General features: G+C 35.4%; 1 protein-coding gene across 2 annotated transcripts; it reads right to left on the bottom strand.

Annotated features, from left to right (window-relative positions):
* Positions 1-37,464: 37,464 nt before the first annotated feature.
* LOC8285409 (nuclear pore complex protein NUP1) lies at positions 37,465-50,221 on the bottom strand. 2 transcript variants are annotated; one of them, XM_025156538.2, is made up of 9 exons: positions 49,779-50,221; positions 49,189-49,235; positions 47,755-47,870; positions 46,641-46,839; positions 46,122-46,424; positions 45,952-46,044; positions 45,186-45,854; positions 42,676-43,223; positions 37,465-39,518 (listed from the first exon to the last, which is right to left on the bottom strand). In XM_025156538.2, the coding sequence occupies exons 1-9, from the start codon at positions 50,071-50,073 to the stop codon at positions 37,901-37,903; spliced, it is 3,888 nt and encodes a 1,295-aa protein (XP_025012306.2). In that variant the 5' UTR covers positions 50,074-50,221; the 3' UTR covers positions 37,465-37,900. The 2 variants fall into 2 exon arrangements, with proteins under 2 accessions (XP_025012306.2, XP_048232058.1); XM_048376101.1 differs by lacking the exons at positions 47,755-47,870; positions 49,189-49,235; positions 49,779-50,221 and having other exon boundaries at positions 46,122-46,393; positions 46,641-46,782.
* Positions 50,222-72,089: the final 21,868 nt, after the last annotated feature.

Raw genomic sequence — 72,089 nt, 5'->3', positions numbered from 1 at the left:
GATTTAATCAATCTAGCTAATCATGTTCATTCTCAAAGTATACAAGAATTCAATTACAACAATAAGCAAAGGTAGAGAAAACCCGATTACACCCTTGGATGAGAGTAAACAGCCCCAAATCCTTTTGCTCCAATTGAATCGATTCTTGTTCCTCTTACTCGATTTGAAAATCAATCAACGAACCTCGCCCAATCTTCGATCCTTCAAGGAAATCTGATTGAAACTTTGATCCAAATCTCCTTTTCCCTTGGTTTCAGCTCAGAAAACCCTTAGGGAGAGAAAAATTAGGGTTTTGGGACGTTCTAACCCTAGCCTCCTCTTTTTCTCTTCTTTTCATTCTTTTAATTAATACCCCCTGTCGCCTCCAACACGGCCGTGTCTCTGGCCGTGTTAAGGACACGGGCTGGTGTTCCTGGCCGTGTTACTCTCTATGGCCGTGCTCCATAAGATCTACTTCTTCTTTGATGTGCAAAACGGCCGTGTTGGTTCCCGTGTTGGTAACACGTCCTGTGTTTGTGACCGTGTTAGGAACACGGCCAGTGTTGAGACCAACACGGCCATGTTCAGCTTCCTCATGCTCGTACTTAGCTTGTTTCGCTGACTTTGGCGTTCAATTATGCTCCAATTCTTTCCTTTTTCATTCTTTGACTTCTTTTAGACCTAATGCACACAAATATATGCATAGGGTGAGTGTTGGTACCAATTTACATCCAAATATCCATAAAATCGATCTTAAAAACCCCATTTAGATGTGTGTATTTTACGCACATCAAATAACCCCACACTTAGCTCATTGCTTGTCCTCAAGCAATCAAAAGTAAAATAAGGAAAATAAACCACTAAGGAACAATACTTAAACTGGCCGGACAAGCTAGAGAGCTCCACGCATATCCTTAACAAGCGTAAGTCAAACAAAAAGAAAAGAAGCAATCAATTCAAGTATCACAACCAAGATGCTAATAATTCACACAATACTGTCTCAACAAAATTATTCAGAACCAACTCCTCACCAGATTCACTCTAAATCACTCAAAGTGTTTAAAGGGTAGTGTTTAATCGCTCAATGCATCAACTACTGCCTTACTTACTATATTTTTGCTCTTAAATCCTACTCCTACCACTTATGGAGAGTCAACAACCATGTCAAGATGTCTTTATAAGGGTTGTAATGGGGATTAGGTAGGGGTAGGTAAATTTGGTCAGAGTTGAACCTATTGTGTTCTGCAATGAATTACATGACCTGCACACAAGCCACAAAAATTATAAGGGATAAACAATGAACAGTAGTCCAAGGTGGGAAATAGGAATCAAGTCCAAATGTTTGGCTCACTTACTTTCTTTCTTTTCATCACCTTTCCCTCTTATTCTTCTATTTCTATATTACTTTTTTCTTTTTCTTTTTTTCATAAGGGAAGAACATTCACATAATAGAATGAATTTCTTTTTGGATTGAAGTAAGCTGCTACAAGATTCCAAAGCTATTCCCAAGACAAAAATTCCCAATAAAAACAACTCATGTGCAAAATCATAACCCAAAGCAGAATAAAACTAAGTGGCAATGAAATATGATAGAAAATGGTGAAAGAGGGGGTTATCTATAGAATCAATAAACGAATGAAGGCTATTTGGCTAGAATGAAAAACCTAAGTGCCTCTATCATACCAAAGTGTTAAACTCTCCTTGTGGCGCTCATAAGCATTCACGAGCAAGTTCTAAAAGTAAAGAGCGATTACTTGGCACTCTCAAGAAGAAATAAATACAAGCATATAAAGTGTATGCTTACAATTTAGGCTCAATTTCTCACAAGTGTGCTTTTGAGTAGGTTCCAAACAAAAATCATCAAAACAGAATTAAATAAACCAAAGCAACTTAGTGCAAAACTCAAACTAATTATCTTACACTCTTCTGCAAAACTCAACACTATCGGTTTTACCCGATCACATGGACATAAACAGGATTTCAAAATCAAGTCAACAGTAAGAGCATCGAAACAAAGTGAAAAAATTTCAAAGTTTTACAAAAAATTGCACAAAGAATAATCAAATAACTAAGATGGCATAAATATCACCCACCCCACACTTGAAGGACACACTGTCCTCAATGTACAAAATATATGAAATGAAAAAGAAAAAAGAAACTAATACTGCCCTGATTATGGCTCCGAAGTGAAAAGAGGTGCATCAACAGTATATCGTATTGGGTCATGGTGGAGGAGTGGGCCGCTCTCCGAGGATCGGAAGTAGTGTCACATGCGGAGCTGGTGGATCGGCAGGAGGCGAGCGTCAATAGGAGGCTCGTCAGTGCTGTGTTGAAAGGTGCTCAGTCGGAGAGGGAGGGCCAGCTAGATCATCCGCTAGAGGGATGTCAAAATGGCTCTGCTCTGGAACCCGGCTCTGTGGACAGGCAGGTGCAAAGTCTATAGCAAAAATATCATCGAACATGTCATTGGCCATAGAGGCCTCTAACCTACCTCCCTGCTCAATCAGGGCTTGAAGCATAGCCCTCGCCTCTCAAATCGAGCCATCATCCGGCTCTGAAACTCGACTGACGTAAAAGGTCCTATTGAAAAGCCTCTTATCGAATGAAATGCTGCTGCTGCTCCTCTGCCAACCTCTGCACTCTAAGCTGCAGCTCTCTAAACTCAGTTGGGGAGACTCCTAAAACAGCTGAAGAAGACCCAGAAGGAGCTGAAGTAGACGGTCTGGAGGAAGACTCTGGAATATCAGAAGAAGGTGGGACATCCTGTGTACCATGGGCTCGTGGGGCGGTCGCTCCTCTCCGAGTCTTGCCAAGAGAGCATTCACAGTCTATACTACAGTCCTAGCGGACCACGCGAGTCACCATCCCCATACTAACCATCTGGGGAAGTCCCAACGTTTCCATCACCCCCAGCTCTGTCAAATGTGGTATCGCTTCCTCCAAAACTCCTAAGCTCCTAGCCAGTCGAGTAATATAAGTCCCAAAACAAAAAAATACCTTCTTTGAGTTATTGCGAAGGCAGTCTGTCCGGCCAATAAGTACCCCATGTTGTGACTGGTGCTGGTGCATCTTTGTAAAATATAAGCAGTGCAGTGGGTAACTACACCACCACATCTCCCCCTGCCGTTGATGGTCCTAGCCAGAATGCATGCAAGTACCGCGATCCCTCGAGGCAAGTTAGACGCCTTGGGTGGCAGCCTTTGTAACCCTCGGTGTCATCGAAATCTCGGCCCACATCTGCGGATATGACACACCGAGCGTGTGTATACAGCGACTATAAACCTCTCCGGTGCATCCTCCTCGGTCCACAAGCCTAAGTGTACCCCAAACATTTGTACACTCATCGTGAAAGTCTGCCTTGCTAGTCCGAAACTGATCGCATCCGGTTGTTGGAAGTCCATGGCGGCTTTGCAGGAAAGAAAGTGTTGGCAAACTCCACAGTCAACTCCCTATATGTTGGTTTAACAATGTCAAAGAAATGTTGAAATGGGGGCGTCTCAAGATATCGGTGGTGCAAGTTCGGCGATCTCCGTCTTGGCCGATCTATCCTACGCCCTTTCCCAAATCTTTGTGCCTCATCGATTGATATCTACCGCTCAAAGGTGGGCTGCCCTTGGAAAAGTAAGAATCGATGGCGCTGCGGTGGTCTAATTTGGCCGGTCGGCGCTGACGATCGAGAAGAAGAGGAACCATCGGTCCGCATCCTCTTGTAAACTCCTGATCCTCGTCTGGTGGACATGGTACCTGAAAAGAAAACTTTTAGTACTAAGGATCAAAAAAATTCTGGCAGCATAACGGCATAAAATGAACAAACCAAACGATTTAACTCGATAAAATTAAACTGCTCAATGTCCTGCAAAGAAAATTTAATCCACAACACTGCCAAGCAATGCTAACCAATTAAATTTGCAATTCATCCATATGGAGTTTACTTCGCCATTATCCATCACAAGGCAAACCAACATGCTAATATAAAACAGACATAAACAGACTCGACTATCTATGATAGAGCGTATTGTTTAGCGGTTGACAATAATAATAAAGAGAAAAATAAGGAATTAATCACAATCATAAATAATGGTAGAAAAGAAAAACGGAAAATATGAGCAAGTTAAGTATATAAACTATATTAAAGAAAATAAAAGAAAATTAAGCACAAACATGAATGTAAATGCATACACCAAATAATAAAATAAGGAAATAAAAAAAATAAAAAAATTGAAACACAAAATTCCAACACAAAGAAAATATAAATTTGAACTAATATCAAAATAAAATAATGAAAAATGAAGTTGGAGGGTACTTACTTGACAAACGCAATATCCAAAGCCTTCGAAATGAGAAATAAGAAGTGAAAGAGTAAGAGAGGAGATAATTGCCAAACTAAGGGGAGAGCAAAAATTTTTTTGAAGATTTTGAATGAAGTGGTATATATAAGCAGTGTGCGGAACACGCCCGTATTCCCCAACATGGGACGTGTTCATGAACACGGTCAGGATATTGGGCCGTGTTAAGCGAATTAAAACGTGCTGACTTACCACTTCTGAGAACACGCCCGTGTCATGGACACGGTCTTGGACACGGGGACGTGTTATGGACACGGCAGGGCATAAATTACCGTGTTAGCTTCTGTGGACGTGTTCATCTTAGTTTGATTTTCTTCAATTAGAACACAGGACGTGTTCACGAACACGGTCTTGAACACGCTCGTGTTTCTCTCCAGGAAATGCAAAAGTTGCGATTCTCAGCACTTTCTCACTCATTCTCACCTGCAAAACCAATAAGTCCTCAACTCATACACTCAACATAAATAAAACTTAACAAAAACCAACTATAAAACCTAATCAACTAAGTTCACAATGCAAGGGTAAAGTATTCAAATTGAAAAATAGAATTTGGGGTGCCTCCCAAAAGCGCTTCTTTTTTATGTGATGAGTCTTCTTAGCTGGACTCATGGTGAAAAGCAAACGATGGGGATTGGCGACCATCCATCCTTCTTCCAAGCAAATGGCTTCAAATATCCACTTAGAGGGATAATCGTCAACTTCCTCTTCCCGACAGTCAAGCAAGCTGCCAGTATGATGGGCAAAACTCGCTCCTCATATATTTGCACGTAGTCATGATGCTCTAGGGGCTCTTCCAATTTGAAAGCTAGAGTTTCAACAATTGGAAGGATCAAGGGTTGGGCAATTTCTTCAGGAGTGTTGATGGTTTTCTTCAGTCCTTGGCTTGGTTCACTTGCTAGGAGAAACTCGAGCTCCTCCAAGACTTCTTCATTGGATAACTCGTGCTCATCTTCCATCATCGAAGGGACTTGTGGAAAATCTACCAACAATTCCTCTAACTGCAACTCAGCATCATCAACTGTACATTCCTGTTGATAGTCTTTCAGAGGAATTATGTTCGCCTCTTCCTTTTCTGGTTCCATCTCTATGTTCAAGAAATCGTCTTGCACATAAGCATCATCATCAAACATAATAGATAAACCGGAAAAATTCTCACCTGAACGCAAAGTGACGGCGATCAAATGTTCCTCGGATTCAGTAGCGTTTGATAGAGTTCTCGATTGCTCTTTAGCTAGTAACTTGAAGATTAAGCCTACTTGATGCTCTATGTTATTAATCGAGGCTTGTTGATCTTCAAGTATCCTCTCTGTTTGTTGGAATCTATCATCAAGACTTGTAATGAACCTCATCATCAGCTCCTCCGACACTAACTCTTCATCTTGAGTTGAAGGTGCAAGAGTAGGCTTCTTGATGTGGTTCTTCGAGATTCAGTGGTTCGGGCCATCTAAGCTCCATCCATAGGGTGAATGAGTACTCCACTCTTGATTATAGGTGCTTCCATACGAGTCACTTGGCCAGTGCCCGTATAATTCACATTCACGATTATAAGAATAAGGAGTAAAATCACTGCACAATGGACAATCATTACTCAAATGTAAACCACAACAAAGTTCATAAAAAACTTGAGATGAAAGGATAGGAGTGGAGAGTTGATCGGTAGCCCTGCAAAACGATTCCACTCGAGCTTCTAAAGATGCATGGGTATCCCAATTTTTAGCACTCTCTTGGTTCCTAATCCCATTTTCCAATGGGTCACACAAAGAGTTTGAGTTTAGCATTGAACCTCCTTATCATTCACTATCTAAATCATAAACTTAAACTAAATAAATATGTACAAATAAAATAAAATAAATAAAAAAAATCATTAAATAATAAGAAAGAAAAAAAATGGCTAAATTAACAAATAGAAAATTTCACTCTAGTTTTCATATAAATCCCCGGCAACGGCGCCAAAAACTTGATGTGTGCTACTCGTGTTAGCTACAATCTAAGGCAGTGTACCTATCGATGCAGTCTAGCACTAATGGCGAGTATCAAGGTCGTATTCCTTGGGAAAGTGAAAGCCCAGAGTTACTCATTTGTTCTTTGTTATATTAATCTAAAATTAGCAATAAATAATTTCTAAACTAACTAATAGCTACAAGCTAAGTCCTAAGGGAGATGCAAGAGTGATTGATAAACGAAATAATCAAGACAAGAAGACAAACCCAAAGGGAATCTAAACTAGTTGGCAATCAAACAAAAGATAAAGGATCGGTGAGTCTAATTATGCTACCCGTGGACGAATTCTTAACCGAATTCGGTTTCTCTCTCGAGAAAACCGAATTTCTAAACCTAATAACCTAAAGTTGGAATCTCTTCCTAACGATTGATTCTTAAAGTAGCATTAAGCTTTAATCTGCCTCTATTAAGCTTTGTTAATTCTTAATCCGACTAGTTAATTATCCTTATCTCTAAGCGATTATTAACCAGTTCTTGCTATTCAAAATTCCAATTGCCAAATGGACTTCTCAATCACACAAAGCAATCTAAACATACAATTCACAACGTCTCATGAATAATGCATTATCTTATTAATACTGAAAACAAGAAGAATACAAAATTAACCCAAACAATCCAATAATATAATATCAAGCCAACATAGTAAAGAAATCCCAATAGATTTAATCAATCTAGCTAATCATGTTCATTCTCAAAGTATACAAGAATTCAATTACAACAATAAGCAAAGGTAGAGAAAACCCGATTACACCCTTGGATGAGAGTAAACAGCCCAAAATCCTTTTGCTCTAATTGAATCGATTCTTGTTCCTCTTGCTCGATTTGAAAATCAATCAACGAACCTCGTCCAATCTTCGATCCTTCAAGGAAATCTGATTGAAACCTTGATCCAAGTCTCCTTTTCCCTTGGTTTTAGCTCAGAAAACCCTTAGGGAGAGAAAACTTAGGGTTTTGGGATGTTTTAACCCTAGCCTCCTCTTTTTCTCTTCTTTTCGTTCTTTTAATTAATACCCCATGTCGCCTCCAACACGGCCGTGTCTCTGGCCGTGTTAAGGACACGGGCTAGTGTTCCTGGCCGTGTTACTCTCTGTGGTCGTGCTCTATAAGATCTACTTCTTCTTTGATGTGCAACACGGCTGTGTTAGTTCCCGTGTTAGTAACACGTCCTGTGTTTGTGACCATGTTGGGAACACGGCCAGTGTTGAGACTAACATGGCCATGTTTAGCTTCCTCATGCTCGTACTTAGCTTGTTTTGGTAGCTTTGACGTTCAATTATGCTCCAATTCTTTCCTTTTTCATTCTTTGACTTCTTTTAGACCTAATGCACACAAATATACGCATAGGGTGAGTGTTGGTACCAATTTACATCCAAATATCCATAAAATCGATCTTAAAAACCCCATTTAGATGTGTGTATTTTACGCACATCACATCTCCTTAGCCCTTTGCAGCTTAAGGAATCGACATCATTGGTGAAATAAAACCTCCCTCGAACGGTCATAAGTTCATAGTCGTAGTAATTGAATACTTCTCAAAATGGGTCGAAGCTGAGTCGTTCACCACTATGGGGCAAGGAAGATGGCCAGATTTATAGAAAGAAACTTGATTTATAGATACGGGGTCCCACATCATGTCGTGATGAATAATAGGGTACAGTTCATGGGTGAGACAACGGACCTACTAGCGAAATACAACACAGGTCTTCTCCGTATAGACCTTAGGCGAATGAAGCAGTAGAGGTAGCCAACAAGAATCTAAAGAGAATACTTTTGAAGATGGTGTGGAATCACAAGGACTGGTCATCTCGGTTACCCTTTGCACTTTGGGGATATTGGACAACCAAGCGAACATCGACTCGGTAAACACTGTACCCATGGTTTATGGGACAGAAGTGGTTTTGCCAGTTGAGTTAGAGTTGAAGTCTTTGAGAGTTGTATTAGAGGCTGAAATACCGGAGTATCAGTGGATTGAGCAAAGATACCAGCAATTGACTCAAGTTGAGGAGAAAATGATAAAATTCCTATACCACATGCAACTGCAACAAAAAAGTAAAGCCAGGAAAGATCAGAGCTGATGATCTAGTATTAAAGCATACAAGGCCTATTACATTCGACCCGAGGGGGAAGTTCAGGCCAAATTGGAAAGGCTCGTACTTGGTAAGGAAGATCATGCCTAAAGGTGCTTTTAAAATCTCAAACCTGGTGGGAGATGAGTTCACTGAACCAATCAACTTAGATCGTCTCAAAAAATACTATGTATAAAAATAAATAAAAATGAATTATAGAAAATAGCCTGCTGATCGAAAAACCTGAAAAGATTGATCAAGCAAAAGTCAGGGCAAAAGAGAGAAAATAATCAACTAGAAAATCTGAACAGACTGACTGATAACAGGAGTTGTATCTTGAGGAACTTAATTGTACCCATCTGGGCTTTTACTAAATGATAAATTATTCATAAATTTTATTTAACATATATATGTCTGCTTACCATTCAACAAACTAACTGGAAGGAGAAAACAACGCTAAAAGTTCTAAGCAAAACAAATGAGATCTAAAAAGAAGCATAATTTCTATCGTCTTCTCCTCTTCACATCTGTATCATTATATAGAGTAGCTAGTTCTCGAGTCCTCTTGAATCGAGAAAAGCTGGGAGAAGTGGAAATCTAGAGCCGAACATAAGCCTTAAAGTTGTCATCAATGGTCAGATCGCCCTCGAAGTCAAGGTTTCGCTCTATGTCTCGACAGGGCCACAGTCTCTCGATCTTATCCAGGAAATCCTGTCTGAGTGAGAAGCCTTTAAATTCAGGGGGGAATTCCAAGCTTCATTGCTTCTGCCCATACTGCGACAAAGTCTCGAATTTGTGTAGATTATGGATGGTCGTAGTCCGAGTAAGGGTACACAATCACCTTACACCATGAGTGTGACATGCTTGATTCTTCACCAAGGTCAAATCCAGTGAATGAGTGTGTTTGGAATGCCTTTTATCCAAGAAATCCAGCCATATAACCCCAATGGGGTAACAATAGATCAAGTCTGCATGTGCTTCGGCTCATACATGTTGATATTCCTTGGGATGGTCAGTATTTGAAGCTTCTCCCACAGCCAAATCTGCAAAAGGAGAAAATAAGAAGGAAAAAGGGAAAAGAAAAAGAAGCTAAGTTGAAAATCTAAAAGCGCCGACTAGGCAAAATAAAGTCTACGAAGTCGGAACCCAAAAGGGTGGCCTAGGCAAAAGTTAAGATAAAAGCTTGCTAAGTTGAAAATCCGAAAGGGCAGCTTAGGCAAGAAGAATTAGAGAAAAAATGAAAATAGTAAAAGAAAAGAGATTTGGCTGTGTACTTGTAAGAGAACGAGGCTACCACCAAAACGTTGATGGATTTTGTACATGTCTAAACCAATGTTGGTTTCAGCCAAGATGATTAGTATTGGATCTGCTCCATGCTCCACCTAATCGATAATACCAACAATTCTGATATCTCCCTCTTCTTGAGGAGAAATCAATAAAAATTGGGCATAAAGGCAAAAGCCCAGGATCAGAATCCAAGAAGGTTTACCCTTTTCCTGCTTTTCACAGCAACAAATCAACGGAGTAAGGGTAATATACTCGCTAATAGAATGGGAAATACCTCAGTTAGGGGCATGTCGAACAACTTCACCAGTCTACCAAGAAAAGGCTCATTGAGTTTTGGCAGGGCAATAGGATGTGTAAAATCCATGGGGACGCCAAGAATAGTAAAGAATGCTTCAATCATAGGGCACAGCTATTGTCCGTTGAATCTAGACATGATCCCTTGAGCACCAAAAGTTGACAATGGAATGGAGGAACCCATAATCAAGTTTGGTGTGTTGCACAACCTTGAAAGATAAAAGATGGAATTTCCCAAGTTTAATCCAATCTTTACATGTTAGGGGTTTAAGGAGAGTGTGTTGGATTTTGGCACTCTTTTGAACATATTTTTGGCATTTTGAAATGTGAAATTGCATGTGAGGAAGTGAGGGGGGGCTCATAGATATATATAGGCCTCAAATTAATGGTTGACTCAGACTTTACAACCGTAGAGCCGATCGACAATATGCACAACCGATGGGCTGTACACAGAGCCGAACCGGCTGTGTGGCCTTCTGATGTGATTTACGATGAATTTTGGTACTCTTTTAGACGCTCAATTAGTTTTGTCGCATATAAGCTCATATGGATACAATGGCCTCTCTCTTCCTTCTTGCTTCACACCACCTATTGTGACCCAATTACCTTAAGAAACCAGATACAATGGCCTCTCTCTTCCTTCTTGCTTCACACCACCTATTGTGACCCAATTAACTTAAGAAACCAGCCAAGCAATGGCTAATTTGATGAGCATAGTTTTACACATATTTGTTTGCATATTATTGCGTATGTTCTTAGCAATTATTGTGCTTTTATTCCCAGATCACCCGTGTTTTGTGTTCTTTTGCATTTCAGGAACATTTATAGGACCATCATCGGTGTTTAAGCAATTATAGATCAATACGTGCGGAAACGGACGAGAATTCATTAAGATCGGACAAGAGCCCGCAATGCATACATTGAGCAAGGCCTGGACTCTGGCCGTGCTCAACCATTGGCTTTGATTCTTGAAATTTGCACTTTGGGCACGGTTTCTATAGCCACCACAGCCTTCAGCATGGCCCGTGGTGGCCAACACGGGGAGAAACACGGCCGTGGTGAAACCCTACTTAGTGAGATCCACAGTTTCGTACGGCTGGACTTGGCCGTCTTTGAGTTAAATATATAAGAAAAATGAATTTTCTTAGAAAGTAGAGAGGGGAAAAAGAGTGACATAGAGCCCTGGAGGCTGGTTCGGTTTCGCATGCGATTATTGAGTGCGAGAGAGAGTTCGCGGGGAGTAAGAATCCCGAATCGCAAGGTTCCGAGTGCAAAACCGTAGTGGAAGCAATTCAAGAGGCAGTTTGGGAGATTAATCAAAGTGTAGATCCAGTTTGGGTATTCATCCAATTCGAGAGAAAAGGGTGTACATGTTTTATTTTCATTATTCTTTCATTGTAATTGATTTCCTAGATTGTTTTAAACATGAACATGTTTAGCTAGACTGATTTAATCCATTGCGATTTCTTTACTATGTTGGCTTGATATTATATTGTTGGATTGTTTGAGTTGGTTTTGTATTCTTCTTGTTTTCAGTATTAATAAGATTATGCATTATTCATGAGACGTTGTGAATTGTGATGTTTAGATTGCTTTATGAGATTGAGAAATCCGTTTGGCAATTGGAATTTTGAATAACAATAACTGGTTAATAATCGCTTAGAGATAAGGATAATTAACTAGCCGGATTAAGAATTAACAAAGCTTAATAGAGGCGGATTAAAGCTTAATGCTAATTTAAGAATCAATCGTTAGGAAGAGATTCCAACTTTAGGTTATTAGGTTTAGGAATTCGGTTATCTCGAGAGAGAAACCGAATTGATTAAGAATCACGGGTAGCATAATTAGACTCACCGATCCTTTATCTTTTGTTCGGTTGCCAACTAGTTTAGATTCCCTTTGGGTTTGTCTTCTTGTCTTGATTATTTCATTTATCAATTACTCCTGCATCTCCCTCAGAACTTAGCTTGTAGTTAATAGTTAGTTTAGAATTTATTCATTATCCATTTTAGGTTAATATAACAAAGAACAAAGGAGTAACCCTGGGCTTTCACTTTCCCGAGGAATACGACCTTGATACTCGCCATTAGTGCTAGATTGCATTGGTAGGTTCACTGCCTTAGGTGTAGGTTGCATAAAGAGCCCATCAAGTTTTTGGCGCCGTTGCCGGGGAATGTTTGAAAACTATAGTGAAATTTGCTATTTGTTAATTTAGCCATTTTTTTTTTCTTTCTTATTATTTTATGATTTTTATTTTTATTTGTTTAATTATTTTATTTTATTTGTACATATTTATTTAGTTTAAGTTTATGATTCAGATAGTGAATGATAAGGAGGTTCAATGCTAAATTCAAACTCTTTGTATGACACATTAAAAAATTGGATCAGGAACCAAGAGAGTGCTAAAAATTGGGATGCCCGTGCATCTTTAGATGCTCGAGTGGAATCGTTTTGCAGGGCTACCGATCAACTCTCTTCTCCTATCCTTTCATCTCAAGTCTTTTGTGAATTTTGTTGTGGTTTACATGTGTGTAATGATTGTCCATTGTATAGTGATGTTGCTCATTGTTCTTATAATTGTGAACAGGTGAATTATACGAGAAGTTGGCCAAATGACTCGTATGGAAGCACCTACAATCAAGAGTGGAGCACTCATTCACCCTTTGGATGGAGCTTAGATGGCCAAGAACCACTAGGAATTCAGCAACTACATCAGCAGCCTAATCTTGCACCTTCAACTCAAGATGAAGAGTTAGTGTCAGAGGAGCTGATGATGAGGTTCATAACAAGTATTGAGGAAAGATTCCAATAAACAGAGAGGATACTTAAAGGTCAACAAGCCTCAATTAAGAACATAGAGCATCAAGTAGGCTTGATCTTTCAGTTACTAGCGGCAGAACAATGGGGAACTCCATTAAACGCTACTGAATCCGAGGAGCATTTGAGCGCCATCACTTTGCGTTCAGGTGAGAATTTTTCTAGTTTATCTACTATGTTTGACGATAATGCTTCTATGCAGGACGATTTCTTGAACATGGAGATGGAACCAGAAAAGGAAGAGGCAAACATAATCCCTCTGAAAGACTACCAACTGGAATGTATAGTTGATGATGTTGAGTTGCAGTTAGAGGAATTGTTGGCAGATTTTCCACAAGTCCCTTCGATGATGGAAGATGAGCACGAGTTATCCAATGAAGAAATCTTGGAGGAGCTCGAGTTTCTCCTAGCAAGTGAACCAAGCCAAGGACTGAAGAAAACCATCAACACTCCTGAAGAAATTGCCCAACCGTCGATCCTTCCAATTATTGAAACTCTAGCTTTCAAATTGGAAGAGCCCTGAAACATCATGACTACGTGCAAATATATGAGGAGCGAGTTTTGCCCATCATACTGGCAGCTTGCTTGACTGTCGGGAAGAGGAAGTTGACGATTATCCCTCTAAGCGGATATTTGAAGCCATTTGCTTGGTAGAAGGATGGATGGTCGCCAATCCCCAACGTTTGCTTTTCACCATGAGTCCAGCTAAGAAGACTCATCACATCAAAAAGAAGCGCTTTTGGGAGGCACCCCAAACTTTATCTTTAATCTTTAATATTTTAACCTTTTATTTTGAAACATTTTATTAGTTTTAGTTTTCATATTTTCAGTTTCAATTTTATTTCTTTATTTTATTATTTTGATTCTCTGGGGAGGCCTTTGAATTTCCTGACATCGGCCTCGATGGATGATTAGGGCGATCCCCTAGATCTTTTTATTTTTCCGCATTTATTTACTTTATTTTTCATACATGTCATGCACTTGGATTGTATTGCCTTTGTTCTCTTAGTTGAGCATTCCATGTGGGGTATCCATAACATTTTACACCGAGGACGTTGTGTTCTTCAAGTGTGAGGTGCTTATGGGTAAACCTTAATCTCTCATATGGATTTTTAATATATCCGAAATTGTTATGGCTAGGTGTTGTGTATTTTTAGGGGATGTTAGGACCTTTGTGTTTTTATGCACTTGAGTATGCTATTTTTGAGCTGATTGATGACTTGATTTATAGAATTGTAGTTACTTTTCTTTCTTTGTTCATTGTCCTTAGAAAACAATTTATGGTGTTTTACACATCAACCTACTTAGGGTTAAACCGGTGTTATTTAATTATTTTTGAATTGTCGAATTTTAACTTAGAACATTGATAATATCATATGCATGTGTTTCTTAAGTAATGATTCAATTAATGATGTTGCGAACCAAGCGCACCTAATACCACACTGAAAGTGAGATTTTGAGCCAGTTGAGCATTCATTATACTTATGCTCTTTATATTTCTTGTTTGAGTGTGCATTGTACTTAACTTTGCTTCTAGAACTTGCTTTGTAATGCGTGTTGAAGTTACATGAATATTGTGAATACCATGAGATGATTTGGGCGATTTAGGATTCACCACATTTGACCAAAAGCCTATCACCTTATGTTTCCATTAGTTAGCCAGTTTTTGAGCCTTAACCTTTTCTTCATAATCTACACCTATACACTTCAATTATACCATTCTTTACATTTATCTTTCCTTTACCCTTATGCTGGAATTTCTTTCTATGATTTATTCAACTTTATGTGGGATTAAAATACTAGTTGCTATGTTGGTAAATTCACTAAATCTTTTTGATATTTTAAATGCTCCCTTTGATCCAATTTGTATTTGTTATTCTTTATGTTTATTCGAGTTGTATGCAGCAGTCGCTAATAAGCTGCTAGTCCATTATTATAAAAAAAAACAAAAAAAAAGAAAAAAAAAAGAAGAAGAAGAAAAAAAAAAGAATATATAATAAACAAATCTCTTTAATTATTTATCTTTTTATTGGATTTAGAGCATTTGCGAGCGTTATTCTATGAAGTAGGGATTTTAATGAATGATTCTTTTTGTGATCTTAGGCATTTAATCCTTTGAGCATATACTATTGTTTATCGCACGAATTCCAGCACTTTCACACTTCTATCCAAATCTCCGTACCTTTACCTTAGCCCCATTTCAACCTTGGTAAAGACCCTTTGATTTTGGTATTTACTTATTCACAGTAGCGAAGATATGATTTATGAGCAAGCTTATGGTGAGCGGGTCTTGTGCATTTGCTTTAAGGGATTTGTTATTCACTTAATATACACTTTGAGCGACTTGAGTGATCCCTGTGAGGCATTGGTTCATGATGTTTGTGTTGAGTTGTCATTTAAGTTACTCATGCATTAATATTATTTCCATTCTTTGTTAATGATTTGTAATTTGATTTATGATTGAGTATCCTTTGAGATGTGTTGAATACTCTCTGTTGTGGACTAGGGGCATAAACTGAAAGGAATTGCTAACTGTAGTTTTATGGGGTGAGTTGTTAATTGCTTGAGGACAAGCAATAGCTTAAGTGTGGGGTAATTTGATGAGCACAGTTTACATATTTGCTTGCATATTATTGCGTATGTTCTTAGCAATTATTGTGCTTTTATTCCCGGATCACCCGTGTTTTGTGTTCTTTTGCATTTGGGAACATTTATAGGACCATCATCGGTGTTTAAGCAATTATAGATCAATCACGTGCGGAAGCGGACAAGAATTCATCAAGATCGGACAAGAGCCCATGATGCATACATTGAGCGGCTGGACTCGGCGTGCTCAACCGATAACTGATTCTTGAAATTTGCACTTTGGGCGCGGTTTAGTAGCCACGGCCCATGGTGGCCAACACGGGGAGAAACAGTGGTAAGGCTGGTGGCTGAAATCATGCCCAAAGTGCAAATTTCAAGAATCAAAGCCAATGGTTGAGCACGGCGAGTCCAGCCGTGCTCAATGCGTGCGGACTCTGTCCGATCTTGATGAATTCTCATCCATGATGGTCCTATAAATGTTCCTAAAATGCAAAAGAACACAAAACACGGGTGATCTGGGAATAAAAGCACAATAATTGCTAAGAACATACGCAATAATATGCAAGCAAATATGTGTAAAACGGCGCCAAAAACTTGATGGGCTCTTTATGCAACCTACACCTAAGGCAGTGAACCTACCGATGCAGTCTAGCACTAATGGCGAGTATCAAGGTCGTATTCCTCGGGAAAGTGAAAGCCCAGAGTTACTCCTTTGTTCTTTGTTATATTAAACTAAAATGGATAATGAATAAATTCTAAACTAACTATTAACTACAAGCTAAGTTCTGAGGGAGATGCAGGAGTAATTGATAAATGAAATAATCAAGACAAGAAGACAAACCCAAAGGGAATCTAAACTAGTTGGCAACCGAACAAAAGATAAAGGATCGGTGAGTCTAATTATACTACCCGTGGACGAATTCTTAACCGAATTCGGTTTCTCTCTCGAGATAACCGAATTCCTAAACCTAATAACCTAAAGTTGGAATCTCTTCCTAACGATTGATTCTTAAATTAGTATTAAGCTTTAATCCGCCTCTATTAAGCTTTGTTAATTCTTAATCCGGCTAGTTAATTATCCTTATCTCTAAGCGATTATTAATCAGTTCTTGTTATTCAAAATTCCAATTGCCAAACGGATTTCTCAATCTCATAAAGCAATCTAAACATCACAATTCACAACGTCTCATGAATAATGCATTATCTTATTAATACTGAAAACAAGAAGAATACAAAATTAACCCAAACAATCCAACAATATAATATCAAGCCAACATAGTAAAGAAATCCCAATGGATTAAATCAGTCTAGCTAAACATGTTCATGTTTAAAACAATCTAGGAAATCAATTACAATGAAAGAATAATGAAAATAAAACATGTACACCCTTTTCTCTCGAATTGGATGAACAGCTTCAAATCTGGATCTACACTTTGATTAATCTCCCAAACCGCCTCTTGCATTGCTCCACTACTGTTTTGCACTCGGAACCTTGCGATTCCAGGATTCTTACTCACTACAACTCTCTCTTGCACTCAATACTGGACAGAAACCGAACCAGCCTCCAGGGCTCTATGTCACTCTTTTTCCCCCTCTCTCCTTTCTAAGAAAAATTCATTTTTCTTATATATTTAACTCAAGCTTGAAGTCCAGGCCGTGCTGAAACTATGGATCTCACCAAGTAGGGTTTCACCACGGCCATGTTTCTCCCCGTGTTGGCCACCACGGGCCGTGCTGAAGGCTGTGGTGGCTACGGAAACCGTGCCCAAAGTGCAAATTTCAAGAATTAAAGCCAATGGTTGAGCACGGCCAGAGTCTAGGCCGTGCTCAATGTATGCATTGCGGGCTCTTGTCCGATCTTGATGAATTCTCATCCGTTTCCGCACGTATTGATCTATAATTGCTTAAACACCGATGATGGTCCTATAAATATTCCTGAAATGCAAAAGAACACAAAACACGGGTGATCTGGGAATAAAAGCATAATAATTGCTAAGAACATACGCAATAATATGCAAGAAAATATGTGTAAAACTATGCTCATCAAATAACAAAAGGAAAAAAGAAAAATAGACATAATTTAGAAGGCCAAACTCACGATTCTAAATCTTTGAAAAGTCAAAAGTCTACAAGAGTTTTAAAATTTAGTTCTACAAGCAAAAAGGGGAAAGTACAAAGAAGATCAGAAGTCGGGGTTCTCTCCCGAATCCCCCATGCCATTGTCTGAGTCGATGTCATCCCCTAGGTTCGCAAGGCTGATAGGTGAAGTGTCGACATATCGATCCGATGTTATTGAGCATCAATCTAATGCTGTCGGTCATCCACTTGCCCCTGCAAGCCCTCATGGTCCCTCAGATGAAAATCCAAAATGAGATTAGTTAGTGCAATTCATATATGCATACATATTATATTTTCTTACCCATCAATCCTCGCTAAGGAAAAAGAATTGCCTCCTCGCGGCACCGACCAGCCGATGTACATACTCAAACTGATCTCTCTAAACCTGTATATACATAATATATCACTAACATTTATAGGAAAAGAAGATGTGAAAACATAAAAAAGAAGAGTAACTTACATGTGTGCAAGTGTTCGGAGTGAATTCCAAAGGGAGGCATTGCTTCATGGTGAGCTTGTACTCCATCACACCATAAAGGCTTCAGTATGACCATCGGATCTAGAGGGAACAAAACGCTCCTCAGAACCACATCAGACATGATTGTGGGAGGTGCCTCGGAGGCAGCACCAGCAGAGGAGCTGTAATATGGGAAGGCTTGGAACGTCAGGCGGACCACCCCTCAGTTGGCTCACGAGCAGTAGGAGCTTCGTGGAGGAACTGTAAATAAAATAATTAGAAAAGCAGGATACAAAAGGAAAATTCTAAGTAAATCTAGAAAAATACCTGAGCTACGATGTTGTCACTTAAGGGCACGGCCTCCAAAAACTAAGGGATGAACGAAGTATAATCTGTCCGCCGAGGAGGAGACAATGGAACTCAGCGCCTTTTGGGGCCTTGCTCTAGCTATAGATCATCTCTCCTAAGTGCCACGCCCGACAGGCGGGTCCGATCAGCAGGATCCTCCTATGCTTGAGGTCAGCCACGGATAGCATGTAGGGGTCCCACTAGCAGTGCTCCCCGAGCCAGTCATCACGAATCTTCAAAGCAGAAAGGTAAGTAACTATATAAATAAAGCACGAATATGACTAATAAATTGCATTTATCCTGTCCCAAGTCAAGTTGTTGATCCACATGCAGTGCACATGAACCTAAGCCCACTCCAAGGTGATGGTCCTGCTAGAGCCCCAACGACTCAAGCGAAGGAAACCCATGAAGAGCATATAGGCTGAGAGCCCACTAGAAGGCCGATCTCCAAGGCCCAAACCCATAAAACAAGAATTAGCATTCACTATGTTTATAAAAGAAACTAAGGAAAAGAAGTCAGAGTATAACTTACATGGATCGCATGCCAGAAACCGTAGATCCTCTTACTGCCTCGGAGATTAAATCCATTTGGTGATACATTTATACAAGAGTTCCAGATCCCTAGTTGTAGGAGAAGACCTGATCCAAATCCCGCAATTGGACATTAACATCCATTTGGTGACACAAGTATATAAGAGTTCCTTGAATCACTGAATAAAGTCATACCGAAGAGGTACACTAAAAAGGCTCGGGCCATCTGATCGGCCTCCCTAGCATTTCGAGGAACAAAGCCTAGTAGTGGGGGTGCTTTGATAAGCAATGTAGAGCAAGTTCTTGAATGTTTGTAAGAACTCGAGCAGATCAGTGATGTAGCACTCCCGACATCGGAGTGTTGATCGTGGATAGCATCGTCAAATGGCATGGGCATGCCGGATAAGTCGATGCCTGTGATAGCGAAAAAGAAAAGAGGGGAGAGTGTCAGCTCGTCGACCGGGGTATGGAAAGTGTGAGTAGTGTCCATCCACCTCTCGAGCAGGGTGTAAATAGAAGTACGGACGACCCTTCCGATGACTGATAAGGGCATAGCTATGAACTGATTGAAGCTGGTATCTCTAATTCTAGCCTAGACCGAGCTAGGGAGCTCGTCAAACCACTCGCGAGCACCATAAAAATTTCTGAGAACCGGATCGACACATTACCCTGGAAAGCCAAATACACAAGTATTAAACATCATGTGCGTACAAAAAGACCCTAAACAGGTAAGATATGTCTGTTAGTTGATTTTTTTACAAGAAATCCTGAAAACCTTTGTTTGGCCTGTGCACGGTTGATATGGACTGTGCAAAGCCGATCGACTCTATGCACAGATGATTGGCACTGCACACAGCCGATCTGCTCTACAGGCTAGGGCATACAGATTTTCAATAATTTGTCACAATTTTTTGCATATTTTGGATAAAAAACATGCATATCAAGTAAGTTGCAGGAAACAAAGTTTAAGCCAAGAAATTACCTCTTTGGCAGTTAGAGATCTTCAAGGGTGTTCAATTTTGCCAAAAAGGAAATTTCCTCTCCCTACACAAGCTTAAGATCATTTTGGCGAGAAATTGGAGGAGAAAACTCCTAATTCAGTGCGATTAGAGTACGTCCAGCAGATCTTGAAAAAGAGCTTACCATTTTAGGATTGATTTCGTGAAATTTGGTTAAGAGATGAAAAAAAATCACAGAAAATTTGAGAAAAGGTTTGAGAGAAAAAGTAGAGAAAAATAGATAAGGTGAATGAAGTATGGATATGAGGATATATATATATATATGTCCTAAAAGGGGGCAAAAATATCATTTAGGTCCCGGACCTATCAAAATCGTGTTTTAGCATAAAAAGTTGATGCAAGTTCGCAGAAGACGCATGGAAGACCAGTTAGCATCTCAAAGTGAAAGTTTCTTGAAAATTACAAGTTTGGTCTCTGATCTATCAAAATTATACTCTAGTCCTTGAGTGGGTCAAACATCAGTATAGCTTCCAGAAAGCACCAAGCCGATTTTTAACGTGCACAGAAAGTATAAATTGATTAGAATATGAAAGTCAAAAAATCCATGGATGGCCTAGAGCCGATCGGCTCAATGGAGAACCAATTGACTCTTCATGAGCCGATTGGCTCTACATTTCTTAGTCCCAATTTTTTGTGCTTTGCGAGTTTTGATGTATTTTCATCAGTTTTGTGTACTGTAGTTAGGTTTTATAGTTTTTTTATTTGCAATTTTAGTTGTAGACTGGATTGTAATAGCCAGATTTGTCTTTCTATTCTTTATTCTTGTTTATTTCATGATTTAATGTATAATAAAGAATTACAGCATGACTGCCTAATTAAAAAATAACATATAAACTTTAGATTAAAAAAATTGGACCCAACATGAAAATTGTAATCCAATAGGTTAATCAACATTAATTGGGCTTAAGTTCTAAAATCAAAGTATATTTAATGGGTCTTACCATGTTTTAGTTGGGATTGGGTTATATTAAAATTAGGTTCACACATAACGGGTCTTATTATAATAAGCAGTCCAAGGTTGGAAGATTAAGCATAAATTGTAATTGGGCCACACTGGGTGGGCTATGTACATAATTAATTAGTAAGTTAGTTTAAGAACTTTAATATGGGTTGGGCTTGGATAAAATGAACTAAACCTAAGTAAATTATATATGTTATTTGGTATATCTATGTATAAACTGCTGTGTTTATAAGAAATAATTTGTTAAAGAATAAAATTAAAGACTAATATACACAAATAAAGAAGTTGGCTTCAGTGATTACCCGGATGGCAACTCTCATCTCTACGCTAGTCTTAATGACTAGTTAGTGTGTTTCCAATTAGGTTGAAAAACCTTACAGTGCTATAGTCGCTAAAGACACTTGGGTGCGCGCTCGAAACCACGAGCTGATTGGTTTTGAGGGCTAAAAAATTTGAAATTTTGTGGCAATTTGGATCTCAAACTTGCTGAAACGGCCATTTTATATCTCAAAGTTAATTTTTTTCCGACATTTAAATTTAAATTGATTTTTAATTTAAATATTCTCAATCCTAAGTTAGATTTGCTCATCTTCAGTCTCCAAAAACTTGAGAAAGATAGTAACTTTCATCTTTTTAAAATTTTCTATAATTTCTTCGATATCTAAATTTAAAAAATGGATGCTGACACATATCATATACATTACTAATTAATTTTTAGTCAAAATCCATAATGTACAGGATTCAAAACTTTTAGTTGCTTTTAACTCCTCAAGTAATTGAATTTATCTTTTAGAAAATGATTAATACCAATACAAATTATAAAAAGAATACAAATCATAAAAAAATAAAAATTGTCATGCGTTGTTGCTACCCAAAGTGCCGATGCATGGCTACATGCAACTAAATAGAATGTGAAAATTTTGGTGATGCTAGCGAGCTTCACCGCTTTGAACAGTTTTCATGCGATTCAGTTTGGTTTTTATTTTTTTTTTATGTTGAAACTGTATTTCTTTTTTTTTTTTTTTATAATTTCTTTATATTATAGTTGTATATAAATTTTACCCTTGAATTTTGATGAGAAACAAAATTATTCCTATATTTCTACCATATATTTTCTTTTTTATTAATTAATAAAATTTTCTTTATTTTTTTATAATATTTTTATATCCTAATTGCATAAAATTTTATCCTTATATTATATTTTTTATTGATTATATTAAATTAGTAAAAAATCAAATCCATCAATCTTACCAATACTAATTATAAGTCATTTCAATGATTTTGCTTGTCTCCCCTATTTGCACTTATTTATATATTAGTATTGTTCGTCATGCGCGTTACACATATAATTAATAAATTAAATATAGTATAATATTAAATAGTAAATAATTATACTGATGAAGTATTATAATAATAAGAACACATGAATTAATATGTCAATGAAATAAAATTAATCATACCTTTTTTCTATGATTTTTTGTCTTCAACATTTATTAAAATTTGTATTGAATTATTTGAAGTCTATCATAGTTATATATATATATATATATATATATATAATAATAATTTATCAATTTCTTATATAATTAGGAATATATATAAAATTATTATAGGATTAAAATTGAATTAAATTAATTTTATTAGGGTTAGAGAATTAATCACTAATTAACTCTATTAGAATATTTTGGAGTCAACTATGTCATAACTAAAGCATTTCATATTTTTATTTGGATGGACTTTTTTGGTACACTTCTTGCAAGCATTGTACCAAGGATTGCCATTGTTTATGATTGCCAGTATAGTAGCCTTGAAAAAATATATCCTGGAATTTCATAAGAATTTTAAAATATATTATAAGAAAAGAATTATTTTAAATTACAAAAATATTTATTAATAAAAGTAAGGTCACTTAATATTTGTTTTTCTTAATTTCTTTGAAGCTAACTTCTAAAATGTTTAAAATAATTTCTCAAGTTGAGAGAAGATTTAATTGTTTGCTTCCTAATGTATTAGAATAATAACTGTAATATAATTTAATAAGATGGATATATCGTTATTACTAATTCATTTTGAATAATTAAAATATATAATAATAACGTATGAATCACTGTCTTATCTATTTTTTATAGGATTAAAAATATATATGAAATTTTAATAGGATTAGTATTGAATTAGATTAGTCGCTTATTAATTCTATTAGGATTAGGATAAGATAGAAAACTAAATTAATTACATATAGAAATAGAATAAGATAAGAGTAGTAATTATTGATTAATTATAAGGATATTTTAATCAGTTTAAAAATATTTCCTCTTTCGTGCTTATATATATATATATGAAGTCTTCTAATTCTTAGGCATCCTAGGGTCCATTATGATTCTTTTATATTAATTAATATTTTTATAATTAAATAATTTTATTGTTGTTTGGTTAATATTTAGTTAATTTTAAGATGAATATGATTAATGTTTGGTTGATTTTTAAATTTATGAAAATTATTTTTCTTTTCTTTTAAATTTCTATTATGATGTTCAAGACATAAATGATTCTTGAATCTTTTTATGTTGTGCAATAATTTAGCTTTTAATTAGAAATTCTTATTGAAGATAAGAGTCTAAATTATTTGAATTTTCAACTTTAATTTTTGGATTTTAGAGGTAGAATATATATTTATAAAGTTTATTGAAACGTAGTCATTTCCTGTTTGTGTAGGCAAGATTTGGTAAAAAAGAAATTATAGTGAAAGCTCAAGTATTGACCATTTTATTCTTAGTGCAACAACAATTTGAAAGAATATTTTTCTTTACTAAAATTATTTGATTGTTTCTTATTACTTTACCCCTTTTTCTTCATAATACTAGAAAAAGTCTCTAAAATAGGATATTAAAGATAGGACTTGATTTTACGAAGAGGCAGAGGGTCGGTAGGTAGAAAATGACACGTGGCAAAAAGTCTAGTGTAAGATAAAGATCTAAGCTCATGTTATGCAACTAGCTTTTTTAAAATGTTTAAATACTTCTGCTTTATGTAAAAGACAATCATCAATTTCAATGCATTGACATAGATATTGTCCTCACTAGTTTTATAACTCAATCTATGATGTTGTATACAAATAAAAAATAAACCTGCAAAAGTGTATAGATTAAAAATAAATACATAAAAGTCAATTTAACCACTAACCACATTGCGTTCAAATTTACAAAAACCAGCAGAATTTTTCTAAAAAGAATTGAGTTTGAACTTTTCTTGAAATATAAATGTTATAGATAACCTAAAATGGAAAATTTTAGAAAGTTACGTGAGAAACCATTTCTTTTATTGCTCATTCTTTCTTGGGTTAAGATACATTTTTGCCCTAATGTTTGCCTCTTGATATAAATAAGCCCTTTAATTAAATTTAGAAACATTTAACATGGAGAAATGTTTTCTTATTATATTGGCCCTCTCATAACATTGTTAGCGTGAATAAAAAGATCTATTAATAGCCAATCTACTTGGCATGTTTAAATAAGTAATAAGGGATCCCCTAAAGGAAATGTCGGTCATCCTTAAAACGACTAATAGTATTATTGCTTAACTTTTGTCTTTCTGTTATGTAAGTCTGATGACGATATTAGGATAGGTCTAGTAGAATGAATCTTGGATAGTGAGGGGAAGAAAGCTTCGAAAAGCACCTAAGGACATTGGAAACCTCTAGAATGGACCATCAAACAAAATGAATCCTTAAAAACCCTTAAAACATAAAACTAGAGCCTAAAACACCTCACCCAACTCAAAACCCTAAGTCGCTTGCCTCAAATCTACAAGTCGGACTAAGCCCACATGGAGTGAGGCTAAGCCCATATGGAGGGAGGCTAAGCCCATGTGGGCTAAGCTAAATTTACACGCTAAGCCCACATGGAGTAAGCTAAGCCCATGTAGAGTGAGGTTAAGCCCACATAGGGTGAGGCTAAGCCCACGCAGGGTGAGGCTAAGCCCATGCAGGGTGAGGCTAAGCCCATATGGGTTTAGGCTCTAAACTGCTATCAACCTCAAATTTAGTGCCTTTGACGGCTGGAATAAACTTAGGGACGCGTACCATCATCTAAAAACATTCTCTAACCCCTAAAAGTTGATTCTTTACCACCCATTCCATCAACTAATCACCAACCACCTCTCTAAACCCTAAAACCCTAGCCACAGAGCAACAAAGAGAAACCCTAAGTTTACATTCTCTAGACCATCATCTCTAACAACTTCAGTCATCCTTTCATTCCTAAAATTCTAAAAACATTAACTTTAACCCTTTTTACACCATCCAAGCACCCAACACCCCTTAACCCATATACAAAGTACCTATAAACCACCACCCTACCACTTTACGATTTCTCTTCCAAACACCTCCAATAACTAGAAGCACTCCATCACTATCAAGTCATCACCTTTTCTCATCAAAAATTCCCAGATTCCATTTTTACCAACTTTATATCCACTTTGATACTAATTGCAAGAACACAAAACCTTTTTTCCACACTAAGAGTTTCTATCTTATAGGTATCTCAAAAATGTTTAGGAGTTCTTTAGAGTCCATTTGTGTCTTAGGAGACAAGAGAGCCCTCCACCACTCAAAGTTCCACTTCTCACCCTTGATTCTTGTCATGATCCGATCTATGGGCCTATGATCGGCACTAGGGAATGGGTAGGCGTAAGGCCACCAAATCCTGTAGTAAGCCTGACTATGTATGAACTCATACAAAATGTAACCCGGACTCTGTCCATTGGAACTTTTCCACAATCAACCTTAAATCATCAGGTACTATATATTAAATTCAGTCTGTTAACATAATTAGGCAAGACCTGAATTTACATAAAATTACAAAATGATAAATCTGAAATTTCTACTGCGGAGATTCTAGGATTTTAAAAGTCAACATACCAATAAAATTAGTTACATTTAAACCCGAAGATGAAGAAATCGGGCTACTAGATGAAAAGAACTGCAGAAAAGCTAACAACACCTGAAAAATAGTGAAATTGAGACTGTCAGTCTCGAGAGAGTTAAAATCATATATCGAAAAAATAAATACAAACACTTCAATAACACATTTGTTTAATTTAAAATAAAATATTAAATTATGCAAAAACATGTGTCATGTCATGCTTCTTATAAAATGAATTTTATATACTACGGGACGGAGTACCTCAGTAGAACCCTAATCTCCATTACTAATTAGTATTAGCCTTTCGGCTCTCTTGTTCCAACAGAACTGGTATCCAGAGAGCGAAGCTCGAACAGGGACCTTAAATCCAGTCTGGTCACTTAAGTTTCCAACTAAGCTGGCGCCTAGAGAGCAATGCTCGACCAGGGACCTTTACTCCGGCAAACTCACTCTATTCTAGCCCAGAGAGTTAAACTCAACCAGGCAAGTCCTAAGTTTACCTTTTTAAATTTACCTTTTACTATCTGTCTCAAATTCATATCGGTGCGCACGCGATCCTGATGCAACCCATAAGGTGGCATGTTCTACTGCCATCTCATCCCGAGTCAACATATATTCACAATAGCATTGATGCAGAAAAAGATACATATATGAATAGTAATTAAATATATAATTAAAATATTAACTCATTTAATCAGAACTATTACGTAAAATCTTAGCATGACATATGTAAACAGATATATGACTTTAACTCACAGTTCTGATGACCTCCTAGCTCTGCTCCGATGTCTCGGATGGGCGAGCCGAACTGACTAATTTATCTAATCACGGGAACAATTCAATCAGAAAAAGTAAAACATTTAATAAATAACCCTAGTCCTAGACTCCTAGAATTAATTGTCTAAGAATTTCGACTTGGGTAAATTCTACCGAAAATTCGGCAAAACCTCCCCTAAACACGGACGTCTATCCCCTGTATAACAGGTCCAGGACCTACCAGAAAAACACTTCAAATTCCTAAAAATTTATTTAACAGGAGTCGAGTCACCAAGACTTCATTATTTTTTCCGACTCCTCCACATATCACAAATCATGATTATTGGCAGACAGTCCGACAATTTATTATTTCGACAAACAAACCTCATATAATTTTTCTAATGCTCAACACAATAATTAATCACATAATTCTTATTAACAAACTTTAAAATCAACGGTTATAGAATTATCGAGACGCTTCACTCGGTCGACTTGCCTCAAGCCGCCGGAGTCCGATCGACGATTCGAGCGTGCTTACAGACTCGAGACAACGCGCTGATGATGATCCCAGCACCCGATCCTTCAATCCGACCCCCCATCGTCCGGAGAAACTCACGGACGATCTCGGCCATTGATTTTCAAACAGAGTCCGATCGCCGCGAAACTAGTACCGTTGGAAAGCTTGAGCTAAGGGGAGTATGGATATGTCCTCTGATCGGCCATCCCTCGCCGAAAAATGCCCAAAATCCCGACTGCCCCTACAAAATTTTCTTCGCCGGATCACTCCTTTCCAGCAACCACAGGGGGAGATGATGGGCAAAGATGAAAGCTCATTGGTTGCTGGTCATTTTGAGACCAGAACAACCCAAAATGGCTGCCGGTCGACCTACACGACGGCGAGAAGCTGCTGGCCCTTTTCACCTATTTGCTGCCACCTGGCGCTGCCGGAGTTGCTGCCGCCTCTCCCATCGAGCTCGCCGGCCTCCGCTGCACCTCCGGCCAACTTCGCCGTGTCCCAGACGGACACAACCCCCGTTTGCCATGAAAGCCGACCCGAGCTCCCCCTCTTCCATCTTCTTCTTCTTCTTCTTCTTCTTCTTCTTCTTCTTTCTTTTCTTCTTTTCTTCTTTTCTTTTCTTTCTTTCTTTATCGATATTTAGTCCTTCAACTTTTTCTTCTTCACATTTAGTCCCTCAATTTTTTTATTACTAACAGTTTTGCCCTGAAAAAGTTTTGTTTAACCCTCCAACTTTTCTTTAGCTTTTCAATTAAACCCCTAACTATTTAATTTGGGCCAAATTAAAATTATTAAAAATAGAGAATCATTTATTTACCCTTGTTTTTAAAAGTAGCATTACCAAAATACCATTGCCGACATATTTAATAACAAAAATACCAACCATACAAATTTTCATTTAAAACCCCAAATTAAAGCAATTATATTTTTAATTCTTATTCCGAAATTAATTGTCAATTTAATCCTAACACTTATTAACTTAATTAATAAATTTACTAACTATTTTCCAATTAAAGTCAACACCACTTGCTAATTAAAATTTATCATTCCTATATAAATTCTGTTATAAAATATTATTTACTAATTCTTTCATAGCTCTCAAATATAGAATTTAATTCATATACTCATATGGAGAGAAAATTAAGTGACCAAAAACATAATTTATTACCCAAGGAATTTACTTAATTAATTTCTTGAAAATCAAACTAATTAGATATAGAAAAATAACTCTCTTATTTTTATCTAGCATTGAAATTCTATTTTAAATCATCACAAATAAATCAATTGAAAATAAAGTAATATTAATTTAATAAAACTCGTTATTAATTATTACTATATTATTATTATTAAAAGAAAAATTTTGAGTATTACACTTTCTTTAAAAGGATACCCTAAGGGCCGAAATTCCGGATTAATATTAGTTTTGGTTATGTTTTATGCACCAAATATCTTACTTTTTACTTATGCATTGATATTTGGCTGTTAAGTTTGCTAAGAAAAATTCTATTTTTGCTTGGAAAGCTCTTGTAACCTTACCCCATATGGGCTTTCGCTTAGCCCACATGAGCTAAGGCTTACCCCATATAGGATAAGCTTCCAAAAGATTCAAAATTTTATTTTTTGCATGTTTGAATGATTTGCGGTTAAAATACATGCTTACTTGATGCCAATGATGTTTTTAAGTATGTAACCTTTTGTCTAATGTGTTTTAGGTTTGATTTAAAGTTTATAAGTATTCTTCAAGTTGTTTTTAGGATTAATACATGCCTCATACTTGAATATGCTTAACTAGGCTTTAAATGCATGATTAGTGGCATGTTTAGGATTAAATGAGCATGTTTATTTTTGTTTGAAAATGATTTGATTTTAGGTTTTATATACAAAGTTTACATTTTTATTATGTTTTGGGTGTTTTAAGTATTAAAATTATTATTTGTTTGTTTAGCATCTAAAGCTAGTATTTGGGTATTCAACTAATATATTTTTTTTTATAGTACTAATGGGCCCATTTATGCTTGGCCTAATTCATTTAAGTGGATTATCATTAGTTAGCTAAATGTGAAATTAATAATGGCTTGACTGCTTATGTGATCTGTATTTATATTAGCTAGGGTGTTAGATAATTCTCCTGTTATAATTGTTTATCCAGTTTGTACTCCATTAATTCTTATATTCCCTTTCTTTATATCAAGTTTATTAATTGATTGGGTATGCTTAGATTTTACCTCACATGTTAATGACAGATTGAATTTAGGTTGATTGATCACCTCACATGTTAACTAATACAAATCGACACACCAATTTGAGTCTCTCGTCTTTCATATTTCATTTACCTAACTGATTAAAGGTAAAATAAACTCGGCACCCATAACAAGACCATTTCTTATTTGGTCATCTTGGCAATGTTAAATAAAATCTAAGATACCGACGTACCTCTTCTAGGATTACTGGCACCAATGTGCCTTCCCTACTTAGGTAGATGTATGTTAGGCTAGTCCTTCATTTCTCACTTTTATATGTTTAAACAAAATAATAAAACATCATCTTAATAAAATGGATAGCAACCAAGCTAGGTTAGTAAAATTAGAAAAACCAAAAACCTTAGAGTTTAGTGGAGGCTGAACTTACATTACAAAAAAAAGCTAGATTTACCTACTACCAAAAGTGGTCTCTAAGTGGTCGCTAAAGGCAAATAGTGACCACTTAGAGTCCACTTCTGGTAGTAGCTAAAATGTTGATCGCTAAATAAAATAGCAACTGAAAATTAATTTGGTCACTAAAATATAGATATTGTGGTCTCTAAATAGAGGCCACAAGTTGTGGTCACTATTTTATCTTATTATGGTCACTAACTAAAAATAATAAGAGACCAAAGAAGACAAAATAGAGACCACTCAGTGATCACATCAAATGGTAGCTAAAATTAGAGACCACCATATGTGGTAGCTAAATTGGTCTCTAATTTTATTTTAAATTTAATTTCTAATTAATATTTTTATTATAATTTATAAAAATTCTTAAATATTATTAATCTATTTATATTTAATTTTGGTAGTGTTATTATAATTAAATATTAAAACTAAATATAAGAAAATAAATTATTAAAAAATTCGAATTATTTCATTAAATGAACTAATAATATATAATTAAATCTAAATCAAATAAATATAATTAAAAAATTACATAATTTTAATATAACTATACAAGATTATAAGAGCTCATATCTCATATCATTTGATATTTGTCCAAAAATCTATATAGAAGCTCATGAAACAAGCAAACATAATATAACTGCCTGATTGGTGCAGTATTTCCTTCTAGCACTTCTACAATCTTGAACAAGACCTTAAAAACTGCCTCATCTTCTGAATAAACCTGGAAAAGACTTGGTTTAATTAGTATGAAGAAATCGTAAAATGTTAACGTGCTATACTAGATGAAGTGAAGATAAATTGTGATTTCCCAATTTGCCTTGGTGCACCAATGACTATAAGAAGTTCCCAACAAGTGTCATAACTGTCTAAAGAGCATCTAACTCGCATCATTATATATCAACAGTCAACTAATAAAGCATAAAAAGCTGAGATGATTTTGAACTGTTCTAAAGAAATAAATAAGAATATGGCAAACACTTACTCATAAGATTCACAATAATGATGCTATCAGTCCTCGTCATTTACATCTTGGCCAGTTCAAATAACAACGTGCAATAAAAGAATAAAATGTAAACGTATACATCATATATACATACATGTGTACCTATACAAAATCACAGGATCTTCACATTTTATTCTTCTAACTCTCTCATCTATTTCCCACTTTACAGTATACACATTAATTTTAGGAGAAAAGTGCTAGAGTGCTCAAAAAGCATGACCTAAAATCAAATTCATAAATACACTATCAATTTATTTAAAACCAAGACTTGTTCTGGAATCTAATTTATCTTAGCATTTTTTTAATGCCATATGAAAAAGTTAAACTCAAAATGAATGGGATCCTGATTTTTACAGCATATATGGCTTATAAAAATTAGCAGTCAATTTAAGGGATGGGCTACACAATGAAGATGAGTGTCTATGACAAATCCCTCAAGGCACCGTGAACAAGCAACCTAAATACCTAGAAGATATGCAGGTACCATGAACAAGTGCATTCCAGCTTTGCCAGCACTGTTTAACATTTATTACCAAAATTTTAGTAACCTAAATATCTGGAAAAAAAATTAGTAATTTTACTTTATTTCCAACTCAGTATTAAATTAAGCTTACAACAAGCAATATAGGCATGCAACTATATATACAAGCTAAAAAGTATCAAGATCTACTAATATCCGCAGCAAATCTAAATCCAGACCACCTAAAAACCAAGATAACTATAATAAAACCTATCGAATACCAAAATTTAAAACCACAACATTAACGCAAAGCATCCAATTTACTGAATTTATCCCTAGTTTCCACCTCAAGCAACCAGCTTCATAACCTTAATTAATTATGAGCCAAGTCACAAAAGAATAATACTGTAAGAAAACAGAAGTAAAAAGTAGAAAAACCTAAATACTAATTTGAAAGCTCAAGAAGATCTTTAAAAGAACAAGAAGCTCCCATATTATATTTTTCAGAATCAATGAGTACCCATATCACAAAACCCAAAATATATAAAGAAAAAAAGAAATAGCAAAAACATAGACCTTTCTTGCAGCAGTATCCCGATTTTAGGCTTTGCTAGCCTTGTCATTGATGTTTAAGCAACGAGTAGTGAACTTAACTCCAATAGCAGACTTAGACTCCAAGCTAAACTGATTATGTATAAATCTACAAAACAAATTAGACTTGCCTACACATGAATCATCAATTAGTACCATCTTGAATAGATTTTCATTAATCATCTTCTGCTCTATACCCTAACATCTTTTTACTTCTCCTTTAAAGGTGAAAACTCCAATAACGGCGACTGCTACAAGGGTGGAGGCTTGAAGAAAGATGACCGGTAAATGAGTGTTTGCAAGGGGTGGAAAGGTTAGACTTAGAGGGTGGCGTGGACGCTGTGATAGTGAAGCTGTGAGGTTAAGAATTGAAATGGAAATAGAACTACGTAGTTTTCAATGAAACTGTATAGTTTTCTTACATAGTTTTAATTTCTTAAATTCATATAACATATTTTTATTTTTGTTTTGTTAGTAAATGGCTTTTGAAATTTATATATAATAATGTTATATTTATATTTTAAAATATTTTAAAATTGAAATTTTATTCATATTTAAATTTTGAATTTTGACATTATAAAGTTAAAAGTTAAATTATATAATATATCAAATTATAGTAATTTTTGTTCTATATTTTTAAACATATGAAATAATATTTTTATTATATATATATATATATTATTTTAATTATTCTTATATTTTCTTATTTTTAGAAAATATCTTTTTATAAAATATTTAATTATATTTTATATATTAAAATAAATATTACATTAATTGTTATAATATTAATAATTATGCGAGCAACTTATAATAATTTGAGACCACTAACTTTGGTCTCTAATTTAGAGACCACATAACTGGTCTCTAAGTGGTCCCTAAGCTCCCAATAAATAGTTAGGGTCCAGCTTAGCGACTACTTAATGTGGTCTCTAAATTAGAGACGAAATATATAGTCTCTATTGATCTCTATATTCCTGCTAATTTTTCTGGCGCAAGAATTAGCAACCACTTATTGTGGTCGCTATATGGTTGCCATATGGTCGCTAAAAATTACAAAAGTAATTTGGTCTACAAGTGGTCTCTGAATGGTTACTAAATAACAACCACTTTGTTGTAGTGGCTAAATATGGTCTTTAAATCAGTCTTTTATTGTAGTGTTATGCCTAAACGTGTTGGGGTTCCTACCTCCTTTCCAGCACATGCCTAACTTTCTAAACCCAAATCTCTGATTCAGGAAGGGGAAAAGTTAAGCACTCTATGAGGAATGCGAGCCAACATCCCTCGCCCCTCTCTATTTGTCCTGGTTATTTTACTCGGGTGGCGACTCCCATTCTTTTTCGATATTTCATGGTCATCGCAGTTGCCGTGATCCTTTGAGACCTCTTTTCGGACGGCTTACTTTCAAATTAAGCCTAGTACGAATGAGACAATCTTCGATACAATGATGTAGCCACAATCACTTGGGGCGGACCCTGAAAAAGCCACACTCATAGATAGCCTTTCAAAAAAAATTGACAGTACCGGAAATTTTCCCTCTCTTAGTTAAAGAAGTAAGCTTTATACAACAAATAAAAAAATCCCCAATTCTTTTTGCATTACATTGTCACCCTAAAAGGTAAATAATTACATGAAGTTTTTCCCTTTTCTACCAAAGTAAAAGTGTAATGAGGATGCATTTGGAAGCTTACTTTTCGACTTACATTGTTGAGAAAGTCTTCAACAGGTAAGTAACTTTGACTAAGCATAAATGGTCGGGTTGAAGTTGTTTGTTCTTATATTGTCGTTATAGTTATTTTTCTATAAATTGGGGTTTCTTTTTATTAAACTGGAGAATATGGTCCTGATTTTGTTATTTATTTACTCATGTGTTGTGACATGGACATAAAAAAACTAATTTAGGGTTTTGTTTAAGTTAGGTTATTGATTATACTTTATTTGATTATAATTGCAGTATGGACAGTTTCATTGACTTAAGGTTTAATTATGGAGGATTTTAGAGGTACGAAAGGAGTGAATTAATATATGATAATGGTTAAGTTGATGTGGTGGATGATTATGATTATGATTACTTGAATTATGATGTGCTTTTAAACAAATACAGAAATCAGTTGGGTGTGATTAATGTTAAAAATATGTTTACGTTGGAACCTAGGCAAAGCTGAACATATGGTTTGTTTTTAATGTGTGATCAAGAGTAGTAAATTGTATTAATAAATGGGCTTGGGTTAGTGAGATAGAAATATATGAGGACCATGATTTAGATGTATCAATTTTCCACCTGCCCATATTAGGTTTAGAAAGGCCAGAACTAAGAAATGACAATTTATAGGGTAATAAGGTAGAAATAGCAGGCGTAGTAGTATCCAAGCTGTGGAAATGGTGATGAAAAGGCTGGTGCTAGTGGTGAGGGCCATGAGACTTTAGGTGGACAGAGTTATGAGGGTGAAAACATACACTCTAGCAGTAAGGATGTAGGGGCTAATGAAACTAATACATGGGAGTAAGTGAATGTGTTACTAAGGTAAGACTATAACCTCACACTGCTCCTATTGGATATGTAAGTGAAGGAGATGATATTGAGGTAGAAGATGAGAATCAGGATGAGTCTGATGAAGCAAGTGAGGAAGATGACTCAGAAGAGAAAGACACAGCACCACCTGTAAAAAGAGTTAGGAATAAAGCTAGTGATGAGAATGCTCATTTTGTACTAGGGATGAAATTTGCAAATGTTGTGGAAGCTAAAGAATCAATTGCAAATTATGGAGTAGTATTAGGTGTTAAAAAGAAGTTCTAGATATGTGCTTGGAGCATATATGGCGAAGAATTCGAGGACAATTTGAACAAGTTAGGGCAGGTAAGTGCTACTATTTTGTGCTTATGTTTGAGTTCATTTGCATATACATTATTGTTTTAAAACTGTACTTCTAATTTTTTTAGGCGAGTAAAAAATTATTGAAGGTTTGATGAAATATAATCCATCGTACTAGTGCAGAACATACTTTAGTTGAAAGTGTAAGTCTAAAATGGTGGATAACAATATTTCAGAGTCCTTTAGTGCTTGGATTATGGATGCAAAGAATAAGCCCATAGTCAGCATGCTTGAATATATAACTTCAAACCATGAACAAGATCAATGAAAATAAGATTGACCCCCTTTCTTAGACAGACATCTTTGTACATGCAGGGGATGGGATCTCACTAGTATCCCATGTCCTCATGCAATCTATGCTTTGCATCATAGCAAGATTGACCCCCTTTCTGTTATATTGAATTGGTATCATAAGTGAATATATTTAAAGACTTAGGAATATCCAATGCAACATGTAGCTGGCAAGAAGTTTATGAGGTATGATGAGCATCAAAGTATAGAATCTTCACTAATGACAAAGATGCCTGACAGGCCAAGGAAGAAGAGGATTAGGGCTTCTATTGAGCCTAATCCTATTGGAAAGCTATTAAAGAAGGGCAAGAAACAAAGTTGCGGCATTTGCAAAGGTGAAGGTCATAATAGGATTAGTTGTCCAAACAAAAGATCTCAGTTAACTGTTTATTTTCTAAAATGTGTTAATTTGATGCATTTCACTAAGTAATTGATGTGTTTACCCAATTTGGTGTGACAGGTACTAGTCTCAAATACAACTGAAAATTAGTCCAATCCAAGTGGGAGTAGACAAAGACAGCCTAATGCAATAAATTATTCCAATGCAAGATTAAGTGTAAGGGCTGCAAGTAAAAGATAGAGACAACCTAATGCAGCTTCAAGTCAAACATAAGAAGCTATAGGGCAAACACCTACAAATGCACAACCATCCAATGTAGGAAACTCACACTCGAGTAGATCATCTAGACAATCTGGATTTGGTTGCTTTGTTAATCTAAATGCTAGAAGAACAATACTAAATGTAAGTGCAATAGCTTCTTATAGTTTTATGATTAAATGTGTAATAGATTCCTTATTAAGTGCTCTTTTATGTTATCAACCTGGGCAAGCAAGTGAAACTGTTATTGATGAAGGTGTTTCCCCACCTATTATTGATCTAGATATTGAGACTAGATTTCTTATACCGTAAAAGAATTAAGAACAATAAGGCCATTGAGACCTGCAAATAGTAATATAAGGACCATTAACTTCCATGGAGATGGTACACAGGTCCTTACCCCTACCGACCTGCCATATCAACCTCTAAGACTTCAATGGAGAGGAGGTAATGCAATAACTAGTAGACAGTTACAGGCGCAGAGGGATGCAATGAGGGCCAGGAAAACTACTACTGGGAATGAACCAATTGGTTCTACATCAACTCAAGCTCAGTAGATTTAGGGCTTCTTTATATGGTATTGATTTTGTTAATATTTAGTTCAAGTATTTTAAACAACAATTGGTATTAAGTGCTTCTTTCTGTTATTAGATTAGAGCACCGCAGAACCTTTTTTGCATTCAAGTGTAAGTGTTTTTATAGACACTCATTATGAATGAAACAAACAAAGCTATTTTGCCATTCTGATACTCATTTTTATCCAGGTCATTCTAGCCTTACTTTTGTGTTAACAATACTCTATAATGGTACAATAAAAAGCAATTCACATAAAAGCATAAATTGGATCAATTTTCTTCTCTTAAGTACTATTTCATTTCAATAAGAAAGGATTACCTAAATTTGTACCATTCAACAATAACCACCAATACACATAATACTCAACATATCCCTATATCACCATTAACACTATTACATACAATCTAGGGAACAACATCGGTAATATGCCATCTAAAATACCTATAACTCTTTACCTGTAAATACAACCAAATTACAACTCAATTTACATTTTCACCACATTAACATACTAAATACGCATGCTCACTTCATAATTTGGGCATCCGTAAAACTTATGTCTTGGATTATTTTCTATCCATCGATATGCCTTCACTCTACACCCCCTAACTCCACAAAAACAAAACTTAATTGGTCTTTCATACTCAATTTCTACATTACTCCTTCCAGCAAATCTCACACTTGATGATGATGAAGATGAAGCCATACATTCACTTCCAATTTCATCAATTTTCTACTTCCTAAATTAATTTAGGGTTTCATAAGCTTTCTTTTAGACTAAAGAATTTGATCCTATTAAAAAAGTGTAAATTGGTTACATAAAGCGAACGTTGCAATGGCTCCCATATATACACCTCAGCTTATATGCAAACGGCATCACGCTCCTTTTCTACACAACGTTATGAGAGGAGGCCAATATAATCCAAAAAAACATTTCTCCAAGTTAAATGTCCCTAAATTTACTTTAAGGGGCTTATTTGTAGCAAGAGGCAAACATTAGGGGCGAAAATGTACCTTAACCCTTCTTTCTTTTAGGTGCTCATGAAATTTGGACAGTCTTGTTAAATACAATTGAATGCAAATCTGTAGCTACATTCAAATACATCTTTACAATTATTCACCACTTATATCCACGCAAAAGGAAAGAATAACTACCAACGGAGCACAGTGACAACAAAGGAGAAAGAAACAGCCGAAAGTTACAAAAAGTTGGATGCAAAGGTTCAATCAAACTTGAAATGAACCAGTCTATTAAGGGATTGCTGTTAACTTTAACGAGTTAAGCTCTAATCCATTAACAATTACTAGCATAGGATCAATCCGTTTTAACTTATGTGACCCATAGCCTAAATCAGGTTGGCGGTCACTTCATCCTAAAAATTTTCCTGGCAATGAAGAACGGATCACTCAGATTAGCACATCCTTGCAACCAATAAAGATGTTTTCTTAAGCAAATTCACATCAATTCCTGTTTATGTTACATTACATATGACAAGTACAGAGAACATGCTAAATAGCAAATTTGCCCAACCATAGGATCCTATAAGCTACCACTGATACAGCACAAATACTCTTAGATTTGCTAAGAAAAACTGGTACAAAATTGTGACAACCTTTCTCCGCCTTGTGATGATCAAATTGGTCCCAAAGGAAAATCTGAAATAGCAAACAGAATCAGAGCACATTTCCAGAGCCCTGAGAAAGGCGGATTTACCTGTATCATCACCAAATAATCTGAGGTGACTGACAGCATTGCGTTCAAGCTGTTAAATCTCTCATCATACTATAATTATTTGTGTATTCAATGCAACAATCGGGAGCCTGTAGCCAAAGAAGCAGCTTCTCTTGATGCTTAATTTTCACTTCTTCCGCTGGGTTTTTCTGTTTACTCTGATAAACTTTCTATTGGACTTGTCACCACCATTAGTGCCCAATGAGAAGCTCCCTCCAGCATTAAACTCTAGACTACCAGAAGCCTGAAAGGGAGGCTGGTTCTGTGGTGCTGCCAGATTTGACTGGCCTCCAAATTGAAAAGGATTCGTTGCTGCTGGAACTGTAGGTGTAGAGACAAATTGATTACCTCCTGTTGGAGCTGTAGAACCAAATACAAAGCCAGACGATGGAGGTGCAGTTGATTGTTGACCAAATACAGGAACCGTAGACGTTGCCTGAACTGTGTCCTCAGCCATGCTGTCCTCCATGTTCATTTGATCATTATTACCAGGAGATGAACCAAAGGTGGAGGCGGAACTTGGGCTAGCAAATGCAGGCTGCAATTGGGTAGCTGAAGCAGCCGAGCCGAAGTTAAAAACAGAACCAGATGAACCGCTAGGAGATGATCCAAACATCACAGATGTGGTGCTAGCTACAGCATTAGAAGCTGAGGATGCTCCAAACACAAACGCAGTAGAGGAAGATGCAGAATTGGAGGAACCAAACGTGGGAGATTTAGTTGTTGGCCAATTAGAACCAAACACTGGTGTAGTAGTAGTGGTGGAGCTAACAGGGTTGGCCTCCGAAGTAGAGGAGGTTGATCCAAAAGTAGTACCCGAACCGAACAGTTTACCACTCGAACTTGAAGAACTAAACAAGGAACTTCCAGATGAAAAGGCCGTACTCCCACTAAACCCAAAAGGAGATAATGCAGTTGAACCAAATTGAGTGGGCATGCTCTGAGTAGAAGTTGAAAAAACAGCACCAGCTGCAGATGTCTGAGTATTAGCGGCACTAAAAGGATTAAAACCAGTAGTAACAGCAGCAGCTGAAGTACTCGCTCCAGCACTGAAATTGAAAGTACTGCCTGTGGTCATAATAGCGGAGGATGTGTCGCTAATTGCAACAGCAGAGGACGCAACACAAAATAAGCTACTTCCTGTACTCTTCATTGCCGAGGATGGGACACTCAACAGACTGCCCCCAGTGCTAGTAATTGGAGAGGATGCGCTGCCAAAAGTAACATTTGTTAGATTGCTAAAGCTTGTTTCATTCTTGGATTCTGTTGATTCTACGCCAGTAATTGGTGACATCGATGAGGTCGAAGTTGATGGAACCACAGGGGCACCAAATTTCAAAACCGGTGCAGACACAAAGGAAGGTGCTGAAGCTGATAAAGAGAGGTCGCCACTATTTATGTTTGCAGTTGTAGCACTGATAATATTGGTATTGCTACTGCTGTTAAGAGCAAGATTGGTTGAGCTGCTAAGAATATTTTGGCCAGAATCATTTTGAGAAGCTAGAGCTGGACCAGGGGAAGAAAATGAAGGGATAGATGCAAGAGAACCATTTACATTTGAATCATTGTGGGCCAAGCCAAATGAGAATGCACTGGCAGCTGGTGATAACATTGATACAGCAGATGACACAGTTTCAGTTGAATTGAAGACAACTCCATCCTTCAAATTGTTCGTATCAGCAGGTTTATCTGATTCTTGTTCTTTTGTCAGAGACTTTGTTGCATCACCAGCACCAAAAACAAAGCTGCAAAGTAGGTAGCAGAAAAGTTCAATAAGGTTGCATAACCAAAAAATGGACTATGAAACAAAATATGCTGATAATCAGATGAGTGATAAGGAAAGGGGAGTGAAATGGTCAAAACCATAGCACAGTAACAAATAAAACAAACCAAACTAAAAGTATAACAGTTGTTCAACAAGATCAGCCTTCCAATGTATGACATTCAACAAAACCAGAAATCCCTCAAACATTATACAGAACACTAGAGATCCATCACAAGACAACACTATTATGCTAATTGTAATAATTTAAACTTGAAAAATAAAAAAAAAAAACATTACTATTATGTGTAACTAACCATTCATCACAGGCCAACTATCTCACCAGGTCCAAATTTTTATATATCAAAGTCACAAGGGAAAAGATGAACATGATTGCACTAAGATAACATATATAATAGTAGCAAGTATCTAGCATAGTTGTTAAAGGCGAAAGGCGCACCAAGGCGATAAGGGCTCTTAGTGCCGAGGCGCAAAAGATAAAATAAAATAAAACTAGGACCCATAACACAACCCATGCATAAAATAAAAAACATAACACACAACCAAAGAAAAGAAATAAAAAAATTATGACAATCATGTTCAAGAGGCATTTAACAAACAATAAAAAGACATGTTCAAAAGAGATGATAAAAGTAAAACATAGTCTTATAAATAACTAGAAGTCCTAGAATAATAGAAATCCTAAAGCATCTTCCATTACTAATTTATTATAAGTCTATAATTATGGACTCTTCTCTTCTTTTTCTTGATGTCTTTCTTCCCTAATCTTCTTTCTTCCATTTTTTTTTTTTAAATTTGGAGATAATTAGGTGTGGGAAGCCTAAATATTCTATATTAAGTCTATGATGAAGGGCTGAGATCATTTTATGTCTTAAAAGAAGAAAAAAAACACCTAAAAGTCAAAATATTACAAAGGCGCACCTCGCTTGCGCCTCGCCTTAGGTCTGAGGTGCACAAGGCGTGTGCCTTAGTGAAATCACCTGCCTTTCTTGGCTTGAGGCGCTAAGGCTTGCGCCTCTCGCCTCAGGCGCGCCTTTGACAACTATGGTACCTAGTAGTGCCAGACCTCTCTAAAGATATCACTCCAAACCAAGCTGACTGGAAAAGAAATTATGAAGCTAGCCAACCCGAAACGGTACAAGGATTGAGGCCAAGTTGAATTAAGTACTAATCGCATCATTTCTATTAAAGAATATATAAATATATATTATCTAAAAACAACAGACACAACAATAGTTGCATGTGTATTCCTCAAGCGCCGGTCTTTAAATAAACTATGCGCTATACATAGTTGTTAAAGGCGAAAAGCGCACAAAGGCGATAAAGGCTCTTGGTGCGCAAGGCGCAAGGCGAGGCGCGCCTAACTGAAGCGAGACGCAAAAAATAAAATAAAATAAAACTAAGACTCAAAATGCATAAAATAAAAAGCTTAACACAACCAACGAAAAGAAATATAAAAAAATTCATGACAATCATATTCAAGAGGCATTTAACAAACAATAAAAGGATATGTTCAAAAGAGAAAATAAAAGTAAAATATAGTCTTATAAGTAAATAGAAATCCTAAAGCATCTTCCATTACTAATTTACTTATAAGTCTACAATTATGGTCTTAGTCCTACTCTCCTACATGCCCTGTAATGGCACTATTTTAACATAGATGAAGCTTGAAACAGAGTAGGAGGAAAAGAAGAGAAGAAGGAAAGAAGAGAAAAGGAAAAAACAATTTCAATCAGTACAGTACACCCTACAGGTATAGCAAAAGGAGAAGAGGAAAAGAAGAAAGGAAAAAAAAAAAAAGAAGTTGAGATAAACAATCATTAATGCAAGCTGAAGCTGAGTTGTAGATCCTAAACTCTTGGAAACTAATTTCCAAAAGGGATAGAGCTGTTAAGGTGGCTGTCAAAGTTGTGTGGCGAAGTCTTCTTTTCTTTTTCTCGATCATGTCTTTTTTTTGCCCTAATCTTCTTCTTCTATTTCTTTTATTTTTTTAGAGATAATCAGGTGTGTGTAACCTACATAACCTATATTAAGCTTATGATGAAGGGCCGAGATTATTTCATATTTTAAAGAAAAAAAAAATAATTGAAGTCAAGGCGTGCGCCTTAGTGAAGTCACCTGCTTTTCTTGGCTTGAGGCCCTAAGGCTTGCGCCTCTCGCCTCAAGCGCGCCTTTGACAATTATGGTGCCATACACGTATTATGAAATAGTAAAAGAACTTGCTAATGCATAGGAAATCAGAGAACCTCGTGCAGTAAGGAGCAATAGGCTCTGTTTTGGGAATAGAATTTTAAGCATTTTTAGAAGGTACCCAAATAGTATTCAGTATATGGTAAACTGCTGTATTAATAGATACTGTGTCTTAGACAAAGACCTAAACTTGTAATTCATGCGGTGAGATCCAATGACTATTTTTATCATGTGGCTCAAGAATAATCTTTAATCACATCTATTAAAGGTCAACTCCACAGCAAGTAATTTTCTTTTCTGGAATTTATGGGAGTATTCATAAGTGGGAAGAGCACACTTCAAAATACTATTGCGAATATATTGTTCTCCTCTAGAGTTAAACAAAAAAAAAAAAATTAATGCAGAGTCTTGCATTCTTAATGTTGGTTGCTCATGAAATAGTAGCAGGATTTGAGAATAAAAGAGTGAAAAGTAGTTGGAAAGACAAAAATAGCAGTTAAATTGGAAGTATTACAAAAATATAAATAATAAATATTTTCTTTGAAGAAGTATAAGATAACAATTAATGCATAATTAGACAGAAAACACACCTTTCAAGGGAAAGAGAAAAAAAAAAAAGCAGAAATATAAAAATGCATCCAGAACCATAGGTTTTTGTTGAGAAAAAAGAAAAAGAGCAGCAGATATTGCTGTTCATTGAAAAGCCTAGTTGAATAGAACAGAAAGGTAACAAGAAATACAGTGTCTTAATAAAAGAGAAATCCATAATTTAATAATATCCCGATACTACAAGTGAATGACCTCATTCTCCATTTTTGAGATAAACACAGTAATCTAAAATGCTCAAAACGATTAGACAATAATAGTTAATATAAATCCTCAAATTACCATGAAACTCATGCAAAAGAAGTTTAGACAAGCATACCAACCTGCTTGAAATTCCTGATTTATGGTCCGAAGACGTGTCAAATCTTAAGCTCATGGAGTTTGTCACAGCTGGTGAAGTAGACGTAAATGTCAACTGTGGCACTGCGCTTTCTGTTTTAGAACTGAAATTAGATGAAGGAAATCCATTTGGTTCCTTAGGGGAAACTTTATCCTCAAAGCGAAATAAGGAAGGAGCAGCATTTGATTCCTTTGCTGACGAAGCTCTATCAGATGTTACAGATACAGATGGCTTCTTGTTTTCCATTGGATGCTGGACAGAAAGACTAGGCAAAGATGCAGCTTTGTCTGTAAATGTGCTGGCCTTTTCAGAAACCACAAACCCATCAGGAAGTACCGGAGGTGTTTGGTTCCGCATAGAAATTGCATGAGATTTGGCTTGCAAAGAAGTGGCAGGCTTCTCCAATGTAATGGCTTTTGCAGTACTAGTCTTATTTTCAGCCAAAGTGGTATCCAGCTTCTCTTTCTCGACGGGCAATGCATCAGATACAGTCTTCTCAGATTGGTCATCATCATCAAGCTCCAGAAAATCCTACAAAAGAGAGCCATAATGTTATTATGATATTGCTGGAAATTAAATGACAACCGAAATAGTAACAAAAAATAGATAAAAATAATGTCATCTCTTTCCAAACAGCGAAGTTGGAGACTTCACATCAATCCTTGAATTAGTATAGAAACAATTTTCCTAGCTGCCTTTATTTGTAACATATGAAGCATATAAACTCCCATGATAATGTTTCCGCATTCATAACATTCCCACATTATGGAAAATCTTCAGGTCATTTCTGTAATTTTCCAAAATTGAAAAAATAGTTGTGTTTTAAACAACATTTTGCAATTAAGAAAGATCTATAATACTATTCTGTTTTAATACTTTGACAGTTGAACATTGATGTGCCCACTTAATTCATTATCTGTTATTCTTATGGCGATATTTACTCAAGTGAATGGTGTTTTCAAATTATTATATCAAATTAACATTTACAAACCCTAAAATGTTCAATATTTACACACTTCCCCCAAATTTCCATTGCCTATAATTTCTGAATGCTGTTTGCTCATATCCATTTCTGAATTTCCTTTTCCATGCTATAAAATTAGTAACTTTACAGGGGTTCAAGACCATTGGTCAGCCTACAGCAAAATGAATATTTTATATTGCATGCACAAATTGACCATGAGTTCATAGAAAATTAGAGACAAATAAAGTCACTTCACTACTAATGAGTAAGGGAGGGATAGAAGATAAGAGACTAAACAGAACTTGTTTTGGCATTATACATAGTTGTTAAAGGCGAAAAGCGCACAAAGGCGATAAAGGCTCTTGGTGCCTGAGGCGCAAGGCAAGGCGCACGCCGCCTGACTGAAGTGAGGCGCACGCCGCCTGACTGAAGTGAGGCGCAAAAAGTAGAATAAAACTAAGACTCATAACACAACAAATGCATAAAATAAAAAACTTAACACAACCAAAGAAAAGAAATAAAAAAATCATGACAATCATGTTCAAGAGGCATTTAACAAACAATAAAAGGATATATTAACAAGAGAAAATAAAAGTAAAAAATAGTCTTATAAATAACTAGAAATCCTAGGGTAGTAGTAGAAATCCTAAAGCATCTTCCATTACTAACTTACTACTACAAGTCTAAAATTATGGTCTCAGTCCTACTACATGCCAAATCATAATTTCAGCCTTATAATGGCACTATTTTAGTATAGATGAAACTTGAAAGAGAGTAGGAGTAAAAGAAGAGGAGAAGAAGAAAAGAAGAGAAAAGGAAAAAACAATTTCCATCGATACTGTACAGCCTACAGGTACAGCAAAAAGAAAAGAGGAGAAGAAGAAAGGAAAAGAAGTTGAGATAAACAATCCTTCATTCAAGCTGAAGCTGAGTTGTAGATCCTAGCCTCTTGGAAACTAATTTCTAGAAAGGATAGAGCTGTTAAGGTGGCTGTCCAAGTTGTGTGGCAAAGTTGTCTTTTTCTCGATCATGTCTTTTTTTGCCCTAATCTTCTTTCTTTCTCTTTTTTAATTTTTTTAGAGATAATCAGGTGTGGATAAGCCTACATAACCTACATTAAGCTTATGATGAAGGGCGGAGATTATTTCATATTTTAAAAGAAAAAAAAAAAAACCATTGAAGTCAAGGCGCACCAAGGCGTGTGCCTGCCTTAGTGAAGTCGCCTGCCCTTCTTGGCTTGAAGCCCTAAGGCTTGCGCCTTGTGCGCCTCTCGCCTCGGGCACGCCTTTGACAACTATGGCATTATAGTAGTAACTGCAATAGTTGAAATAAGCATCACCTCGATATTATTGATAAAAAAATTTGAAAGGAGAAAAAAATATGGTACTACACCACACTTTAGAACATCCATAATATTAGATAAGTCCATACATAGTTTTGAGCTAAATGTCAAACAGGCATAATGTAACAATCAGAACCATTTATGATGATATCAGGTGTATGGATAAAATGATATGAAAGAGATGTACCTCATGTGCACTCATATAGAAAGCGCGCTTCTTTTGTGGAGTAGACTGCACAACAGGATCAGTCCCAGAAGATACTGTTTTGCCATCAGATACATTATTCTTCACTAGACTTGTGGATACCATGCCATTTAAAGCAGAAGCTAACTTGCCATGAGCAGCAGCAAGCTTAACTGGACCATTTTCCTCAAACTTATCTTGCTTTTGCAACATAGAATCTCGTGAATCAGGTAATGATCCATCATGCTTGATATCCAACTTATTATTATCGTCTTGAACAGCCTCAGTGAACTTTGAAGTGTCTACATTCTCCAGGCTTCTAAGAGCTGGACCACGTAGCATCGATGGTGACAACTTAGTAGGTGATTTATCCCTCGATGACACTAAAACATTCAGTTGCTGCAATATCTTTGAAGCCATCTCACTGGACTTGGAGGGGACGGATGTAATACCTGAACTGCGAATAGTATTATCCCCATTTCCTATTGATACTTCACTTTCTAAAACTTGCTTCTCTGATAAGGGATGCCGAACACCACTAGAAGCAACGCCAGTTCCACGTACAGAAAGAGTCCCAGAAGAAGGTAAGAGGTTAGATTTTTGACGAATTCTGCGAATAGGACCAACAGATCCTATATCGTTATCCAAAACTGAACTCCTTCGCTTTAAAGCCTGTAAAAGAAACCAAAAAAATGCAAGTTAATATCCACCCTCTTAGAAAAAAGATTTTAGAATCCGTGAACAATGTGACTTATACTAGCGCTAATACCCCTTGTCTAGATCCAGAAGATCTGCTATTCTCCCAGATGCTTTGAGATGATGATGATGGTGCACCAAAACTATCATTTTCAGTTCCAGCACCCTAAAAAATGAGAATATTTGCATAAATAATCAAAAGCCAAAATCAATTATGAAAAAGAATAGCATTAATATATCAACCTGGAGGGTAGAGGCTGAGTGAACTCTGGAATATGGTGTTCTAGCCATGCTGTATATAGCAGATCGGCCTCGAGATCTTGGTGTTACAAAACCATTTACAACAGGCATAACACGACTTGAAGACCTTGGAACAATTGACATGATTGGCGACTTTGAAGCAAATGGTCGATCAATCTGTGTAACTGCATCCTCCCCTATAGACTGACTGCGCAAACCTAGCGCTAGTGGTGATATCTTTGAAGGCCTGCTACCCATGTAAGCTTTTGCAAGCTCTGCAGGTGAAGCAACATCCTCATCAAGAACCTGAAGACATTTTAGCCATTGAATGTGAAACAAGAGCCATAGTGCAACATTTCCACCTTTTAGTGCATGTGCATGACTGCACGCAATTGCAAATAATCAACTATAACAGATGCACATTTACCTATGCCATGGTACAAGATAATCATAAGAACCAACAAAAGCACTTCCAGGTATTCAAAACAGAAGAAAAATTAAAGTAAAGGCAAGTTTCCCTACACTTGAGTTGACAATTGGAGTTGAAACGCAGTGGCTGTCAAGTCCATTATCTTTCTTTGGAGTATTTGGGAACTCCTCCTTCCTATCATGTGATAACACCCCTTTTGAAGGGATTACTTCATATTTATTCTCTCGAGTCCCCACAGGTATTTCAACAGTTCTTGATTGCAGTAAAGCTGTCAATTGATCAATCTCAGACCTGTTCAAAAATCAAAATGATTCAAATTAACAATCATCACAAGATCAAGCTCAAAACATGCAATCAACAATTTCAATATATATATATATATATATATATATATAGAAGGGCCAGTAATATTATAAGTACACATTATTGACACAGATAAAGCAGATTAATAAAAGGAAAAAAATGAAGAAGTACTATGATCTTTTGACAGTTAAAAGAAGTTAGAAATTTAATCACTAGTCCAGCAGTCACAAAAATGTTAGTATTATGGCATTTACTAGGGATAAAACCACCAACAACTAAGAGTCCATACGCAATCACCATGTGGATAAAACAACCAACAACAGACATCATATATAAAGACTTTACCAAGTAGACCAGGTATAAATAGAAAGTCAGGACAAGCCATTAAATATTATAAATGGAACTACTCATGAGCCTATGGCTCTGCCCAACAGATCCAACCATTAATATCCAGATTCAGGCAGGAGATATTGTTACGACATTCATACTGACTAAAGGCCTGCCTCCAAAGTAGGACAAGCATGAGATATGGCTTCCTTGAGCCCAACCCAACCTGATCACAAACTACACTTTCTTTAATTTATGCAATCAAGTTGGCGCTTGATCAATTAGCCAGCCGTGATAGTAAGTCCTAAGAAAGTCAAGCCTATGTGGGCCCAACCAATCTGGGAAATGCAAAGACCTTATTATTAATAACTCGGAATGTTTTGAGTTTAATCATGTTCTAAAAATTTTTCCAAATACAACAGAGGATAATTTATATTCACAAACAAAGCAGATAAAGGAATTATGAGATCACAAATTAAAGAATTGCACTTTTTTGAGGATGCATAACTGCAGTAATTTACAAGAGACAAGTAATATCAATTGAAGACATTAGGGTAGGTCTCTACAATGACTTGCCTAGTAAATGTCTTCTGCTTCAAAATTCGCTCCAGTTCAGTAAGCCCACCTTTGTCAGAACTACTAGCTGGACAATCAAAATCATTTGTTGCTGATCCTTTTATGCCACGTAGATCCTTTATAAGGAAAAATTTGTAAACAGCAAATAAATTTCACTTAAATTCACCGAGCATAACAGTACTATAGACAGTAAAGCAAAGACATGAAATTACTATTACAAGTTCACGTAATATTATCAATGAACATCGGAGGTACTGGAAGATTCAGGAAATAGCTGCAATTGATCTTGCATTACTACATACATGCCAAGCAGTTCTAGCATCAATGATCTAATGATCTTCTGTTCATACTGAACTTACAATGCAAACATCTAAATCAAAGTCAGGTTGTTTTTTATGCTAAGATAACATAATTTCTTGTAATTACCAACCTTAAAAACCAGAAAAATTCTCCTAAGTCCTTATAGGATTATCTCAAGTTGTTCAATAAATTAGAAGTGAAATTTGGGTTCCAAAAATTAAATTCAATTGATCTTGTATTACTACATACATGCCAAGCAGTTCTAGCATCAATGATCTAATGATCTTCTATTCATACTGAACTTACAATGCAAACATCTAAATCAAAGTCAGGTTGTTTTTTATGCTAAAATAACATAATTTCTTGCAATTAGCAACCTTATAAACCAGAGAAACTCTCCTAAATTAAGTCCTTGTAGGATTATCTCAAGTTGAAATTAGAAGTGAAATTGTGTTCCAAAAATTAAATTCAAAACTATATCAAAATTTTATAATCCCAAACTGTAGATAATCATTTTATTATCTCACAAGTCTATATGAAACATAGTTAGTAACAGGATATACAGTAAACCTGATAACATTGCAAAATTTGTTTCTTTCCCAGTGCAATTAAGCTCTAACCTTGCCCAATGCATTTAAGCTCAATAATATTGCACAACTAAAAATGTACTTGTGAATGCTACAAGAAATTCTGGATAACCTTTCAAGTTTTGAACAACAATTATTTATGTATTTGATTATCACTCTATCTTTCTTTTAAGAAAATAATTGAAATAAAAAAAATTGCCATTCAGAATAACACATTATCTTGAAAACCTCACATGTTTTTCTCCCCAGAAAAACCTTACTGCAAGCTACTGCCTCAAGTATGGGAATCCCAAAGATCATGTTCTCTTTCACTAAAAAAGAAAAGTTCAAATAAGCATTCAATTTGCAATAATAGTAATTTCATTCTACATTTCATTACACATGCTATCTAAATAGTTATATATTGTTTGTTCCCATTAAGTGATCTTAAAGACGCCCATCCTAATATATTGCATTTTCAGAGGCATTTTACATCCCATTAGCATTCAACACGCAGGAGCTTATCAAGAAGAACAAAAATAAACCCATAAAATCCATTCGTACTTACTTTACAAACCGCTTCCTGCTGTTTATCAGATGCTCCCCCATTTGCCTCTATTAAGAAAACAATAGGCATTGTTTAATTAAATTCCTTCACATAAAATTGCATTAATACTACCAGCCAACTGCTTAGAAAAGAAAAACAGCTTTCAGCGAAAGGGATTTCTACCAACAAAACATTCAGGCACTAAATACATTGAAGTAGAAAACAATGTTAGCTTAAATACAAACTATTAAATCAAAGCATAACCAAAAGTGAAAAAATTCACTTCTCCAACAACTAAAGCAAAAATAATACACCTATAGGAAAGAAACAAAGCAGTTACTCCAAATTTTAACGCTAAACTTCACTTTTCTAAGACAAAAGCCCAAATTTATAAATTTGACATAATCAAGACCTTAATCACCATTAATTGCTCCAATAAACAGAAGAATAGAAAAAATAAACAAAAAAACAGTTTCCCCTTACCAGAATTAAAACCCTAATAAACACCATTTCACAAAAAGAACCACCAAATTAATAACATAACGAAAACTAGTAATATATAATTAATAAATAAGACAACGTCAAAAAAAACCTAGAGAACCGAACCTAACCTGGCTCCGGCGGCTGCTCTGGCGGAGGAGGCGGAGGAGGAGGTAACCGTTTTCGAAAAACAGAAGCGAAAAGCTTATGAGCGCTAGAAGTAATAAGTCTCTGTGCAGGATCCACTAGCTTCGATAACCAATTGTTATTGTTATTCACGTGAGTCGCATGGCTAGGGTTTCGAATTGCAGTTAGCGGTCGATCGTACGGCGTCGTTGAGACCCTTCGCATGGGACGCTTTCGAAACTTGCCAAAACCACTTCGGTCTTCGTACGGATTCTCGTTACGTTGTGGAGCCGCCGCCATCGAGCCGCCAATTAGGGCAAACGGTGGATATAGAGAAAGAGAGTTTCTTTCAGAGAGAGAGAGCGAGAAAAGGAATCAGTTATTAGGGTTTTTTGTTTATTTATTGGACAGAGAGAGAAAAAAATAGAAATGTGAGGGTGCAAAGAATTGGGAAAAAGAAATTACAGACACCGTATTTGTTCCCGTATTAAAATAAAAAATGTGCTTTCGAAGAAAATAGATGTATATTATAAAATTACTGTCTGTTGCTCTTATAAAGATGACAGACAAAAAACGCGCCTGCCTACGGATAAAGGTTTCTATTCATTTTTTAGCAAAAATTGAATAACATAATTCTTTGATTTTAGATATTTTTCATAAATGCCATAGACAAATCAAATATTTATAAAAATACTTGCAAAAGCTTCTAACGTCAAAAATATCTTTATATGAAAATATATTTATAAAAATATCTGATCTTTATTTCTTCAGAAAAGTCGAGAACAAGTCACAAAAATAATAAAAATTTAATAAAAAATAAAAAATTATCATATTAAATATCAAAAACAATATGCATATATCAATTAACATAAAAAAACCGACTAACATAATTGATTTTAGAAGTAATTCAGCATTTAAAACGTCATTTTTAGTAAACAAACATAAAAACAAAAGGTAAATTTTGAATTGTTTTAAAAAAATCTCTATATTCAACTATATGGAATTGGTTTTTATGAAATATTATTTCATTCTAGTCGATAAATTTAAAAATTATTTTACTATTTTTAAAACTTTAGAGATGTGTTTTTAATACCAAATCTAAAAAAAGTATTAAAAAAAACCTGACAGCATGAAAAGAGGTATGTGTTGAATGTCCTTGGAAAAAAATGTATGTATGGAGGATTTGAAACATATTAAAGTTTGTGAAATAATATTGCATTTTCAGTTTGATATTGTGATATTAGTAATTAATAGAAAAATAATAATTTAAAAATTCTTTGTTGATTTAAAAATATGGAAATGTGAAAAGGAAGAAAAATAAATAAATGTTGGATATACGTTGAAGAAAAAAAAGTATATGCTTTGTATACGTTTGAAAAAAAAAATGAATCTAAAATACATTATTTGAATTTTGAATTACTTTTCTTACTAAAGAATTATTAATAAAGTAAATGTCTTGTATATCGTGGAGGAATTTCCAAATTGATTTATAATATCTTATCTGAGAAAGTATCAAATTTGAAAACCAAAAAAAAATATATGTTTGTTATACTTTTAAGCAAAAAAGATTTTTTTAATATCTTTTATACATAATATAAAATTTATAAGAAATATATTAATTTTAAATTTTTCTAAATAAATTTTACAGAAAAAATAAAAACAATACGAGTGTTTATTCACTATAGTGTAAATAGAATAAAAATAAGAACTTTGTGGACTTTGAAGTAATTGGAGTACTTATTCAAATGGATTGCAATGTTGAAAAACTCTTTGAAATCATAGCATATCAACTCAAAATCAAAATAAAAGAGAAAATGATGCAGATACAATATCAAGTAAAAGGTAGTTACTTACCATTGAAGATACATGATGATGCAAGCCCATTATTCTACTTGGAGTTGAAGAAAAATAAAATCGATTTCACAAGGTAAATATTTAAGCATTAGGAATTAATATTAGTTTCTTTTTAGCCTAATTCATTGGTTAATATATATATTTTCCGATACAGTATCCTCTTTATATCACTATTGTTGAAAAAATTTGGAAAATACATTTTTTATATCATATGTTCAAGAAAAAGTAAAGAGATTATAAGAATTGAAGCATCTACAACAATTCTAATTGAAATATTGAAGAAAAATGAAATCGATTTCACAAGGTAAATATTTGAGCATTAGGAATTAATATCAGTTTATTTTCAGCCTAATTCATTAGTTAATATATATTTTTTCTGTTAAGGTACCCTCTTTGTATCACTGTTGTTGAAAAAGATTCAGAAAATACATTTTTTATATCATATTCAAGAACAAGTAAGGAGATTATAAGAATTGAAGCATCTACAACAATTCTAATTGAAATGTTTGAATAAAGCTCAATAAAACCAAACTATGAAGATACTTCTATAGATTTTTTGGTTTATGTAAAATATCATAGTATAAACACAATACAAGAAAGGGACAAAAATGAAGAAGAAGAAGAAGAAGAAGAAGAAACAAAAATTGAAAGTACAAAATTATTAATGATAATCAACATTCAATAAATCAAAATCAAAAAGGAAAAATTTTCAGAAATAAAGAAGATTTGAAGAAAGCATTAAGCGTCAATGTTATAAGAAACCCCTTCCAATATAAGGTGAGCAAACCTTGTCATGAAAGATATATTGTGAAATGTTTGGATTGAGTTGTAAATGGTACTTAAGAACATCAAAAAAGTAGCAAAAGTAATATGTTTATAGTTTAAGAATTTAAAGACACACAATTGCTCTTTAGAAGTAAGAATGAACAACAATCAAGAAGCAACATCAACTATAGTTGCAGAATATATCAAATCAAAATACCTCAACATCAAAAAGTCTATATACTAATTGATATAATAAGAGAAACGAAGAACGATCACAATGTGAGTTTGAACTACATGAAAGCATGGAATTAAAAAAAAAAAAGCATTGAAGGAAATAAGAAGGAAACCAAGTGAGTCATATAAATTAATTCTAAGTTACTTGTATATGTTAGAAACAACAAACTCAGGATTTGTTGAGTTGGAAAGGAAAGAAGACAATACTTTTCTTTTCATATTCATAGCTATACATGCATTTATACAAGGATGGAAATACAGTAAACATGTGATAGTAGTAGATGAAAGTTTTCTAAAAACATTCCGTGGGGACACGCTTTTTTCTACAATAATACAAGATAGGGCTGATAAGATCTTTCCACTAGTATTTGCTATTGTTGATTCTGAAAATAATGCTCTTGAGAATTCTTTTTAAAAGAAAAATCAGCAAAATATTTGGTTGTAGAGAACGTCTATGCATAATTATTGATAGACATGAAAGCACCCAAATAGCAACTAGAAAAATACACCTGAAGCTACTCATGGGTTCCGCATGTACCCTCTATTGAATAATCTGAAAACTAACTTTAAAAAGAACTCCAAAAAGATTAAAGACTCATTCTTTGGAGCTGAAAAAGCGTATATCACATGAATGAGTTGGACGAAGTTGATAAAAGGATTAGATCTTACTTGAGCAGCATTGGATATGACAAATGGGCAAGATCATTCAATGAAAGTAATAAATACTCCACCATGACTTCAAGCATAACTGAATCACCAAATGTAGTTAATAAAGCAACTAAAGATCTACTAGTTACTACATTGTTGGAGTACTTACATTCTTTAATACAAGAATGGAGCTAAATGAATAGAAACAATGTAAGGGCAACTTGTACAATTCTTTCAGAAAGAACTAAAGAAATGTTGAGTGAGAACTACATACAAGTCTTAAAAATGGAGGTAATTTTCATATTATTGATCTATTTAATTATATTTAATAACCATACTTAATACACATTTAATATTTTTTTTTAAATTATTTTATATTATTTGATAAAAGGTCAAACTGTCTCATGATGAAATATTCAATATCTATGAAAATGAAAAGATATTCATTGTAAACATAAGGGAAAAAAGTTGCACTTGCTACATGTTTCAAATAGATGAGATACCATGTCCACATGCACTAGCTATATTGAAGGAGATGAATCAAGATCCTTATTACTATTGCTTAGATTTTTATACAAAAGATAATTTGATTGCAATATATGAAGGAATTGTACACCCAATTGGAGATAGAAGCATATGGAATATATCGATTAAAGTCAAATAAATAATTGTGCTCCCACCAGACGGCATAATAAAAGCTAGAAGACCAAAGAAGAGAATATTGAAACAAGCATGGCAAAATATGATACAAAACAAATGTAAAAAATGGATAAAACTTGGACATAATCAGAAGACAAGCAGAAATCTACTGAAAACTAATCCAATATTATTGTTTTAGACATGAAAAATTTATTGATATTAAAAACTAAATTGATATTATTTTTAATTATATTTATTTTTAAAAATCAATGATATAAAATAAAAATCTTCTTGAATATTCTTTTACAATATCTACAAGTATATGCTAGGTATACGTTAAGTATATGTGAATAAAAATATTTATAAAATAGAAAAAAGTCACAACAAAATGTATATGTTTAACAAAAAGTAATATGCTTTAAGTATATTTTAGGTATTTTATGCTTTTAAAAATGAAACAGAAAATAAACTATGAAAAAAAAGTCCAACAACAAAAGGTATACGTTAAATATATATTAGCTGATTTTTTTTTTAAAATTAAACATAATGTAAATGGAAATAATATTTAATAACAAAAATTATATATATTTTCAATAATAGTATATGTTAGGTATACATTAGGTATCTGCAAATTTTAAAATGCAAGATAACATAATTTAGATATATAACGTACAACAGAAAAAAATATATATGTTAACTACAATAAAATATACATTAGGTATTTGTTAAATATCTAAAATCAGTTAATATAAACAAAATAAAAACTCAAAATATTCTAACAGTAAAATATATATATGTTGAAGAAAACAGTATATGTTAAATTTTTTTTAGGTATTCAAAACTAATAAAAAATAATAAATAATAAATAATAAAAAACACAATTGTTTTAAGAACACTTGTGAAATATAAACAGATTATTAAACCAATAAAAATTAAAAATATTTACAATACATAAAAATATCTATAAAGCACTCAAAAGTAATAATCCTAAAAGATAATATCAATAAAATAAAACTAACAATCTCAAACAATAAGAAAATGTAACTATAACTAATAAAAAAATAACTAAGTGTTTGCACAATATCTGGCCCTTAACGTGTACTAGTATTTTGAGAGTGCTAGAGGCAAACTACCTCAAAATTAAAGTGTTTAATGAAAAATAAATTAATTGCGTCGATCTAACTTCTATTAAAGTAATTATACGAAATGACTTAAGGGATTTACAGTTTTTTTGGTTCTTAACTCTACTTCTAAAAGCTTTGTTAAATCTAAATAAAATGATTATTTTAAGATAAAGAACTACAACTAAAAGATAAAAAAAAATAAAACTAGTAAAATTGAAACCTGAAGAAATTAAACTGAGAAGATAGTGTTTATGAATACTAAAACAAATTTAAGCTAAGGGAATTAAGGAACTGGTAAAAAGCTATGGTACTATAGAGAAAATATTGCTAAGTATTGTTGATTTGTTGATATGATTTTTATTGAATGATTTTTGGTCCTGATTTTGAAATGAACTCCTCAATTTATAGACTTCCTAAATTTGGTGATCACGTCTCTGATAGCTACTTCAATTCACATTATTAATGAAACAATTTGTTTCAGGCAGCTAAACACGTGGAGCTATCTTTAAAGAAGTGTGCCATTAAACTCTCTAACTTCCTGAATAGTTGAACATATGAAGTTATAAAAAAGTGGTGCAGTGAAACTCTCTTTCTTCCTACAATGTGACAATTCTTTTTTATTTAATTTTTCCTGAAACATCTCTCCACTACTTTCAACTTCTTAAACCAATTGACTTCTTCTTATTCTTCATATGTTATACATGTTGATTTAATAAAGTCTCTGCATCAATGTTCTCTATTGTACCACCTCAGGTATTTGAAAAGATTACTGCACCACTTCAATTATCTAATTCAATGAAATAATTATTGCATCGCCTTAAATAGTTAGTTAGTGAAATAAATACTAGGGATTCAACAACATTCCTGCATAGTGGTTCTTCTCTACATCGTCTTGAATATTTGAGTCTACAAAATAATAATTGCACCGTCTCAAATAGTTAAATAAGTGAAATAATTATTATACTACATTGCTTCAACTAGCTAAGTCAGTGCATTAATTATTTAGACTACATTGCCTTATCTATTTGAATTAGTAAAATAATTATTATATTGCAATACTAAAAAATTGGAGTCAGTAAAATAATTGCACTGCCTCAAGTATCTAAGTCAATAAGATAATTATTATATTGCACTGCCTTAACTATTTAAGTCAGTAAAATAACCATTGTATTGCACCGCCTCAATTATTTGAGTCAGTGAAATAATCATTATATTGCATTGTCTTAACTATTTGAGCTAGTGCAATAATTGAACTGCACCAAATATTATGTAAATAGGGTTGATATTTGAAAATATGTTGAATTTAGTAGGCCTGGGTTAAAAAAATATTCTGAGTGCAAACAATGGCCCCCTACATACAATTTGGCTGAAAGCCAAATTCGTATGGATAAAAATACTTAAAAATGGCCAAGCTTTATAAATAAATAAATGGCTTTCAATCTCTTACCCTATTTGCTTATTTTCTTGCATTTGATTTGTATTTATAGCCATTTTATATCCTTATTATGTAGTCATAATCTTTACGTTTATGCAACTATTATATTCTGCATAATTTCTAAGCTGCATCAATATAATGCGATAATTCACAACAAGTTGTTAGGTAAGTGGCCAATAAGCCTACCTCTTTTCTTTAATATAAGTGTCCAAATAGGTCGACTTACGATTTTACCATAACTGTTCCCCAATCTCCTTAACTAAGCCATAAACTTATGACTTTCGACTGTGGTGTCAGGCTCAATTTCTACACTAATTCTATTTCACTGACTCCTACAAAGTGGAAAAATACTTCTTCAAATACCATCTATTGATGTATCTTTTATGAGGATCTCCTTGGAGATTGGATAACTAATAGATTCCCCTTTTAAGACATTATAAATCTTAAAGATTCTTTCCAGTTTTTTATATTCTCTATCTCTAGTATCGATCGACAATATTAATTACCATACCAATTTCCCTTTGTTGAAGCACTTTTTTCGGACTTTCTTAATATGCACTTTGCAACACATTTCCTTTGCACAATCATTTTGTTAACATAAGTAATATGAGATTCCTCATTAGATCCAAAAGTGAATTCTTCCAATGGCTCTTGTACCTTAGCCCTTTTATCATCCAATTTTGGTGGTGCGTGATTTAAATCCTCAACCTGGATTTTGTTACCATCATCATGATCTAGCTCTTCCTTGTAGATTACATCTACACCGTTTAATTCTTGAATTTCTTCATCCTCTTTCCAATCGTCTTGCATCCTAGTCTTCAGAATAATGGTTGTAGCTGCTGGAAATTAACCTTTAAAAAGCTTAATCATTAATTTTTTCAATGATCGGTTCCGCCATCAGCTTCTCTTGTAAGGCACGATAGTAGTAGGTGTTAGTAAAGTCTCTCACTTCTTCTTCCAGTATTCTTTTTATAATGCAGTAAGGGACTTAGGTGCACCAAATTTATTTTTTCCAATAAATTGAGTAGGCCCTAGGTTGACATAATAATATCTGGCCTTAACCGAATTAGTGAATGCTTAAAACAGTTTACCATCTGATTACACAACTTCTAATTTATTTCCCTTCTAAAATAATAGGAACTAATACAGAGAAGAAGGTAAAGACCAGTTTGAATGGACCCAATCCCTCCCTAATAAATAACAATAAATAGTAGTTTAGTTTACCATAAAGAATACTACCAAGGAAGTTTTACTTCCAACTATGATCTCAGTCAGCAAAATTCCTAAGGTTTTAGTGGCCTCTCTAGTGAAAGCAAACACTGAAACCTCTGTAGAAATTAGATTCTCAATTGATTTCTTTAAGGTTTGCAACAACCTTAATGGTATAATGTTCACTACGAATCCATAATCCATTAATATCCTTGATGTCGGCCTCGCATTAAGATGAGCCTTAATATACAAAGTCCAAATATGTTTGGTCATTGCCTCAGAAGGTTTCTCAAAAATTACCCTTTGGGGACCCTTAACAGTTGGGCATTGAATTGTAACACCACTGTAATGATTCTTCGATCCTTCACAATCTACTTGATATGCCGCCCAGTCTAATCATCTATCCCTCAAGACTTCTCTATTTCCCATTTTTAGAAGGTGGATGGCAGGATAACTAATGTCGTCACATAACCAAAAGCAATAGACATTTCTTCGACCATGAAGCTTGATGGGTGTCGAATCTACAAAAATAAATTCCTACTCTTTAGATAACAACAACTTGTAAATGGTGACAAGTAGGGTCGAATCCATAGAGATTGGTAAGATTTATTTCTTTAACAAAATTCAAATAAAATTAGGGAGGATTTTAAATTTGGAATCAAAACAAATTAAACTAAAAATCAATTAGAAGCAATAATAAAATTTGAAAAGATAAATCAATATGAGAAAACTCCAACCTAAGATATAATCTTAGTTTTAATTCATTGAATTGATCATTGATGCAAATATAATTTCCAAATCCATTAATAAATTGGTTATAGTTATTGAGAAGCTTTAACAATCTATTTTTTCCTTAATTTTTCATTAATCAATGGAAGCCATTTGATTAATTCTCTTATTAAATAAACAACCTTAGAAAAGCTTATAAGATTTAATTTACCAATAGCAATGCAATTTAGAGAAATCCAATTCTAGTTAACAAATACATAAGATGAATTCATTTAAACTAGATCATGTATCCATATAACATGGGTATGTTATTCTACCACTAATCATTAGAATAATTAAATAATTACGGATTTACTATTCTAATTTGGTGTAGACTATTTTGATAATTGAGTAATATGCCTTTTTACACAATCAACAAATATAGAATTCCTGATAGACATAGAAGATACATGAATATTAATAAATTTGAGAAAATAATGAAGAACAATTAAATCTCACAATTCATATATGAATTCAAACCTTAATTCACATTGAGTTGAAAAGAAAATAGTTTAGCCACACATAATTGTTGTAGAGAAAATAAAACAAAGAAAAAATCTAAAACAATGAATGAAAAATATTCATTTAAGAGTTTTTTTTTCTTCTTAACCCTAAAACTCCTAATATATATATATCTTCTAATTCCCCAAATAGGAAAACTCACCCAATAAGAAATAGTAGAAGTTGTGTCTAAATACGAATCATTCATTCCTAAATAAACCTTAAGTAATAAGGAGTTTTAGTGAATAAACACTCCCAAAAATGAATTAAAAAGCCACATGGCAAATAATATCACTTTAAGCTTCTTTCCACAAAATTCAGATTTCTGGAAAACGCCATGGGCACGCTCTAACTGAAGAGATCTTCTGCCATCTTTTCTCCCTTTTATCCAAAACTTTCCAAAGCATTAATCTTTATGAAAACTCATCAAATATCATCCTTTTAGCTTCATGTTGCATCAAAACGTTCCGTCTAACATTAAAATTAATAATAACATTTAAGATCCACAATTAAGCACAAATACTCAATAACCAAAAAAATATGATAATTAGTATGCATAAAATGCACATATCAAAGCTGCCTTTGATTTATTTCCTTATCTTTACTAGAACTATCAATAGACTCACAGTCACTCCATCATGTCGCTTTAATACATTCCAAGGAAATATCCACATAAGCATATCTAGAATAAAACATTTTGTAATCATACTTCCTAAAGGTTGGCCGAGTAGGTCTTCAATATACTCCCTTCTAAATTTATTACTCTTATACTCAGGTTTTTCCTTTGCATTAGAGACCCTTTTTATGGTAGCTCTTTATTGTTGCAATCTCCTTTACGCTGATGGCATTATCATCGATGATAGGCTGAGTCCTTGTGAGAGACTGAGGAGACTTTCTATGGCGAATGATGTGCGTAAAATACACACATCTAAATGGGGTTTTTCAAGATTGATTTTATGGACATTTGGATGTGAATTGGTCTCAACACTCACCTTATACATATGTTTGTGTGCATTAGGTCCAAAAGAGGTCAAAGGATGAAAAAGGAAAGAATTGGAGCATAATTGGACGTCAAAGCTGCTGAAACGAGCTAAGTACGAGCATGAGGAAGCTGAACATGGCCGTGTTGATCTCAACACTGGCCGTGTTCTCAACACGGTCACAAGCATGGGCCGTGTTACCAACACAGGGACAAACACGGCCGTGTTGGACATCAAAGAAGAAGTAAATTTTAGGGAGCACGACCATAGAGAGTAACACGGCCAGGAACACCATCCCGTGTTGAGAACACGGCCAGGAACACAGCTGTTTTGGAGGCAATAGGGGGTATTAATTAAAACAATAAAAAAAAGAGAAAAAGAGGAGGCTAGGGTTAGAACGTCCCAAAACCCTAATTTTTCTCTCCCTAAGGGTTTTCTGAGCTGAGACTAAGGGAAAAGGAGACTTGGATCAAGGTTTCAATCAGATTTCCTTGAAGGATCGAAGATTAGGCGAGGTTCGTTGATTGATTTTCAAATCGAGCAAGAGGAACAAGAATCGATTCAATTGGAGCAGAAGGATTTGGGGCTGTTTACTCTCATCCAAGGGTGTAATCGGGTTTTCTCTACCTTTGCTTATTGTTGTAATTGAATTCTTGTATATTTTGAGAATGAACATAATTAGCTAGATTGATTTAATCCATTGGGATTTCTTTACTATGTTGGCTTGATATTATATTGTTGGATTGTTCGAATTGGTTTTGTATTCTTCTTATTTTCAGTATTAATAAGATTATGCATTATTCATGAGACGTTGCGAATTGTGATGTTTAGATTGTTTTATGAGATTAAGAAATCCGTTTGGCAATTGGAATTTTGAATAACAAGAACTGGTTAATAATCGCTTAGAGATAAGGATAATTAACTAGCCGGATTAAGAATTAACAAAGCTTAGTAGAGGCGGATTAAAGCTTAATGCTAATTTAAGAATCAATCGTTAGGAAGAGATTCCAACTTTAGGTTATTAGGTTTAGAAATTCGGTTATCGAGAGAGAGAAACTGAATTCGGTTAAGAATTCGTCCACGGGTAGCATAATTAGACTCACCGATCCTTTATCTTTTGTTTGATTGCCAACTAGTTTAGATTCCCTTTGGGTTTGTCTTCTTGTCTTGATTATTTCACTTATCAATTACTCCTGCATCTCCCTTAGAACTTAGCTCGTAGTTAATAGTTAGTTTAGAATTTATTCATCATCCATTTTAGGTTAATATAACAAAGAACAAAGGAGTAACTCTGGGCTTTCGCTTTCCCGAGGAATACAACCTTGATACTCGCCATTAGTGCTAGACTGCATCGATAGGTACACTGCCTTAGATTGTAGCTAACACGAGTAGCAACCCATCAAGTTTTTGGCGCCGTTGCTGGGGAATTGTTTGAAAACTAGAGTGAAATTTGCTATTTGTTAATTTAGCCATTTTTTTTCTTTTTTTTTCTTTCTTATTATTTTATGATTTTTATTTTTATTTATTTATTTATTTTATTTTATTTGTACATATTTATTTAGTTTAAGTTTATGATTCAGATAGTGAATGATAAGGAGGTTCAATGCTAAACTCAAACTCTTTGTGTGACGCATTGGAAAATGGGATTACGAACCAAGAGAGTGCTAAAAATTGGGATACCCGTGCGTCTTTAGAAGCTCGAGTGGAATCGTTTTGCAGGGCTACCGATCAACTCTCTTCTCCTATCCTTTCATCTCAAGTATTTTGTGAATTTTGTTGTGGTTTACATGTGTGTAATGATTGTCCATTGTATAGTGATGTTGCTCATTGTTCTTATAACTCGTGAATGTGAATTATACGGAAGTTGGCCAAATGACTCATATGGAAGCACCTACAATCAAGAGTGGAGCACTCATTCACCTTTTGGATGGAGCTTAGATGGCCAAGAACCACTAGAATTCAGCAACTACATCAAGAAATTTAATGTTGCACCTTCAACTCAAGATGAAGAGTTAGTGTCGGGAGAGCCGATGATGAGGTTCATAACAAGTCTTGAGGAAAGATTCCAACAAACAGAGAGGATACTTGAAGATCAACAAGCCTCGATTAACAACATAGAGCATCAAGTAGGCTTAATCTTCAAGTTACTAGTAGAAGAGCAATTGAGAACTCCATCAAACGCTGCTGAATCCGAGGAACATTTGAGCGCCATCACTTTGCGTTCAGGTGAGAATTTTTCTGGTTTATCTATTATGTTTGACGATGATGCTTATGTGCAGGACGACTCTTTAAACATGGAGATAGAACCAGAAAAGGAAGAGGTAAACATGATCCCTCTGAAAGACTATCAACAGGAATGTACAGTTGATGATGCTGAGTTGCAGTTAGAGGAATTGTTGGTAGATTTTCCACAAGTCCCTTCGATGATGGAAGATGAGCACGAGTTGTCCAATGAAGAAGTCTTACAGGAGCTCGAGTTTCTCCTAGCAAGTGAACCAAGCCAAGGATCAAGAAAACCATCAACACTCCTGAAGAAATTGCCCAATCACGATCCTTCCAATTGTTGAAACTCTAGCTTTCAAATTGGAAGAGCCCCTAGAGCATCATGACTACGTGCAAATATATGAGGAGCGAGTTTTGCCCATCATAATCGGGCAACTTGCTTGACTCACGGGAAGAGGAAGTTGACGATTATCCCTCTAAGCGGATATTTGAAGCCATTTGCTTGGAAGAAGGATGGATGGTCGCCAATCCCCACCGTTTGCTTTTCACCATGAGCCCAGCTAAGAAGACTCATCACATCAAAAAGAAGCACTTTTGGGAGGCACCCCAAATTTTATTTTTCAATTTGAATACTTTACCCTTGCATTGTGAACTTAGTTGATTAGGTTTTATAGTTGGTTTTTGTTAAGTTTTATTTATGTTGAGTGTATGAGTTGAGGATTTATTGGTTTTGCAGGTGAGAAAGAGTGAGAAAGTGCTGAGAATCGCAACTTTTGCATTATCTGGAGATCAACACGGGCGTGTTCAATACCGTGTTCGTTAACACGGCTCGTGTTCTGATTGAAAAAAAAAACTAAGCTGAACACGTTCACAGAAGTTAACACGGGCATTTATGCCCTGCCGTGTCCACAACACGTTCCCGTGTCAAAGACCGTGTCCATAACACGGGCGTGTTCTGAGAAGTGGTAAGTCAGCACGTTTTTATTCGCTTAACACGGCCCGATATCCATACCGTGTTCATGAACATGGCCCATGTTGTCGAACACGGGCGTGTTCCGCACACTTGCCTATATATATACCAGTTCATTCAAAAAAATTTTGCTCTCCCCCATCCCTTACTCTCTCACATCTTATTTCTCATTTCGAAGGCTTTGGATATTGCATTTGTCAAGTAAGTACCCTCCAACTTCATTTTTCATTATTTTATTTTGATATTAGTTCGAATTTATATTTTCTTTGTGTTGGAATTTTGTGTTTCAATTTTTTTTTTATTTCCTTATTTTATTATTTGGTGTATGCATTTACATTCATATTTGTGCTTAATTTTCTTTTATTTTCTTTAATATAGTTTATATACTTAACTTGCTTATATTTTCCGTTTTTCTTTTCTACCATTATTTATGATTGTGATTAATTCCTTATTTTTCTCTTTATTATTATTGTCGGTCGCTAAACAACAGCTCGCCATGTATAAATCACCGTTGTGTCTGCTTTTACATTAGCATGTTGGTTTGCCTTGTGATGGATTATGGCGAAGTAAACTCCATATGGATGAATTGCAAATTTAATTGGTTAGCATCGGTTGGCAGTGTTGTGGATTAAATTTTCTTTGCAGGACATTGAGCAGTTTGATTTTATCAAGTTAAATCATTTGGTTTATCCATTTTATGCCGTTATACGCCGAATTTTGTTGATCCTTAGTACTAAAAGTTTCCTTTTCGGTGTACCATGTCCACCGGACGAGGATCGGGAGTTTACAAGAGGAGGCGACCGATGGTTTCTCTTCCTCTCTATCATCAGGCCGCACCGACTAGTTCGGGGCCAAATTAGACCACCGCAGCCATCGATTCCTACTTTTCCAAGGGCGGCCCACCTTTGAGCGAGAGATCTCAATCGATGAGGCACAAAGATTTGGGAAAGGGCGATAGGATAGATCGGCCAAGATCGAGACCGTCGGACTTGCAGTGCAGTCCACCGATATCTTGAGACACCCCCATTTCAACATTTCTTTGACATTGTTGAACCAACATATAGGGAGTTGACCGTGGAGTTTGCCAAGACTTTCTTTCTCGCAAAGCCGCCATGGACTTCCAACAACCGGATGCGATCGGGCCTGCACTAGCAAGGCGGACTTTCACGATGAGTGTACATTGGGGTACACTTAGGCTTGTGGACCGAGGAGGATGCAACCGGAGAGGTTTATAGTCGTATACACACGGTGTGTCATATCCGCAGATGTGGGCTGAGATTTGATGACACCGAGGGTTACACCCAAGGCGCCTAACTTGCCTCGAGGGATCATGCAGTACTAGCATGCATTCGGCTAGGACCATCGGCAGGGGAGATAGTGGTGGTGTAGTTACCCACCTGCACTGTTTATACTTTACAAGATGACCACCGCCGACATGGGGTACTTATTGGCCGGACAGACTGCCTTCCGCAACAACTCAAAGAAGGTATTTTTCCTGTTTGGGACTTACATTACTCGACCGGCTAGGAGCTTAGGAGTTTTGGAGGAAGCGATACCACATTTGAGCCGGGGGTGATGAAAACGCTGGGACTTCCCCGGATGTTTAGTATGGGGATGGTGACTCGTGTGGTCCGCTAGGACCGAGTATAGACCGAGGAATGCTCTCTTGGCAAAGACTCGGAGAGGAGCCGACCGCCCCACGAGCCCATGGTACAGGATGTCCCACCTTCTTCCCGATATTCCGAAGTCTTCCTCCGCACTGCCTACTTCAGCCTCCTTCCGGGTCTTCAAATTGCTTTAGAAGTCTCCCAATTGAGTTTAGAGCTGCGGCTTAGAGTGCAGAGGTTGGCGGATGAGCGGCAGCGATTTCATTCGATAAGAGGCTTTTCAACAGGACCTTTTACAACACAGTCGAGTTTCAAAGCCGGGATGATGGCTCAGTTTGAGAGGCGAGGGCTATGCTTCAAGCCCTGATTGAAAGCAGGGAGGTAGGTTAGAGGCCTCTATGGCCAATGACATGTTCGATGATATTTTTGCTACAGACTTTGCACCGTCCACAGAGCTTGCCCCAGAGCGAGCCATTTTGACATCCCTCTAGCGGATGATCTAGCTCGGCCCTCCCTCTCCGACCGAGCACCTTTCAACACAGCAGCCTGACGAGCCTCCTATTGACGCTGCTCCTGCTGATCCACCAGCTCCTGCATGTGACACTACTTCCAATCCTCAAAGAGCAACCACTCCTCCACCATGACCAACCACGATATGCTGATGCACCTCTTTTCACTCCGGAGCCATAATCAGGGCAGTATTAGTTTCTTTTTCCTTTTTCATTTCATATATTTTATACACTGAGGACAGTGTGTCCTTCAAGTGTGGGGTGGGTGATATTTATCCCATCTTAGTTATTTATTTATTCTTTGTGCAATATTTTGTAAAATTTTGAAAAATGTTCACCTTGTTTCGATGATCTTACTGTTGACTTGCTTTTGAAATCCTGTTTATGTCCATGTGATCGGGTAAAACCGATAGTGTTGAGTCTTGCGGAAGAATGTAAGATAATTAGTTTGAGTTTTGCACTAAGTTGCTTTGGTTTATTTAATTCTGTTTTGATGATTTTTATTTGGAACCTACTCAAAAAGCACACTTGTCAGAAATTGAGCCTAAATTGTAAGCATACACGTTATATGCTTTTATTTATTTCTTGTTGAGAGTGCCAATTCATCGCTTTTACTTTTAGAACTTGCTCGGTAATGCTTATGAGGGCCACAAGGAGAGTTTAACACTTTGGTATGATAGAGGCACTTAGGTTTTTCATTCTAGCCAAATAGCCTTCATTCGTTTATTGATTCTGTAGATAATCCTTTCTTTCACTATTTTTTTATCATAATATATTACCACTTAGTTTTATTCTGCTTTGGGTTATGATTTTGCACATGAGTTGTTTTTATTGGGAACTTTTATCTTGGGAATAGCTTTAGAATCTTGTAGCAGCTTACTTCAATCCAAAAAGAAATTCACTCTATTATGTAAATGTTTTCCCTTATGCATTATTCAAAAAAAAAAAAAGAATAAGAGGGAAAGGTGATGAAAAGAAAGAAAGTGAGCTAAACATTTTGACTTGATTCCTATTTCCCACCTTGGACTACTATCCATCGTTTACCCCTTGTGATTATTGTGACTTGTGTGCATGTCATGTATGTCATTGCAGAACACCATAGGTTCAACTCTGACCAAATTTACCTACCCTTACCTAATCCCCATTACAACCTTTATAAAGACCTCTTGACATGGTTGTTGACTCTCCATAAGTGGTAGGAGTAGGATTTAAGAGCAAGCATATAGTAAGTAAGGCAGTAGTTGATGCATTGAGCGATTAAACACTACCCTTTAAACACTTTGAGTGATTTAGAGTGAATCTGGTGAGGAGATGGTTCCGAATAATTTTCTTGAGATGATTGTGTGAATTATTGGCATCTTGGTTGTGATACTTGAATTGATTGCTTCTTTTCTTTTGTTTGACTTACGCTTGTTAAGGATATGTGTAGGAGCTCTCTAGCTTGTCCTCGGTTTAAGTATTGTTCCTTAGTGGTTTATTTTCCTTATTTTACTTTTGATTGCTTCGAGGACAAGCAATGAGCTAAGTATGGGGTTATTTGATGTGCGTAAAATACACACATCTAAATGGGGTTTTTTAAGATTGATTTTATGGACATTTGGATGTGAATTGGTCTCAACACTCACCTTATACATATGTTTGTGTGCATTAGGTCCAAAAGAGGTCAAAGGATGAAAAGGAAAGAATTGGAGCATAATTGGACGTCAAAGCCAAACGAGCTAAGTATGAGCATAAGGAAGCCGAACATGGCCGTGTTGATCTCAACACCGGCCGGTTCTCAACACTACAGCATGGGCCGTGTTACCAACACGGGGACAAACACGGCCGTGTTGGACATCAAAGAAGAAGTAGATTTTAGGGAGCACGACCACAGAGAGTAACACGGCCAGGAACACCATCCCGTGTTGAGAACACAGCCAGGAACACGGCCGTTTTGGAGGCAACAAGGGATATTAATTAAAAGAAGAGAAAAAGAGGAGGCTAGGGTTAGAACGTCCCAAAACCCTAATTTTTCTCTCCCTAAGGGTTTTCTGAGCTGAGACCAAGGGAAAAGGAGACTTGGATCAAGGTTTCAATCGGATTTCCTTGAAGGATCGAATATTAGGCGAGGTTCGTTGATTGATTTTCAAATCGAGCAAGAGGAACAAGAATCGATTCAATTGGAGCAGAAGGATTTGGGGCTGTTTACTCTCATCCAAGGGTGTAATCGGGTTTTCTCTACCTTTGCTTATTGTTGTAATTGAATTCTTGTATATTTTGAGAATGAACATGATTAGCTAGATTGATTTAATCCATTGGGATTTCTTTACTATGTTGGCTTGATATTATATTGTTGGATTGTTCGAATTGGTTTTGTATTCTTCTTGTTTTCAGTATTAATAAGATTATGCATTATTCATGAGACGCTGTGAATTGTGATGTTTAGATTGTTTTATGAGATTGAGAAATCCGTTTGGCAATTGAAATTTTGAATAACAAGAACTGGTTAATAATCGCTTAGAGATAAGGATAATTAACTAGCCGGATTAAGAATTAACAAAGCTTAGTAGAGGCGGATTAAAGCTTAATGCTAATTTAAGAATCAATCGTTAGGAAGAGATTCCAACTTTAGGTTATTAGGTTTAGGAATTCGGTTATCTCGAGAGAGAAACCGAATTCGGTTAAGAATTCATCCACGGGTAGCATAATTAGACTCACCGATCCTTTATCTTTTGTTTGATTGCCAACTAGTTTAGATTCCCTTTGGGTTTGTCTTCTTGTCTTGATTATTTCACTTATCAATTACTCCTGCATCTCCCTTAGAACTTAGCTCGTAGTTAATAGTTAGTTTAGAATTTATTCATCATCCATTTTAGGTTAATATAACAAAGAACAAAGGAGTAACTCTGGGCTTTCGCTTTCCCGAGGAATACGACCTTGATACTCGCCATTAGTGCTAGACTGCATCGATAGGTACACTGCCTTAGATTGTAGCTAACACGAGTAGCAACCTATCAGCGAACAACATACCATTGTGAACTAGGTTCCACATATGGTGGCACCACAAATCTATGTTGCTTCCTTTATGTATTTGCCACTAGTTCTCTAGTAATAAGTTATTTTTTGCTGGATTGCTCCTTATTTATTCTTGTTTTGCCTGAATCAAAACACTTTTTGAAACCCATACCTTGTGATACACTTCTCCAGAGTATACTCCTTTAGCTTTTGAATCCAATGCCCTCTTTTTATTGAGAAGAGTTCTCAACTCAAAAGAAACAGTATTAATTGTAGCTACATGAGGGAAATGGTCTCATCGATCAGGTTTGATTCCTTTCTCTCTAGGAACTTCAGGGCACCCTTATTGATTTGGTCTTGTATTGCATTTTTAAAGCTCCAACAAGCATTGGTTGAATGATTCCAAGAGTTGTAAAATTTGCAGTACTCTTTTCCCTTGATATCCTCTTTAAAAGGAATTTTATAGTCTGCTGGCCAATGATGAACTTCTCCTTGAGGAAAAAATCAAAGATTCCCTTTGTCTTCCTAACATTAAAGGTAAACTAGGGCTGAATTTTTGGCTTGTGTTTTCTTCCATATATATAATGTCTTTTTAATAAGTAGCGAACAAACACATGATCTTGATGTATTAGTGTCACTTTGCCACATCATGCACGTTCACCTTTTGAATATATGTCCCAAAAGCTGCTCTTCTTTTTTTGATTCTCTTCTCTCAACAATTTCTCATACTTTGAATCTTTAGTAGCTAATTCATAAAAATCTATGAATTTCATGCCTTGAAATTTTTTTTTTTCTTAACTCTATGTTAAGATCCCTCTGCACCATCTTGACATACTCATTCTCAGGCAGGAATATTTTGCAACAGTTTCGTATTTTCTTGAACCATGCTATGAATAAGTCAATGTCTCCCCAGGCCTTTGAGTCACCCTAGACAATTCCATAATACATACTTCAGGTTCAGCCTTAAATAACTGAGTATGAAATTGTCTTTTTATCTCTTGCCAGGTAAAAATCGAGTTCCTCGAGAGGGTGGCATTCTGCCTCAACTTAAAATTAGCAAAATTATCAGAGTTTGCCAATTTCCCATATTAAATGGGGAACTTGGGAATATGCTCTAAGGTAAATTGCCACCTTCTCTTGAAGATAGTGAACTTAAGGACACGATAACCCCTTAGGTAAGGATTATCTCTATCGATATAATCAAGGTAAGGTTTGTGAAATTCTAGATGGCCAACTTAACTTAGGCCAGGTCTATACAATTCTTGTACTACCTCCCTCACAGCCATTAAATCAATGTTGATATTTGTATTTTGCATGTGAGGAATATTTTCTCGTTGAAATCCATTTCCAAGAACGGTACCCTAAGGGACTCATTGAGGAAAAATCTCTGCCTCAAAAAGATAAGGTTGAGCAACATGATTCGTAGTTCCATGGAATTATTGAGGAATCATAGGCCTGCCATTTTGGCGGCCATTGGGTTGTGGAACCCTAGGAGGTCCATGATTCTCTTCTTTTCTATGAGGAGGTTGATATCTTTCTTCATTATGTAAATCTTGTGGTGTATTGATCTCATGGGAATCCCTTGAGGATTGTCCCCTAAGCTCCTCAACCACCTAGCGAGTAGGCTTAAAAACGACCTCCTCTTGATTCCGGATAGAAATCTCATGCATGCGATGTAATAACTTTTCAGTCAGACTAATTATTTGACAATTATTCTCATGGTATGAGTTGATGTCAACTACTACCCTGTCATGCGTGTTCACCTCTTGAAAATATGTCCCAATAGCCATTTTTATTTTTTGATTCTCTTATCTTAAAAGTTCATCATACTTTGAAACTTTAGCAGCTAATTCATAAAAAAATTTGAAGTCCATGCCTTGAATATTTTTCCTCAACTCTATGTCAATACCCCTTTGCGCTATCTTAACATACTCGTTCTTAGGCAAGAATATTTTGCAACAGTTTTAGATTTTCTTTAACCGTGATCATGTTATGAATAAGTTAGCTGTCTCCTTAGGCCTTTAAGTGACCCTAGAAAGTTCTGCAATACATAATTCAGGTTCAGCCCTAAAGAACTAAGTATGAAATTGTCTTTCCATCTTGTTCCAGGTAAAATCGAGTTCCTCGGGAGGATAGAATACCAAGTGAAGTTTGTTCCAGTAAGCGAGTTTGGAAACTGCCTCAACTTAAAATTAGCAAAATTGTCATAGTTCACCAATTCCCCACATTAAATGGTGAACTTGGTAATATGCTCTAAGGGAGATTGCCCACCTTCTCCTAAAAATAATGAAAACTCAAGGACAAGATAACCCTTTAAATAAGGATTATTCCTATCGATATAATCATGGTAAGGCTTATGAAAAGCCAAATGGCCAACTTGATGTAGGCTAGATCCATGCAGTTCTTGTACTACCTCTCTCACAGCCTTTACATCAATTGATATGTGGATTCTACATATGAGGAATATTTCCTCGCTGAAATCCATTTTCAAGAATGGTTCCATGAGGGACTCCTTAAGGACACATCTCTACCTCATAGAGATAAGGTTGAGCAACATGATTTATAGTTCCATGGAATTTAAGGAAGCATAGGCTTGCCATTTTAGCGGTCATTGGGTTGTGGAACCTTTGCAGGTTCATGATTCTCTTCCCTCATATGAGGAGGCTGATATCTTTCTTCATTCTGTAAACATTGTGGTGCATTGATCTTATAGGAATCCCTTGAAGATTGTCCCCTAAGCTCCTCAACCACCTAGCGAGCAGGCCTAGAAACAACCTCCTTTTGATTTAGGATAGAAATCTCATACATGCAATGCAATAACTTTTCAGTTAGAATAGTTATTTGATGATTTTTCTCAAGGTATGAGTTAAGGCCTTCTCGTTGAGCATCAACCAGTACCTTAAGTTTTTCTCAACTCTTCTACTATACTCTTCTAACTATCTTTCTCTCTCCTTACTTCTTCATTTCATATTCTATAGAAATTCTTTCAGTCATGAAATCTAGACACATGAGGATCTTGGAGTTACATGTTATCCCAACAACAAGACCTGTTGGGAGTTGTGGCATTGCCTCACCTTGAGTATGAGGCATTTGAGAAGATGCTTTCTCCTCGATCTGTCTTTTAATTTGTTCCACCACTTATGGAACGTGAATACCATGCCGTACAGCTTTAGCGGCATCATCCGCATCCAAAGACCTGACAATCTCTTTTTTTCAATAAACTATGAGTCTTTGGCGGCATCTCACCGAGATGTGTCCCACTGAGCATGCCAAAAAATATATTGTTCGCACAATATTTAGCCCTTCATGTGCGCTAGTGTTTCGAGCACGCCATAAGCGAATTATCTTAAAATTAAAGTGTTTAATAAAAAATAAAGTGATTGTTCGGATCTAACTTCTATCATAATGATTGTATGAAAGGACTTGAGGGACTTAAAAATTTTCTGAATTCTTAACTCTCCTCCTAAAAGCTTCGTTAAATCTAAGTAAAATAACTGTTTTATGATAAAAGACTGCAATTAAAAGCTGAGAAAATAAGACTAATAAAATTTAAAGCTGAAGAAATTAAACTGAGAAACTAGTGTTTATGAATACTAAAACAAATCTAAGCTAAGGGAATTAAGGTTCTTAATTGCACGCCTTAGGTATTTAAAAAGATTACTGCACTGTCTCAACTATCCGATTGAGTGAAATAATTACTGTACTGCCTCAAATAGTTAAGTTAGTGAAATAAATACTGGGGACTCAACAACATTCATGCATAATGGTTCTTCTCTACACCATCTTGGATATTTGAGTCAGCAAAATAATAACTTCATCGTCTCAAATAGTTAAATTTGTGAAATAATTATTAGAC

The sequence above is a fragment of the Ricinus communis genome, chromosome 6 (assembly GCF_019578655.1).
Source record: "Ricinus communis isolate WT05 ecotype wild-type chromosome 6, ASM1957865v1, whole genome shotgun sequence".
Taxonomy (NCBI): Eukaryota; Viridiplantae; Streptophyta; class Magnoliopsida; order Malpighiales; family Euphorbiaceae; genus Ricinus; species Ricinus communis.
The sequence above is the reverse complement of the archived record's forward strand: the minus strand, read 5'-3'. Positions and strand labels throughout refer to the sequence as shown.

What these genes read in the sequence shown, in the direction of transcription:
- LOC8285409 (XM_025156538.2), bottom strand. Translation starts at nt 50,073, where the DNA reads ATGGCGGCGGCTCCACAACGTAACGAGAATCCGTACGAAGACCGAAGT. An exon ending in AAGCAGAAGACATTTACTAG is followed by an intron (nt 46,840 to 47,754) that starts GCAAGTCATTGT and finishes ATTTTTGAACAG; the next exon opens with GTCTGAGATTGATCAATTGA. An exon ending in CTTCTGGATCTAGACAAGGG is followed by an intron (nt 45,855 to 45,951) that starts GTATTAGCGCTA and finishes TTTCTTTTACAG; the next exon opens with GCTTTAAAGCGAAGGAGTTC.